The 72,089-nt window shown below is 33.4% G+C and overlaps 1 protein-coding gene across 1 annotated transcript; it reads left to right on the plus strand.

Moving 5' to 3' along the window:
• The first annotated feature begins 34,138 nt into the window (after positions 1 to 34,138).
• On the plus strand, positions 34,139 to 35,278 carry LOC139890155 (uncharacterized). Its single transcript, XM_071873051.1, has 2 exons — positions 34,139 to 34,802; positions 34,887 to 35,278. The coding sequence occupies exons 1-2, from the start codon at positions 34,139 to 34,141 to the stop codon at positions 35,276 to 35,278; spliced, it is 1,056 nt and encodes a 351-aa protein (XP_071729152.1).
• Positions 35,279 to 72,089: the final 36,811 nt, after the last annotated feature.

A 72,089-nucleotide genomic window follows, 5' to 3' on the forward strand; every position in this document is an offset into this window, starting at 1 on the left:
TAGTGGTGGTGCTAATGGTGAAGTTAAGGTCACACGTTTATTGATTGTGTGTGATTAATAAAATTAACTTTCATTCATTTGTAATCCACTCTATAAAAATATTATTGGTATTCAATATTTTGAATAAAGATTTACAAGGATACAATTTTATTGTAGGCAAAAGTCATGTCATCTAAATTAGATTAAGTGGTAAAAACTGAAAGAAAGTCAATTTTACTATTTGTACAAAATGTAAACATAGCTGCTAACATTTTAAATCTAATAAAATGACCTTATAAGTTATTTGTGGTGTGTTGTCAAATGATACCCCAATCTTTATCGTACTCATACTTCAAATTAACCGTCAATATCAAAGTAGATTAATGGTTAAGATCTATTTTCAAAACTATCTATCGACTATTAATAATATTTACAAGAAGTTTATATACTTGGCAAAAGTAAATAAGTGACTAGAAATTTTTTTAAGTTATCCTCTCTCTTACAAATTAGTGTTGAAGTTTACGGAGTATGTAATTTGTAGCTTGGTGGCTAAAGATGATGGCTCATGTTTAACAATTAATATTAGAAGTAGCCCAATAGATTGACAACTAGTTGGGCTAGTCATACAGCAAAACCCAATTCACTAACGCTATAGAAGTATGGAACTGTTGTAGTACGCTACCGCTGTCGGCGTTCCACCATCAAAACAATCACTCAGTTTCGTCGCAAACACAATAAAAAGAAAACACAGCTTCATTCAATTTTCGGAGACTGGAATCTTTCTATTAACTATTAACGAACTTCTTCCCTCAAATAAAAGAAAGAGCTCAAATGACCAAATTTTGAATAGAAACAAATTTCTGCAAATACCCAGTTTTCTCCACCTATTTACTACCAAATGTATAAAAACATGTCACACCCCTGCGCATTAAATATTTGTACCAATTCTATGCAAATGTTAGACTCGCCATATTTAAACAGACCCTTATAATGTTATGCTTGTGAACGAATGCAAATCATGGATAGAAATGCAAAGGAGTCAGAATGTATAAAATACACCAAACTTTTGACTTAATAATGCAGTTAGACTAAACATGTTACAGAAACTCAAAAGTTACTTTAATTATACAATTTGGTTCATGACTATAGTACCTTTGCATCGAACTTCGAAATATTCCTTATTAATAAAACGTACAGAGCACCTGTACCAATAACCAAAATAGATAATCAATCTTTTATAACCGGCTCAAATCTAAAAAAAACTATAATTAGTTAGTCATGTGTGACTTACAGCAAGAGTAGCATATTGGCTGCCTTCTAAGGATTGTATCTCGAATCCTTCACTTATGAATGAAAAAATAATGGCATTGTAGTATCCTTGATGGGTAAAGTGTGTAGAACTTCAAGAAAATCTTTACATTAGACCAATTCTAATGGGGCGTCAAAAATTTTCGTGAGATGACATGAAAAGCTAGGTGGCAGGGCTCTGATGCACGCCTCTAAAGGGGCGTCAGAGCTAGCGGAAAAGGGGTGTTAGTCACATATGTGACGAAAATGGGGGATCAGATTTTAGCATTAATTTTTATATATTCTTAATTAATATATTTTATATCCAACACCGATAATATTTTACCACATCACATACCACAAATTTAACACTCAAATTTAACATTCCTCATTAAAAAACTTCACTTCTTAACCTTGCCAAATCACCAAAAAGTTCACGATTTGCCTTTGACGTCACATGCAGGGTTATATATGGTCTTATGGGTTGCATAATAGACGGGTTGAACAACTAACGTGGTAATAAATGCTTCTATTAGTGCTTTCCTATACATTAGTTTGTTTCAATTTTAACACATATATTTATAAATTTATGATGGGTCAAAAATATATCTCTTGAACAAAAATATGTCACTGATGAATGACTTTTAAATGGTTTAAGTGGCTTGAAGCCTTAAATATACCCTTTGATTGTTAGAGATAAAAAGTAACCCAAACTAACACATGTATAAGTAAATGGGTCAAATCACCAACATCACTAGAAAGAAATGGACTTGCAGAGATGAAAGTGATTCTTGTTGGGATCTCTAGACAAACTTTCCTTCATGCTGCAACCTACTAAACGTTAGCGAACCGAAAGAATGAATGAGCCACAAATATGATTTTCAGATTGAGCTTACTTTTTGAAGCAAATCGAAAGTCATCTTCATCATCCTCACCATCATCGTCATCATAGTCATCATCACTACCATTCTACAAACAGTTATATAATACCATACAATCAAAATTGGTAATAAAGCCACACAACTAAGTGGTAGCAAAGCGGTCCAATTTATAGAACAGATGTCCAAAACAGTTTAACTGAAAATCAACTACTAATTATAGAGACCTAAAACATTAAGTAACTGCAATTAAAACAAAAACATTATACCTTGATTTCGAAAACGTGTTGGTGAATAAATCAACAATTCTAAAATACTATATCTCAGATGTTAAAAAGTGTTAAGGGAGCGGAGTTACCTTGTGCTCACCTATTTTGGTGTAGGTTGCTATGTTGGTATTGTAAAGTTAGAGATCAGGTTGGAAGATAGGGATGGCAAGGGATATGAAAAATCCGAGATTCGCGGGTGGGTGATGAATGTAATCTTGAACCCGCTGACGGTTCGCGGGTGGGTGATGGATGTAATAGGTCCATTGCGGGTAAAATCCGATCCGAAAATTCGTAATACCTGTTTGAATAATCCACGATATACCCGTTTCAACAACAACAACAACAACAACAACAACAAAACCCAATACCAGATAAGTGGTGTATGAGGGAGGTGAGATGTAAACAATCATTCCTCTATCCGAGAATAAAGACAAGTCATTTATCACTCAAAGTGAAAAACACTCTCAAAAGTAGAGAAAGTCATCCCTCTCTATAATTTCGACGGAGTGAAAAACACTCTCAAAAGTAGAGAAAGTCATCCCTCTCTATAATTTCGACGGATAGGTAGATTGCTTCCGAGTGGCGATATACGCATTCTAAATGGGTGGAATCACCACCTTGAGTAAATGGTAATTATTTACTCCGTATAAGTTTCTACATTCCTCATATCGTTTTGGTATCAAACTTTTTAGTAAGTAGATTATCCCACAACTACACATTACATGTATTATATAATTATAGCATGTTGTTTGTTTTGTTTATTAGACAATGTAATAAATCCAATTTTTATCTATCACTAGTAATTCTTCAACATAGTATATGATTAGTTTTAACAACTAAATTATGATTATTAATTTTAAACATTATAGTTTCTAGTTTCGCATATATTAATAAAAAGTATAATGTATGTATGTTTTCTCATTTTATTCACACCAAATTAATATAAAAATTTGCATTTTCAATCAAAGCGGAACATATGTAACATACTAAAGAAACTAAGACAGTAAAATATGTAAGAAATAGTAACATATATAAAAAGATTCATAAACAGGCGAACACTTTGGTTACCTTCATACGGGATGTCTATAATTATCAAAATAAACAAAATCAATAAACTAAACAAACTTAAGATATTATAAGTCATCATCATCATCATCGTCATCCTGAATATAAGAATTCAACAAAATACAATGTAAAGAGGAAAACCACACTCGATTTAATGGAGTTCGAGGTCACTTATTCGGGAGTGGGGTAGTTTCAGTTATAGTGATACCCTTAAAGTTAATATAATCAACTTACATAGAAAAAGAAATTGTAGGAAAGAAAAACTTACCAATAGAATTTATCATTCAGATGGTTCAACCTGACAAAATCAACAATGAAAGTTAGTAGCAAACAATAACACTCAGATTCAGAGATATAGAAAGTTAAATCAATAATAAATAGATTTCACAACAACATGTGTAATGAAAAAGTTAGGAGGCCACTAATTCACAATGCGCTATCCTTTACCTTGCTGCAATGAAATTTATAACTTTAATTAGTGATAAAGAAAATACTCAAAAGAAATAAATGAAAATTAATTAGTAAACTTAAAAAAGACCCACATCTATCAATCAATAACAACATTAAAATAAAAGTATTTGATGTTATTTGCTAAACGAGGAAGACGATCGACGGGCAATTGTAGGGCAGGTTTTTAGATTCTTGATGTGGCTTTTTTGAAGCCGCAAAAGTGAATCCTTTTGAAGACAAAAAGAAGGCGGTTCAAATATAAAATTGGGATGGAGGACATGTTACGTGTTTGTTTTGAAGCTGCAAAATTGACGCGTGGAACAGAAACAGACGCATGTGGCTGAAGAAGGGATGTTGAACAAGTTTTCGGATCAAAACGTGTAAGTTGGCAGGGACACGCTAACCCTGTGTGCCGTAGCACCCATCAATCCTACCCCGAAAGAGACCTGTGCCGGCAAAGTACCTCCTCCCAGGTACCACAGTGACGGCAAGGCGATTTTTACCCCAGCTAGCTAGACCCCCGAAACACTTCACAAATTTCCCCCCGGAGGGAGAAATAATTCCATGCGGGGCGCCCAGACTGAGAATCGAACTTGCGCCTTTCTTCGGATCAAAGCTTCCCCCACTGTGGGCCCAGGGATCAAAGGCATCGGGTACCACTACAGTTTTGACGCCGCCTGGTAGAGCATAAAACAAAACATTGAAAGGCCGTAAAATTACAGATGTACCCCTACAGTAATTAAACCCACCTTTATATGGATAGGTGGATAGGTGGATAGATAAAGTTCTTATCAACCGGTAGATTCGAACCTTGAAACTGTCATATGAATGGTAAGGTTATTATCATATAGCTGGATACAAAAGACAAAAGTGAACAGTAATTAAATGGACCATTTTATTAGTAGGTAGATATATCATTTAGAGAAAACTAGTGTTCCAGCCCTCGCTTTGACGGGGGTTCAGTTTTCAATGTATTTTATTGCGTTTAGTTTGTAAAATCATTTTGTGGTTAACGATGATGTCGTTGAAGTGTAACTCGAGTCGAACTAAAAGGTATAACCCGTGAAAGATTTAAATGTTATTTTAAATTAACAATATATGTGCATCTCCGCGTTTCGCTATGGAATTGTCGACTTTTAAAAATTTAACGGAGAATTAACGTGTATGAAAAGTACCTCAAATATTTAGCATTTTTTAAAAAGCGTCCGTTTTGCGTATAGCTGGTGACATTGTGTTCCTAAAATTATTTCGAGTTTAACGATGGTGGCGGGAAAATTTAACTCGTTACGAGCGCAAAGATGTGGCCCGTTGAATATTTGGGTGGAGTTTAAGATTTTGTATGAGAATGAGTATTTGACACTTTATTCCCCTGTTTGGGGGGTGGGTTTGATTATTTGTATAAAGTGTGGGGTCTTGTTGTTCAATTTGAAAAAAAAAAAAAAAAACGCGAAAAGTCGAAAGTACCCCGGGTACTATTCATTTACCCTATGTCTTTTAGATATAGGTATAATATAATATGTGAACAGTGTTTGTCACAAAAATAATCGACCTTTTTAAGGTTTAATTATAAAATTTGCTAAATCTTATACCAGGATCAAAATGACGTTTCAACTTTGTGCGGAATTGTTTGATTTAATTTAGATCGTGAGGATCCGATTAATATCTACTAGATTTAAATATAGATGAAGCGTATGAATTCATGAATGAAATATGATAGTGATAGTTGCCTAACTTTGGTTCTATAATTGACATATGCCTAACTTTGATAATCTTAATACGTAATTGAGTAATTGTTTTAATGAATGATAATTGAAAGATTATATTCAAAGTGCTTTGAAACAATGAACATATATTGATATTGAATGGATTATATTCGACTGTGCTTTTAAACAACGAATATATAATGCTTGGATAAGTGTCGCTATTCAGAATCGGTTAAGACTCAACGACGGGGGCTCTGCTATTCAGAATCTAAAAGACTCAACAGAAAGAAACCAGTGAGGTTTATTATCAAACTTAACCTTGATCCAAACCCACCCGGGTTCAACCCTCAACCTAATTTTGTTTTACAACCTCAAACCCATTTTTGTGATACTTCAAACCCTCAACTCCAAGCCTTATGATTTTACATTTTAACACAGTATTATTTTTCTTTTTTGTAATTATTGCTTTAAATTGAAAATCTATCCATCCGCAACGGAGCGCGAATAAACTCCTACTTGTTGAGATCAATCGTGAAATTAGTTTGTAATAACAAAACGCTATAATCAATTATATAATATAAGGGTAGGATCAAGAGGGAAGTAACCAATCGGGGGGAAGAAAAAAGTTTTTTTTTCGTTTTTTGAAAAAACTTTGTTCACGAACATTATAGATGAGATGAAAATATGAACATTTAGTAGACACACTTTGTGATAAATGTTTTTATTTTGGCGGGAAAACGCTCGAAGAAGTAATATATAACAATTATCGTGTTTTTCAAGCGTATTTTGAGGTTTTAGCTATTAGGGTTTAGATATTAGGGTTTAGATATTAGGGTTTATAGGGTTTAGATATTAGGGTTTAGGGTTTAGATTTAGGATTTAGATTGAGTTTTTTAACACGAACGGTTTAGGGTTTAGGGTTTGGTGTTTTGGGTTTATGGAATAAATCCAAAACACCAAACCCTAAACTCTAAACTCTAAACTCTAAATCGGGCTAAATTTTACTTCACAAAATATGAAAAAAAAACGTTCATATTCTTCGGGAACAATATTATCTTGAATGTTATTTTTGTCGATCGTTTTCCCGCCTAAATAATAACATTCATCACGAAGTGTCTCTTCTAAATGTTCATATTTTCGTGTGATCTTGATGCCGGAAAAAAAAATTCAAAAAAAACGAAAAAAAAAAATTTGCTTCCCCCGCTTCCCCCAATTGCTTACTTCCCCATTGATCCTGGCCCATATAATATATATCATCTTTTTGAAGAATAAAATTGAGAAACTAACAATAAAAAAGTATATTTCTAGTCCGGCAACCCACCAACACAACCCAAAACGAAGATTACATTCAGCATTTAATTGATAGGTAGCTCAATCAATCGTATCATTGCTTGGAGATCCAGATACAACCTAACCCTAATTTTAAAATGGAAAAAGAGTCTCAGATCTTAGCATCAAAGCATGTGAGATATGAGATATAATATATTTACCAGTTTATCAACTGTTTTCCCAGTGTCTTTACGTGAATGAACAAAAACCGTTGCCTGATGCAAACTTCTTGCTTCAATGAATCAGCAACAACCTGAGCACACAAACTTCTCTGAACAAACAAAAAAAACGCCAATCCAATCCAGGTGGTAAGTGCAAACAGTTAATCGCGAGAGAAAAGTGCCATACCTATTTGTAGCAAACTTCATTCAACTCATTCCGTGCTTGATAGTTCGGCTCCGTAATCCCCAATATACTGTTGTGCGAGCGGCACAGGACGGTGACAGGAACTCCATAATAATGCTGACTAGGCATGAGTAATCCTTTTCTAACCCAAACAGGAACTCCATTAACAAGAGATGAGCAGCAGATATCAAGTAACCAACCTCTAAATAATTGGGAACAGTAGCTGATAAAAAGCCAACGACACGAATCATGGACTGTGTCGACTCCACCTGCCAAATCTCAGATTAGCATTAACCATCCCTGTCAAAAATTCGCCATCATCAACACATCAAGATCATTTCTTTTATTGTTGCTAGCTACTAACTATATATTACGTGTATACCTGACGAAGTGTGCGAGCGACTAATGCTTCTATTACAGGTCCTCTATCATCGTTTAGCAGATGTACTTCATCAATAATAAAGAGCTTTACCATCATCGAGAGTAACATGTCACTGCTTTTGCGGGTGATTACAAATCCCATTTTTCAGGTGTAGTCACAATCATCTATTAGTTCATATTTTAAGAATTAGGAATAGGAATAGGAATAGGAATCAAACAGAAACTCAATAATTTCATTCCAAAATTCATACGGGGTGCAAAAAAACCTGAGTTTCTTCTAGTTCATTTTGGAGAGCTGCATGTCACCAGTAAGTTCTCTCACAAGCATGTTCAACGAAGCTAATCGATGGCTAAATGCCTTAGTAACTTCAGCAGCCAATGCCTAAAAATTGCATGTCAAAAGAAGATGGTAAGCATCATAAAGAAAGGAGACGTCTGATAAATATATATCATCTCTACCTTCATGGGAGCAACATTAACTATCTTAAACTCATGTTTATGCAACCATCTTTAAGTTAAAGTGCTGTCCAATTTGAAAAAACAAACCAAAAAAAAACCACATTAGGATCATATAAGTTGCACAAGAGCAGGAACATTCATGACATAATTTGAACCATGACCAAGACAACGCTTCAGACAAATATTCATTCACATATCAACTAACACACAAAAGTCATGAATAGTAACCAGGGGCATTTTCGACTTTTCACTTTTTTTTAAAAAAAATTTTAACTAAATTTCATTTTACCAACAAAGCCCCCCAAACTTTTTTGAAAAATTCAAATCGACCCCCAAACAGGGGGTAAAGTGTCAAACAACCATTTTCATAAAAAATCTTAAATAAACCCCACCCAAATATTCAACGGGTCATATCTTCTCGCTCGCAACGAGTTAAATTTTTCCGACACCATCGTTAAACTCGAAATAATTTTAGGAACACAATGTCACTAGCTATACGCAAAACGGACGCTTTTTAAAAAACGCTAAATATTTGGGGTACTTTTCATACACGTTGATTTTGCGTTAAATTTTTAAAAGTCGACAATTCCATAGCGAAACGCGGAGATGCACATATATTGTTAATTTAAAATAACACTTAAATCTCTCACGGGTTATACCTTTTAGTTCGACTCGAGTTGCGCTTCAACGACATCATCCTTAGCCACGAAATAATTTTACTAAACGCAATAAAATACATTGAAAACCGAACCCCCGGCGCGAAGCGAGGGTTCGATAACTAGTTCAATGACTAATTCTTAACAACATCACTGGTAAAAAAAAAACAAGTCCTGCTACATAAATTGATTCTGTAGAAGAATTGAGTATGTGTGCGCATCATCATCATCATCATCATCATCATCATCATCATCATCATGATGGCAATTAGTTAATTTACTGTATGTTAAACTTACCAGCATGTTCTCACTAGTATGGTAAGTAGTTTGATATGTTCTGCTCTGAATACGGTTAAGTGTCTTGTACCCCTTGAAAGCAGCTTGTGCAAATTCATCCAACTCCTATATTTCAATCTGAAAACATCACAACATACTTAATGTCACTCTTTCATATTAGTTACTTGAATAAGTTAATTTCTAGGGTCTGTGTTCTATTTAGTTGACTCGACATCAATTCCACGTCAACTATTTCAACTACTATGATCAACGCAGATGTCATAATCAAACCAATAAAAAAAAGTTTTAGATCTAAATGCAAACACATTGCCTTATCACAAGTACATAACAGCTAACATATGCAAAAAATTTAAAATAATACAAGAATAACCAATTGGAATAGCAGAAAGATTTGATTATATCTCATATATATATGATAGCTAATTATTATTATTATTAAACATAATAACGAATAAGAAAAATGGTACCAGTTTCTCTCCAGGTTTCATAACTGCAGTCTTGGTGGGTGGAATGTAAACCTCTTCATATCCCTTATGATGTTTCCTAGTTTCTCTGATTCTGTTTGAACAGTCACCTGTATACATTGTTTAAAACAAATTTGACACCCAAGATGTGATTATGACTATCTGAACAACAGCTGCAAAATCTAACAAAACATCTGAGCAACTCCATACCTCCTGAGTACCATAGCTAGGCATGCGTGGTTGAGAGTTAGAAACCACCTTTTTAGATTTTAAGTTCAACATCCCATGGGGTGAATGGCATCTACAAGTTCCTTCCTGTGTTGAATGTTAAAAAATTATATTCCATCAATTTATTTAGGTTGAAATCACGACAGGGTGATCTAATTAGAACTCTGTAAATTGGTCTACTCCAATATATATATATATATATATATATATATATATATATATATATATATATATATATATATATATATATATATATATATATATATATATATATACACAAAAGCAGCCAGACTTTTAATTACAAATGCTGCCGTTTGACACGTAGTTTCTGGGTCACCCAGCCAACAAAGTTTCATTCGCTGACGCCTCCCATGACAGATGGGATACAAGATAAATAATAAAATGTTACTAAGTGACGTACAAGATCTGATTATTCTGTATCCTACCATTGTAAATTTAAGAACTGTTTTCAAGCGCACCGTCTCCAAGTAGATCCAGCAAATGAACAGTAATCTTCATACCAAGATTTAACAGAAATAAAATAGCTTAGGAACTCAGACGTCAAACGACATTATTACATCTACATCTTAAGAAATGACTAGATAAAACAATAAGAATAACTAACAATATTAAGTTACCTCGTCGCCAGCTTCGTCTGAATCAAGTACCCGACGGCAGATAACCACCGCTTGTTCATCTTGAGAAAGCTGAGAAGTACTACCATTTACAATTCTAATGCATTGATCTCTTAACCATTCTAAATCAAATGTTCCACCACTAGATTGGTGATTTCTGCCCTCACTATAATTAATCACACACCACTCCCCATGAAGTGAAGTAGAAATTACATTAGAACCCTCCCCTCACATTTCTTCGTCCTCAAAAGAAGCATCAACAATAAACCGGCCGGGATGAAGGGTGAAAAACCAAATCAGCGCCAACCATCATCATTCCCGATTACACTACAGGCAGCAGTTTCCACAATAATCTAACCCAAGGTTTAATAAGCAACACTCACACCACTCCTCAAAACAAAGCTGATCAACCTTTGTTACAAATTATAACACCTTTGTTTCCCTATGCATAGCAATATAGCATAGCATAGCCTGTCCCTCAAATTTATATAAATGTGATTAATAATAATATATCAGTCTCAAAAGGTTCAATAATCCATACAAACTACAAAAAGTGGCATTTTGATCTCTTCTCTAATAATGAAGTAAATATTGGGTTAATTAGTTTATGCCAAGTATTTGTTTAACAAGTATTTAATGTTTTATATGTTATGCTTAAAATATTAGTTTGGCACTTAGCATGTATTTGGCAAAATAGGTTGATTAAGTGAACGTGAATTATCTAGAATCGGTATTTGCTCTTGACCGATTTTAATGGATAGTGGATATGAGAGAATGTGTCAAATAGTGGAGATCATGGGTGTCACTGGTTACTAACTTATTAGAAAACGTGGTGTAGTGTAAGTTTTATTTTCATGGCTATTTATACAGCCTTTTGTAAAATTAATTCTAGTAGTGAAGCACGATGTAGTTCTTTATGTTATTTTGCTTCTTTTATTTTTGCTTACCACAAAATATAGTTTTTTTTCCTCTTTCTGTTAACTTTTGTGAGTTGTTTAGGGACATGTGTCCCAACAGTAAATAGTTACAGAATCATCACTCTCACAATTTATAAGCACAAAACATAACTACCCCCTAGGTAAGGTTACACACCTTCCACAAGTATACTATACTGTAATTTCCAACATATACTTATATATTTCATTGTATCTGCAGCAAACTTCAAATAACTACAAATTAACTTTACCTACATTCATAGTCTTCACTGTTTTTAACTATTTATAAACGTTTTTTTTTTTTTATTCATATCACACTTTCTAATTTACTTTAACACAGCAGAAAATAGAGAATATATATCGACAAATAATCGATGAACAATTCTTCGAGCAACTTCAAATGATTTAGCAGAACTAACTGCAAACGATTCAAATTTCAGTTAACACGCATAAATTTCTAAAAGCGGAAATAGAAACGCTAATTATAATGAAAACAACAAATATTGAATATGAGTTGGGGGTTTGGATTCAAAATACCCGTGGCGATTGTTGAGTGACTGAAGAATAGATTTACGATGGAGATAAGCTTGATCGGCGTCGAATCGATCCCTTAGTGAATCAGAAAAGCGAAGCAATTGGTGCAACATTTTTATTATATTAATCCGTAGTATTCTTCTTAATAGCTACTCCGTATTTGTTTTTATATACATTTTTAATTACGAGTAGTATCAATTAAGCTAATGACATCGTCAACATTGCTCTCAATTTTATTTTTTTTAATTTTTTTGATTTATTTTATAGAAGGAAATAGTCTCATTTATAACATCTATCATTTTAGAGATACTTTGATTTATTTTATAGAAGGAAATAGTCTCATTTATGACATCTATCATTTAATAGAAACTATATATATATATATATATATATATATATATATATATATATATATATATATATATATATATATATATAGTGGTAGGATCAAGAGGGAAGTAACCAATCGGGAAAAGCAAAAACTTTTTTTTTTTCGTTTTTTGAAAAAACTTTGTTCACGAACATTATAGATGTGATGAAAATATGAACATTTAGTAGAGACACTTTGTGATAAATGTTTTTATTTTGGCGGGAAACGCTCGAAGAAGTAATATATACTCCCTCCGTTCCAGATTAATTGTCCCCAGACAAAAAACACACAGTTTTAGGAAATTCCACTAACTTTATTTCTCCACCAATGAAATATCTTCTCTCTCCAGATCCATCAATGAAATATCTCCTTTCCTTTCTATTTATGGAAGTAGACAATTAATTTGGGACATCCCAAAATGGAATACTTGACAATAATTTAGGGACGGAAGGAGTAACAATTATCGTGTTTTTCGAGCGTATGTTGAGGTTTTAGCTATTGGGGTTTAGATATTAGGGTTTAGATATTAGGGTTTAGAAATTTAGGGTTTAGGGTTTAGATTTAGGGTTTAGATTTAGGATTTAGATTGAGTTTTTAACACGAACGGTTTAGAGTTTAGGGTTTGGTGTTTTGGGTTTATGGAATAAACCCAAAACACCAAACCCTAAACCCTAAACTCTAAATCGGGCTAAATTTTACTTCACAAAACATGGAAAAAAAACCGTTCATATTCTTCAAGAACAATATTATCTTGAATGTTATTTTTGTCGATCGTTTTCCCGCCTAAATAATATCATTCATCACGAAGTGTCTCTTCTAAATGTTCATATTTTCGTGTAATCTTGATGCCGGAAAAAAATTCTAAAAAAAACGAAAACAAAAAATTTGCTTCCCCCCGCTTCCCCCCGATTGGTTACTTCCCAATTGATCCTGCCCCTATATATATATATATATATATATATATATATATATATATATATATATATATATTTATATATATATATATATAGTGGTAGGATCAAGAGGGAAGTAACCAATCGGGGGAAGCGGGGGGAAGCAAAAACTTTTTTTTTTCGTTTTTTGAAAAAACTTTGTTCACGAACATTATAGATGAGATGAAAATATGAACATTTAGTAGAGACACTTTGTGATAAATGTTTTTATTTTGGCGGGAAAACGCTCGAAGAAGTAATATATAACAATTATCGTGTTTTTCGAGCGTATGTTGAGGTTTTAGCTATTGGGGTTTAGATATTAGGGTTTATAGGGTTTAGATATTAGGGTTTATAAATTTAGGGTTTAGGGTTTAGATTTAGGGTTTAGATTTAGGATTTAGATTGAGTTTTTAACACGAACGGTTTAGAGTTTAGGGTTTAGGGTTTGTTGTTTTGGGTTTATGGAATAAACCCTAAACCCTAAACCCTAAACCCTAAACTCTAAATCGGGCTAAATTTTACTTCACAAAACATGAAGAAAAAAACGTTCATATTCTTCACGAACAATATTATCTTGAATGTTATTTTTTTCGATCGTTTTCCCGCCTAAATAATAACATTCATCACGAAGTGTCTCTTCTAAATGTTCATATTTTCGTGTGATCTTGATGCCGGAAAAAAAATTCCAAAAAAAACGAAATTTTTTTTTTTGCTTCCCCCCGCTTCCCCCCGATTGGTTACTTCCCCATTGATCCTGCCCCTATATATATATATATATATATATATATATATATATATATATATATATATATATATATATATATATATATATATTCAAATGAATGTGGATTTGTTGATTGTATGTTTAGTATTGTAACTAGTAAAGTGGGCCCGCGCGATGTCGCGGGACCTTTGGGGTGCGTTTTCATAGTTAACGAAGCGTTATTTATTTACAGAAATAAAAACGTTTTGCCACGGGTGTTTTTAGATACACGTAGTTAGTATCCAGTGTACCTAATGGCTATGTGTTTTTAACGGCAGGAAGATTGTGTAAAAAAAAAAAAAAAAAAGGAAACAAAATTATCGATATGATGTAGTTAGGTAGAAGAGTTTATTATAGATGTATGTATGTATTGAATATAGTCCGACGTACTTAGATTTTTTTAGAAGTGTTCATTTCGCGTATACTTAGTCCCGTTGTGTTCGTTATTTTTTTTTTCGAGTTGAACGGTGGGTTTGAAAAAATTTAACGCGAGACGAGCAGGAAGATATGTCCCGTTAAGTATTAAATATAGTCCGAGGTATTTAGCGTTTTTTTAGAAGTGTCCGTTTCGCGTGTAGTTAGTCCCGTTGTGTTCGCTTGATTTTTTTGAGTTGAACGGTGGTTTCGAAAAAATTTAACGCGAGGCGAGCGGAAATATATGTCCCGTTGAAAATATAGGTGAAGTTTAATTAAGATTTTTAAATAAAATACTAATTTTACACTTTATACCCTTAATTTAAGAGTTTGTGGTGTAATTTGGTACATTTTTTAGGGGTTGTTTTGTTTTTTTTTTCCCTTTTTGTTCTTTTTGTCGTTTTGACCAATAATTGGGTGGGGGTGGGGTAAAACGACAAAAAAACTAGTGGCCATTAGTATATATGGGTGGGGGTGGGGTAAAACGACAAAAAAAACTGGTGGTCATTAGTATATATGGGTAATGGGTAATTTCATTGGACTAAAAGATATCCTTTGCATCTGGCTTAGGGATGTCAATGGATCTAAAAAATACGAGATTCACGGATATATGCGCTTATGATGGGCGAATAAAATTAAAAAACTTTACCCGCGAGTGGGCAATGGATGTAATCTTGTACCCGCTGACAGGTCGTGGATGGATGATGGATGTAATAGATCCGTTGCGGATAAAATCTGATCCAAAAATTCATAATACACGTTTGAATATTCCAACAATATACCGGTTTTAAATGCTGAAAATATCCACCTTGAATAAATGGTCAATATGTAACAATTTACTCCGTATAAATTTCTACATTTCTCATATCATTTTGGTATCGAACTTTTTAGTAACTAAAGCATCACACAACTATACATTACATGTATTATATAATCAAAGCATGATGTTGTTTGTTTCGTTAATTAGAGCATCTTAATAAATTTAATTTTTACCAATCACTTAAGTAATTTGTCAGCCTACTGTATGATTAGCCTACTGTATAATTAGGTTTAGCAACTAAATTTTTATTGTTAATTGACATTGTAACTTTACATATATTAGCAAAAAAGTATAATTAATGTGTTTTCTCATTTAATTATATGACAAATATGGGTATATGATTAGATGATGTTTTTCATGTCATTTTGAATTATGTAATGATATTTATTTTTGATTTTTGAATATTTTAATTTACACATACATGAATAAGATCCGCGGGTAAACCCGCGACCCGCGAATATCCGCGGGTACGGGCATGGATCTAAAATAGAATCTCTTAGCCAAGATCCGCGGGCTAATGGATCTTAAAAAATCCGCCGGTGCGGGTGATGGATGTAGTGGATCCGCATCCACAACTCGCGAGTGTCATCCCTAAGCTGGCTTCTTGTTCACGATATGAATTAATGATCTTATGCCACTGACGACTACCCTTCATAAACGTATACACATATGATGCTAGTATTACTATTTTGTTCATAAAGATCAAAATTAAATTATATATCAGTTTATAAACATATTTTAACTTCGTCGAAATAGTATCATCATTAGTGATGAAATAACATTTTTACGCTTTAAAGCTCGTGCGATGCACGGACATTGAAAAAAAAATACATCAGCAATCTACACAAATACATACAACTTTATTGTACCTTTATAATATACAAATACCGAATGTACTTCAATTAAAATGATGGTCCTAAGTATTACCAATGTGTATTGGGTTTCGTCCTTAAACCTAAATTCAAAACTCTAAACCCTTCGTGTTAAAAATTCAATCTAAACTCTAATTTCTAAGCCCTAAACCTTAACTAAACCCTAATTTCTAAAACCTAATTTTCTAAACCCTAACTTCTGAACCCTAATTTCTAAACCCTAATTTCTAAATCCTAATTTCTAAACCCTTGAAAAACTCTAATTAAAATATTATTCATGATGCATGTTATCATTTATTTCTTCGAGCGTTTTCTAGCAAATAATAACATTTATCACAAAGTATCTTTTTTAAACGTTTATATTTTCATGTAATCTTCATGTTTGAAAAAAACGAAAAAAATTACTTTCCCCAACAAAAAAAAATGTTTCCCTCTTAATTAAAACACTCCATATATAGGTGGATTTTACATTGTATAGTTACTATTGTAATTTCACTAGACTAAAAGATCTCATCTGCAACTGGCTTCTTGTTCACGATATGAATTCATGATCTTCATCCACTGACGACTACGCTCCATAAACGTATACATGTATGATGCTAGTATTACTATTTTGTTTATAAACACTACTAGAAAAATGATTTTTCCGGACAGGGGTATTTCAGGACGACACTAGTCGTCCCCAAAAACCCACAAAACGACAAAATTTTCTGCTTTTTCTTTCGCTTTTTCCTGAATGGTTTGACCAGATTATCCCGGACGACCCAATGTCGTCCAGAAAAATTGACACCCAATTATTGTATTGGCGAAAATTGGCTCCAAAAAAGTAAACTTTCGCGCCTTTTTTATTCGGACGACAAGTCGTCTGGGAAGCCTTTAGGGACGACTTGTCGTCTAGAATGCCTTTTGGGACGACCAGTCGATCTGCCTACATATACTCCATCCTCAACACATATGCAACACATATCTATAACCATATATCCACTTAAACTGCATTATCACACTTCTAAACTCAAAATGGTGACCCTTTCGCCGATGATTGTCTCAATCGAAGTGTATTACGGAAGTGAATTCCGTAATGAAATGAAACTTTACGATTATACGCGTGGTTCAAAAGCTACGTTCAAAAACATTGACGTTCGCGACGTTGGTTTTAGATGAGCTTTTAACCTTTTTGACAGAAAATGTTCCGTTCGAACACACGGACGTCTTGTTTTATGAAGAAGACTGTGTTCCAGAATTGTCCGCCACATATCTCCGTACCGACGATCAGTAGAACGGTATAAAAGAAACCCTGAGTTGGCATTCTGATCGCATTTCTCTTTATTTGGTTTTGGAAGACGAAAAAACTTTTTAACTTTCCGTTAAGTTAGTTAGTTAACTTGGGTATTATTTGTATCGTTAGTATTTGTGTATCGTTTGTATTTGTATCGTTTGTATTAGTTTTGTTGAATGAAATTGTTATGTTGTTGTCATTTGTTTTGAAAGAAAAGGATTTTAAGTAGATAAATCGGTTATTATATATAAAGAGCAATATTTAAGTAGACAAACGAATTTTTTTGAATTAAACACAACAAACGACAAACATTAAATTAATATAATACAAATTTACCGAATTAAACACACTTCAGCGATAGGTAAAGTACTTATCAGACGTCGTCCTACATATCCTTCAAGCACACGACTAAAATTAAACACACTTACTAAATTTAAACACACTTACTGAATTAAACACACTTCAAGCACACGACTACAAAGTTACTGGTATTGAAACACACTAATAACGACGACGAAGATGACTACGAGCATCCGATTTAGTGGACGAACTTTCAGAACCTGAGCTCGATGCTGCCGATGTTTCAGAAACGAAGGACCGGTCGATAAGTAACGTGGTTATCGGACGTCGTCCCACCAGACCTTCAACCACACCAATACTAGTAAATATACGGTTCAGAAATGCTCCGTACGGAAGATGAGGTCTTGTTTCTGCATAACGAAGTTGATTCATCGAGAAGCGACCAAATGAGCAATATTTACTTGGATGTTGTGAGTTATGCACCAGTGAAGACATGCTTCGGTCATTGACAATCAAGTGACGTTTGGTTCGCGGTGGTACATGTTACTCCTAATAATTGCATTTCTTATAGCAATATTTCTCGGACGAAGATATACGTCAAGGATGCCTGAACGTTCTATGGTTCTGAATGGAACCGCAATACGACACACAAGTATGGCCATGTCATATTTTAGAATATCCTGATAAAGAGCTTCGAGGTCTTCACTGGGAAAATAGATATTTTTACCTTCAAATGTGTAACGACCCGACTTTTTCGACTTATATTTTTGTGCTTATTACTTTCACGAAACTGCGTATTTGTGCGTACTGTGTTGGTTTATATTCTGGGATCATTACTTATGTTAATTACTTTCATTAATACCTTGCAATGTGCTATTAAGTGCTTAATCACTTAACGTGATCCCCGAATGCTTTTACCACCGTTAGTGTCACTTGACATTTAAAGCGAGCTACGTACTTTGTACACGTTTAACTTTTGTCATAATTGGAATATTATGACTACGTAATACTAATTGTTATTTTATAATGACAGTTACTTGGCTTATTGGTTGTTTAATTACGCTTAGTAATTTACTAATGCACACTAGTTAGTCTTGTTGGACTTTCTACCTTGTTGGACTGCCCACCCTACTCTAGCTAATGGACCATTTAATTAGCCCAATTTTTATGGATTAGTGACCCATTAAGATGTAGGACAAAAACCCATTTATAAGAGCCAACATACTAGCATTTTTGGTAACCATTACCACACATGTTGAATGAGATCCTAACAATAAGCACCACCTTTAGACCATCACTAACCAAAAAGCAAAAAGGTGTCCCCCTTGTTCCCCATTACAACCTACGACCACCACCACCCCATTCCCCTATAATACCAAGCTAATCTCATCCATTTTACACTTAATCTCATTCTCATTTTACACACACTTGCTCTCTTATTTTCTCTCTAGTCTTTCTCACTCTAAAAATTGTAAGTTTTAAGTTTTCTTCTTCTTCTTTTTCTCTTCATAGAATCGACATCATCATCATCTTTATAAGATCAAGCTTTTTAGCTTTGTTATATCTTGTAGATTCAAACTTTGATTTGAATCCTTCAAGAACATGGAAGATTCAAGCTTTTTAGCTTTGAATCTTCACTTACTTTGTTGGATCTAAGTTTTCTAGCTTATGATCCATTTATTTTGTTAAAAAGATCAAAACTTGTGTTTATGATCTTCATAAAACTTGAAGATCTAGCATTTTGCTTTAAGGATCTTCAAGAACATTAAAGATCCAAGCTTTCTAGCTTAGGGTTTCATTATTTTGTTGAAGATCTTAGCTTTTTAGCTTATGGTCTCATTACTTTTACTAGATCTTAGCTTTCTAGCTTATGGTCTCATTAATCTTGTAAAGATCCAAGCTTTCTAGCTTAGGGTTTCTTAATACTTGAAGATCTAAGCTATTATTGTAGATCTCACTTACTTAGAACCTTTTTATGATTTTTATGGTGATAAAAATCAAGTCTTCATCATATCATATGATGAAGATGCATAAACTTGTGTCAAAAGGACAAAGGTTGAAGCTTTATTGTGTTTATGCAATAAAGAGACAACCTTGATGTTCAAAATTTGTAGAATGTTAGATTTTACTCTTAGTTGTGTGTTGATAGTTAAAACTTGATCAAAGTGATGCTAAAACATCAAAGAGTTGTACACTTGAAGCTTATACGCATCAAGGATAAGAACCGTGATGAGCATCAAGCACCAAGAAATCCACCGGAGCACTTGTTTCTGTTTTTCGGGGTCTGATCGGACTCTTGGAACTTCTGGAAAATTTATTTCCAGATATTTCAGTTCGAGTAGATGACTTTTCATTTAGGACTCGCCTAAATCCGATATACGGTTTAGGATTTATAGCCTTCCGAAAATCACTACGCCTTTGTAACGACGTGCTGAAAATTCTGACCTACTCGCGCTTGAACCGTCTCCACGGTTAAACGACAGTGAGTTAGGATCTGAAAAATGGATAGAGGTTATAGGACTCACATACGGAGCCTTGGCCACTAACCACGCGTCTTTTCGTTTTGTATAGAGGTCGTAGCAGCTGTTCGAAATCAGCCTTTTGTTTCGATCTCTATACTTGTTGAAAACTTACTTGTTGAAGTCAGCCTTTATAATTATTACTACTAAAATCATTAAATTTTTTTTTTAAAAATATTGATGTTATTATAATAAAACTTATTATTAATTGTCATTATATTTGTTGTTAATATTATTATTATTTTTATTATTATTATTGAAAGTATTATTATTATTAATATTATCATATTATTATTTATCATTTATTATTACTAGTCTTTTTATTAATAATATTATTATTATAAATAATATTAGTAATAGTATTATTAATAATATTAATATATTTATTAATTATAAAAAAAAATTATGAATATATATATATACAAACATAGAAAAACAGATTTATATACATACATATATATAAAATACAGTTATATATTTATATATAAATACATACGGATAATTATATAACTATACGGTATATACAAATATTTATTCAGATATATATGTATATATGTGTAAATACAATTAGATATATATATATATATACTACGTATACAAACACAGTAAATCCGTATTCTGTTGCATATCGTTTTCAACCTGTTGTAGATTGATTCACAATCTTCAAATTCGTACTAATCAGGATTTCAATCACTAGAATGAATCCAATTCTGTAACAATCCCCTGCAGCTTTTTATTTTTTATATATTTTTCTTTTGTACGATTGATTCTTATGTCGACTATCAAAGCTTCTTTAATCACCATCAAATTAAGAATCCTTTCTATAAACTTGTACTGAGCAATTCCAACTCACAGACAAGAACAAAATTCTGTTGCAAGTCATATTCAACTTTTAATTCTTTTATCCATCTGATACAGAATACTCGTACTTCATGTCTGCTATTGTTACGCGTCCAAATCGATTTACAATACAAACAATCAAGTGTACTGCATCAAATATTCAATTACAAGCTATATATAATTCTATCTTCACAATGCAATTGAAATTAAAAATAGAAATTAACAAAACCAAAACTCACTTGATTATCACCTATCCACCTCACACCATTTCAATCATCATCGATTATCTTCATCGAAAAACCAAGTCATCATCGTCATCACTAAATCTTGGACACCTTCAAGCTCCTCATCAAACCACAAATTTCTGTTTACTTCATGATCACCACCACATGCTGAGACTACTACTGCAACCCTTTTATGTTCCTTCTACAGTTGTAAACCCACCTAGAACAAACACCCAACATCACTGTCTACAACCGTTATCACAACCCTTGTTATTATTATTATTATTATTATTATTATTATTATTATTATTATTATTATTATTATTATTATTATTATTATTATTATTATTATTATTATTTTCTTCTTTCTTCTCGCTGTAGTAATGGCTAAAGAGATTCACCACCTTCGTACACACACAATCCATCAATACCACCCCATCGAACCATCATCTTTGACTACTACTATGATTCATTTCCTGTCACCAAACCATCGCCTCCACCTATTTTTTTATAGACATACATATACTCATATCACTCTCCATAACCCACACCCGTGAGTCACGACCAACCCGGTAACTATCACTACCGTCATCTTGAGTAACCCTTTCACTTCTATCACCACTCAAACCAACTCATCTTCGTCAAACACACTAACACCACCTGCAACTACTTCTTCGTTGCAACTTCTGCTTCAATTCTCTGTTGATGTTACAGTAATGAAACAATGATAATAATGAAGAGTTGGTGAGATGATAATAGATGATATTAATATGCGAAGATGATTATGATTGATTAAGTGCTATTGATTCTTTTTATTCTTAATGAAACCGAACCCCACCAAGGGAAACTTTCCAACTGTGTTGCTAACCCACGTTACATGTATTGAGGGTATGATTAAATCATCTGACCGACATCACAACAATTTCAATTATAATTTAATCAACATGGGCCGTATTTTTTTTGTTGCTATTGGGACATCATGGTTCTTTTTTGCTAGGTGGGCCGTGAATTAATTGTGTATCTGGACCGAGGCAAAAACTGGACAGTCCACTATATATTTTTTATCACATCGATAGAATGATGATGATGAATACGGACTAAGTGATGATACATGATAATGTTGTATGATGATGATAATTAGTGTAAACGTGATGACTGATGATGATGTCGTATGTAAGATGAAGGATGATGATGATGCATGTTATACGGTGATGATATATGTTGGTGATAACAGTGATGATAATATATGATTTGATGATGAGGTGATGTCGTAATGTTGATGTGTTGTTGTTTTGTTCCAGACGAAACCCATACCACAAAAATCCATCGAATCAAATTTATTAAAACATGTTATTGGGCTGTCATGTTTTTTTTCTACTTTGGCTTAGAGTTGGCTTGTTGTTGGGCCTAGACCCGGTTTGATTTTGGACGAGAAGATGGTTTAGTATAATAGCTGAATTGTTTTTGGGGAAGAAAAAGAGAAAAAGAAAAGAAAAACGAGTTATATAGTTTTGATTAGTAAAATAAAATAGAGAGCCAGATTAGCTCAACTGGTTAAGGATGTTATTGGGTTAGCGGGAGGTTGCGGGTTCAAATCCGGACTTGGGCATTTTTTTTAAGGGCTACTTCTTTGAGGTAGTATTACTATCACCATTATTATTATTATTATTATTATTATTATTATTATTATTATTATTATTATTATTATTATTATTATTATTATTATTATTATTATTATTATTATTATTATTATTATTATTATTATTATTATTATTAGGAATATAAGTATTATTATTATCATTATTATTAATTATTAATTAAAAATTATCATGTTATTAAGATTAACATTATTAGTTAAATTATTATTTTTATCATTATTATCATATTTAGTATTATTATTACTCATTATTAGTATTAGGTATTATTAACAATATTATTGTTTTCATTATAAAAAAATAAAATAACATATTATTATTATTATTATTTATCATTATCATTTTATTATTAGTATTATCATTATTAAGAAAGTTATTATTATTATTATTAGTAAATCCTTATTTTCCAAAACTATCATTTTAACGAATAACTATATATAACATATAATTAAAGATATAATATAAGTATACGTTTTTTTAAATTGAATTTAGTATAAATTTTATATAACCACAAATATATAAATAATATATATTAATAAATGAAATTATGTGATTTCCATTACATGTTTTGATAGATATACAATTGATATAGGTTCGTGAATCCAAGGCCAACCCTACATTTGTTCAATGTCGTCATATGTATTTTTACTACAAAATACAATATCGTGAGCTCATTTGATTCCCTTTTACTATTTATATTTTTGGGACTGAGAATACATGCGCTGTTTTTATAACTACTTTATTAAATGCTTTTGAAATATATTTTGAACTGCGAATACATGAAATGCTTTTATAAATGTTTGACGAGATAGACACAAGCAAAACATTCCTCGAATGAATTATTATGCAGACAGAAGTTTTGTGGATTATTATTGAATTATGTGGACATGATAATTGCCACCAATTGATGTGAATATTTTCCCCCTGATTATTATTGCTTGGTAACCTAAGAATTAGAATCGAGTATGGCCCTAATTCACGCGAATCCTAAAGGTAGCTACCGGGTTTAACACCCCCACCCAGAATGTTCACTAGACGGAAGGGCTAGTGGGCGTGGTGTTTAGTACTTCGAAGTTTATATATTATACAGACGAGATGTTCTGTTTTGGGGATATTATTGATGCGCATTATATGTTAAGGTCGGTTACCATGTTGAGCAATAAAATCGAAATGAATGTTATGTATCGAGATCATGATTTTTATACACAGGTTATGTGTATTAGTTTTGTGCACGAGATATGTGCACGATTATTTAAAAATCGCGAGGCAACCTACGGGGGAGAAAAGGATACGAACCTACTCTGCTAAGCATTATGAAAAATGGTTTCGTACACGAGATAGGTGTATTGTATTTGAATCTTGTGGTCTATCAAAATGATGAATTTTATTGTTTATGATAAACCTATGAACTCACCAACCTTTTGGTTGACACTTTAAAGCATGTTTATTCTCAGGTATGAAAGAAATCTTCCGCTGTGCATTTGTTCGATTTAAAGATACTGCTTGGAGTCATTCATGGCATATAGAGGTCAGAACCTCGCAATGAGATCATCTGTTGAAGACTTCGTCCGAATAGATTAGGACGGGTCACTACACATCCCCTTAAGTATAAGGATAAATTCAGATCAACTCGCTCGTTGTACGAAGAATTCACTCTCATTCAAAGATCACACCTTTCGTGCAATTTTCTTTCGGAAATGTAATGTAAAATACTTTAAGAATCTATGAATCTTGTTATCCTCTTGGAAGGGACTGCTTAAAACGATATAACACTAATGTGGTTACTCTATATATTCCTTCCTTCGTTGGTTGCAACTATATGTTATTCTAGTTGATGTTAACCCTAACTTCAGCATGTAACTGAAAAGATATAGTTACATTAGGGAACTGTGCTTTCATTCCATCCAAGGATAAGTTCGAATGGCTGTGATCACCATGTTTTCCATTCTACCTGTCAGCTTTGTATTGCGGCATAAGCACTCAATTGTTTTAGATGAGTTTGGTAACATTCATGATGCATTTCATGCATCCAGCTTACTAAAGATGCCTGTAAGGCTAAAAACATCATCTTTCCTTTTGTGGATATATATTCAGATGACATATTCATGTTAACAAGAAACGAAATCAATTTGTTGATCTTAAGGTCAAAAGACTTAATCAATGGCATATACCTATTCTTACTTTTATACGCCCAAGTACCTTTCAAGGTAAATAGCTCACTTCTGCGCCTACGAGTCTCTCAAAACTTTGATACGCTCCTTCTTTTTCAAATTCGGTACCGTTGTTGGTCACTCCTCAAAATTTCGGGACGAAATTTTCTTTAACAGGTGGGTAATGCAACAACCCGACTTTTTCGACCTATATTTTTGTGCTTATTACTTTCACGAAACTGCGTATTTGTGCGTACTGTGTTGGTTTATATTCTGGGATCATTACTTATATTAATTACTTTCCTTAATACCTTACAACGTGCTATTAAGTGCTTAATCACTTAGCATGATCCCCGAATACTTTTACGACCGTTAGTGTCACTTGACGTTTAAAGCGAGCTACGTACTTTGTACACGTTTAACTTTTGTCATAATTGGAATATTATAACTACGTAATACTAATTGTTATTTTATAATGAAAATTACTTGGCTTATTGGTTGCTTAATTACGCTTAGTAATTTACTAATGCACACTAGTTAGTCTTGTTGAACTTTTTACCTTGTTGGACTTGAGCCCACCCTACTCTAGCTAATGGACCATTTAATTAGCCCAATTTTTATGGATTAGTGACCCATTAAGATGTAGGATAAAAACTCATTTATAGGAGCCAACATACTAGCATTTTTGTTAACCATTACCACACATGTTGCATGAGATCCTAACAATAAGCACCACCTATAGACCACCACTAACCAAAAAGCAAAAAGGTATCCCCCTTGTTCCCCATTACAACCTACGGCCACCACCACCCCATTCCCCTATAAATAACAAGCTAATCTCATCCATTTTACACTTGACCTCCTTCTCATTTTACACACACTTGCTCTCTTATTTTCTCTCTAGTCTTTCTCACTCTAAAAATTGTAAGTTTTAAGTTTTCTTCTTCTTCTTTTTCTCTTCATAGAATCGACATCATTATCATCTTTATAAGATCAAGCTTTTTAGCTTTTTGATCTTGTTATATCTTGTAGATTCAAACTTTGATTTGAATCCTTCAAGAACATGGAAGATTCAAGCTTTCTAGCTTTGAATCTTCACTTACTTTGTTGGATCTAAGTTTTCTAGCTTATGATCCCTTTATTTTGTTAAAAATATCAAAACTTGTGTTTATGATCTTCATGAAAGTTGAAGATCTAGCCTTTTGCTTTAAGGATCTTCAAGAACATTAAATATTCAAGCTTTCTAGCTTAGGGTTTCATTATTTTGTTGAAGATCTTAGCTTTTTAGCTTATGGTCTCATTACTTTTACTATATCTTAGCATTCTAGCTTATGGTCTCATTAATCTTGTAAAGATCCAAGCTTTCTAGCTTAGGGTTTCTTAATACTTGAAGATCTAAGCTATTATTGTAGATCTCACTTACTTGGAACCTTTTTATAATTTTTATGGTGATAAAAATCAAGTGTTCATCATCTCATATGATGAAGATGCATAAACTTGTGTCAAAAGGACAAAGGTTGAAGCTTTATTGTGTTTATGCAATAAAGAGACAACCTTGATGTTCAAAATTTGTAGAATGTTAGCTTTTACTCTTAGTTGTGTGTTGATGGTTGAAACTTGGTTAAAGTGATGCTAAAACATCAAAGAGTTGTACACTTGAAGCTTATACGCATCAAGGATAAGAACCGTGATGAGCATCAAGCACCAAGAAACCCACCGGAGCATTTGTTTCTGTTTTTCGGGGTCTGATCGGACTCCTGGAACTTCTGGAAAATTGATTTTCAGATAGTTCAGTTTTAAAAGATGACTTTCCGTTTAGGACTCGCCTAAATCCGATATACGGTTTAGGATTTATAGCCTTCCGAAAATCACTACGCCTTTGTAACGACATGCTGAAAATTCTGACCTAATCGCACTTGAACCTTCTCCACGGTCAAACGACATTGAGTTAGGATCTGAAAATTGGATAGAGGTTAGAGGACTCACATACGAAGCCTTGGCCACTGACCATGCATCTTTTCGTTTTGCATAGAGGTTGTAGCAGCTGTCCGAAGTCAGCCTTTTGTTTCGATCTCTATACTTGTTGAAAACTTACTTTAGCTTTTACGAATGATGATGATGATACTTAAGACTTCATTTATTTACTTTTAAACTTTTGGGAACAATTTACTGACCTAGTAACCATTGACTTAGGTTGAGGACCTTTTGGATCGACCAACTTACTTGTTTGGACCAACTTACTACTTGCTTACATTTTTCGTATCGATTTTACCGCACATTCACTGTGAGTTATAGCTTCCCTTTTTACTTTAACTATTTTTGGAACTGAGAATACATGCGCTTTTTATGTTTTACGTACTAGACACGAGTACTTAAACTTTATATATATGTGTGGGTGACATAACGGCACAAAGATTCCCCTTAGATCGGTAACGTTTAGTCATTGGTTTATGAACCGGTGAACGCGAATCTTAGATATGGATCCATAGAGTTTGACATCCCCACTCGGGTTAGTCGCGTTAGCATTCAACGGGTGTTTAATACTTCGTAAACAGACGCACTTGCCAAGTGTACTTTTAGGGGGTAATATTACGTTAAGTTAGTTACCGGGTGCCCACGGATAAGCATATACTTTATCATACTGATTTGAAACGCTGGTTTGAAGCACTGAAATATTGTAGTCTACATTACATTACATTACATTACTGATTACAAACAAACTATAGCTCACCAATATTCGTGTTGACATTTTTAAGCATGTATTTCTCAGGTGCTTAGACGTTGTTGCTTCCGCTGTTAGACTTGCTGTTATAGACTTGGTGTATAGACTTGCTGTTACAGACTCGCTATTTTAGAGTTCTGCTACATTACTTAGAGATGTCTTAATCATGGAACTTTTACTTTGCATTCCCAACTTATGTTATTTTGAATAATGGCTTTGTAATGATCTTAGTATCATGTACTCATGTTAATGTTTTCTATTCATCTTTTGTAAAACAATTGAAGTTATCTTTTCATTAATGCAAAACTTGTTTTTAAACAGCATATAGTGTTGTGACCTTGTAATGATCCTGTTGTTGATGATCCGTACACGTCGATTTTGTATGGGGCATCACAAAATGGCACGCCCAATAGCATACCAAATTGTTCAAGAGTATACTCGTGTTGTCTGTCATAGATTTGAAACCTCACCAACTGTTCATTAGTGAATTCAAAGTTGGAATAGAATTGATGCCCGAGTGTAGGAAAAAAAACATATCAAGCAAAAGGAAAGGAAGCCAACCCATTCTTCTGAATTCACGATCGATCTCTGAAAAATCTTGTAGTCTGACTTGTCGACCTTCACTAATAGGTCTATTATTTGTTGGTTGATTCATAGTGTGATTGTAGAGATAGAGAGACTTGAATGGGTAGATATGGATGAAAAGATTGTGTATGGCTACTCTTTAAGTAGATCCACAAACTTCCACCAAGAATTCCCGCACAAATGTTTCCCGCCCTAATGTAACGGTGTTTATGTGTCGGTGTACGTAACGGTGTAATGTAACGTTGTTATGTAACGGTGTATTGTAACATAGTTAATTCTGAAACTACAAACTACAACACAATACTTTCAAAGGGGATTACATCGGTTAGTTGAAAATGAAATATGACACAAATGCTACAAAAGTACAAATTAACATCAGTTTCAACATTTTTGCTTGAAGTTTTGCGGTTTTGAGTGAACGTTCTAAATCTTTTTTGGACCTTAACAATTCTGGTATCACTTCAAGCTCCCTATCAGACCAGAGTGGATCAATCCAAATTTGTCGCTCTCTACAAAGTTCAGACATCAAGGTGCCGAACCTACCACCACAACCATAATATCATCGACCGTACTGGTACTCATCAGTTAAGCAAGTTTTGAGAACCATCTTTGAACCACAAGATCGACAAAATTTCACAAGCAAAGTTTCCACTGGACCATAATGGTAATTATCAGCCATATTGTTGCAGTCATCTAGTGTGTGATTAGTGGGGTAGTTATATAGAAGAATTTTCCCGCACAAAAAGCCATCATCTGTTTTCCCGCCAAAAATTTCTCACCAAATGTTTCCCGCCAGATTTGACGTCACATGTGACGAGGATGATGACGATGACGATGTTGATGATGACGATGATGACGATGATGATGACGATGACGATGATGATGATGACGATGATGATGATGATGATGACGATGACGATGATGATGACGACGATGATGATGGCGATGATGGCGATGATGATAATGATTATGGTGATATGTGACGATGATGATAATGGATTAATTTAACGATGACGAGGATGATGATGACAATGACGATGATGACGATGACAATGATGATGATGACGACGATGACGATGATGATAATTAGGGTTTAATGAGGATTTAATTTATATAATTTATAAGTAATTAAAAAAATATTTAAGTGATTAAAAGTAATTTATAATTAATTATATAAGTAATTAAAAGTAATTTTAAAAGTAATTAAAAGTAAGTAAAAGTAATTTTTAAGTTATTAAAAATAAATATTAAGTAATTTTATAATTTAAATGTAATTAAAAATAATATTTAAGAATTTAAAAATTATGTTTAAGTAATTTTTAATTAATTACTTAAGTAATTATATAGATTTTATTAATAAATGAAAATAAATTAAAAATTAGGAAATATTTAAATAATTCATGAAAAACTGTCGGCATCTTTTTGGGTTTCCCTCCACCATTTTCCCAGACTACTTGTCGTCTGGGATTAGTCGTCCGGAAAGAAATTTCACCAAAAAGTTAATCGAACCAGCCTCTGTCGGCATTACCAAAAAAAAAAAAAAAACTCCCAACTCTAAAAACATTCCGGCGATTTTGAGGTATCTCGAACCAAATCCAACCTAATCCAACTGAATCTTACTCCTATAACACTAACAAAGGTATGTTCTTCATTTATTTTTGTTAAATCCGAATTTTTTTTGCTTATATTTGTTAAATTCGAATTTTTATGCTTTGAGTTATCGCTATTAAATCCGAATTTTGTGTTTATGTTTTGAAGATTGTTGTGTATGATTATGTTTATGCTCATGAAGAACATGCTTTGAGTTATTGCTATTAAATCCGAATTTTGCTTATGTATGTTGATTATGTATGTTGATTATGTTTGTTATGTATGTTGAAAATTAATATTTTTTTTAATTAATATAAACTGAAAATTAAGTTATGTTTAGTTATGCATGTTGATTATGTTTAGTTATGTATTTTTTTAATTAGAAAATTAAGTATATATTTAGTTAGTAAATTGATGGGTTTGGTGATGAAAGTTGTATGTTTAGTTAGTAAATTAGAAAATTAAGTATATATTTAGTTAGTAATAGTTGTATGTTTATGTTTATGCTTATTGTTTTATGAACATTGTATAAGTATAAGTATAAGTGTAAATGTTATTGTTTATGTTTATGTTTATGCTTATTGTTTTATGAACATTGTTAGGTTTAGTGGTTAATTTCGGAATAATTGTACCTTAGGTTCGAAATTAATCAATCCTATAGAATACCCGTCCAAGGTTAATTTATTAGAAATTAACTTTAGAAGGTCCCCTTTTGGGACTGCTTTCTGTGTGTTTTGTCTCTTTTAGGATGTGGATGCGTATAACTTTTATATAGTCTTTAAAAAAACTATAGTTTAATGTATATTTATGCATATATGTGTGTGTATATATATATATATATACATATGTATATATATATGTATGTATGTATAAATGTATATGTGTTCTATTCACTTTATTTGTATTTATGCAGATGAATTTCTTTGCTCTCATTTTCCTAATGATCGGTGCGGGGGCCGGTGGCCAAGATAACTAACCCCAACCTAATATACGGGGTAAACGGGGAAAATCAAAAAACATAGGTTTATGAAAAATGTACGATGCTCAAGGACGACTCGAGATTGACTTTGATTTTACGTGGAATACAGTTAATCCGATAGGCCCCAATAGTTCAATGTTTGTTAATTTGATATCTAGTGTTGTTAGGTCCCCGAAGTTCCCGAAACATTACGAGTGTTGGGCGGATGTGCCAAGGTTTTCAAAAGAATTAGTTTGGATTGATATCCGCGTAAATTTAATTAATTAGTACTCATAAATATACATATACATACATATATACTTTATATATATATATACATATATATACATATATATATACCTATATATATATATGTGTATATATGTATATATATATATACATATACACACACACACACACACACACACACATATATATATATATATATATATATATATATATATATATATGCGTTTCTTATATACAATCTTCTAATATATCTATTAATTTTTTTTGTAGAATTTCTTTAAAATTGAACCTTGGCTAGAATCGGATAAAGAACAACTAGTCCAAGCTGCTGTTAACAAGATAGCGGGGGATAGATGGAAAAACGTAAAAAGTGAACAACAAGGTTATTTCAAAAATTTTGAAAGCCAATATCCTAATGATATTGATCTTGTTCGTTCCCACCCACCACCGGACATTGAAGCCGAACTCTGGAATCCTTTTGTTGACTTGATGCTTAACGAAGAATACCAAAAGCGTTGTGAGCAAAATGCAAAAAACTGGTCTAAAGTTCAATACCACAGTTTGCATGGAAGCAAATAGATAGTTAAATATATGGTAAATTACTCAAACCTCCTTGTTTTTAATGTTTTACATAAATGATAAAATGTTAGAAAATATGTTATTTGATTTATATACATTTAAGTTATTTTTTGTGTGTTTGTAGAACGAGAATAAGATAAAGAACAGTCCGAAACCTTTCGGTCCTATCAAAAATTACAAGCTCTTGCACAAACCCAAGGACGGAATCGGGTGGACTAAGGATTTCAAACCAAAACAGCACTACTTAAGTAATAAATTTTCATAGATTTTGGTGTACTACATATAAATATAAATATAAGTATAAGTCAAATGGTATATATATATATATATATATACACGTATATACTTTTATATATACATTTCGGGACTTATATATATATATATATATATATATATATATATATATATATATATATATATATATATATATATATATATATATATAATATTAATATTTGTTTAACCTTGTAGAAACGAATGAAGGAATTGCTAAAAGAACAACCGGGAAGAGACGAGGCCGATATCATGGAACAAGTTTTGGGTGATCAAACCGGACACCAACGCGGAGTGGGGCCAAAGTTACCAAAGTCGGCAAGTAATTCCGCATCTTCATCTTCTACCGGTCAGAGTAGACAACCACCAATGGAACCATACTACACGGCAAGTCAAATTGAACTAATCTTTCGTTTTAATAATCTTGTAGTCCCTCCCGGTATTCAACCAAATTTTGGGTATACTACCGATACTTCCAATTCCAATACTCCGCGCTCGAGGCGTAACAATGATGAAGATTTGTATGATGATGAATTTGCCGATTTATAATTTGTTTGGTGTGTTTGAAGACAATTATGCTTTTGTTGGGTGTATGATGATGGATTTGTAATTTGTATGATGATGTTTTGTAAACGATAATTTGTATGATGATGTTTTGTAAACGATATTGTCGCCTTTGGATACTTTTATTTAATGTTATTGTGGTATTTTGTGAAGGAATTGCTCGTATTTATTAGCAGGTTTGGATATTTAAAATGTGCCGTATCGCACACGACTGGAAACAACAGAAACGAATAGGTCCTGAAACAGCAGACGGCTTTCCGGACGATTTGTCGTCCAGGAAGAGTCGTCCCATATGTTTTTTCATTTTCTGTTATTAATAAATAATTAATAATAAAAATATAACATTATTTTAATATTATATCTTTCGGGACGATATATCATCCCCAAATGTCGTCCGGGAATATCGTCCACGAAGGCTAGCGTTGAAAGTCAATGTGGGCCCCACCTTCCGTCCGGGAAAAAAACTTGTCGTTCCGAAAAATTTTCCGGGACGAACCTTTCGGGACGACTCATCCGGGACGATGTGCCGTCCGGGAATAGTTTTCGGGACAATTTGTTGTCCGGAAGAGTCGTCCGGATAAAGCATTTTTCCAGTAGTGAAAGTTCAAAATTAAATTATATATTAGTTTATAAATATGTTTTAACTTCATCGCAATAGTATCATCATTAGCGATGAGGTAACATTTTTTTAGCTTTAGAGCTCGTGCAATACATGGACGTTGAAGGAAAATTCATCTGTAATCTACACAAATACATACAACTTTATTGTACCTTTATAATATATAAATACCAAATATACTTTAATTAACATCATCATCATCATCATCATCATCATCATCATCATCATTATTACTAATACTATTACTATTACTGAGTCAACAGCAAGCTTTAATAATTAAGTCAACAGCAAGTGTCGATTTATTGGCGACTTGACTGTTGCTTAGACCATTCGTAACGGGTCCTAAGTCAACACCAAGAAACGCCAAGTTTGGCCGTAACCCGGCATCACTTCACCGCGTTACTGCGGCGTTTGTGGGGAAGAAACGAGGCTAGCAACGGCCATTTGTGACACGTGGCAAAATCTGGTTGATCTGTTTCAATTAGCCGTTGGCTAATAAAAAAAATCATTACTAATACTATTACTATTACTGTGTCAACAGCAAGCTTTAATAATTAAGTCAACAGCAAGTGTCGATTTATTGGCGACTTGACTGTCGCTTAGACCATTCGTAACTGGTCCTAAGTCAACACCAAGAAACGCCAAGTTTGGCCGTAACCCGGCATCACTTCACCGCGTTACTGCGGTGTTTGTGGGGAAGAAACGAGGCTAGCAACGGCCGTTTGTGACATGTGGCAAAATCTGGTTGATCTGTTTCAATTAGCCGTTGGCTAATAAAAAAATCAGTAATTATATATATTTATATATATATATATATATATATATATATATATATATATATATATATATATATACAGACACACACACACATTACATTAGTTTTTAACACACAAACATCAACAATCCTACTTCTATGATTTTATTTTAATCAAATAACATACAAACAACAATTTTATTTTTTTTCACAATGAAAGATACTTACAAGATGCTCGAGTTTTTTGATGATGATTTCGATGATGAAATAATTGTTAGTTTTATTAATAGTATAATGGAAGAAGAAGTCGATGGAGAAGCAAGCAGTCCGCGATTCCCTCGAAGCCGGGTTTATATTGCTAGGGATCGTGAAGATGCTGCTTTAAGGTTATACAATGATTATTTTTCAGAGACACCAATGTATCCCGAAAATAAATTTAAGAGATGTTATCGAATGAGTCATCAGTTATTTCTCCAAATTGTGGAAGGTATATCTAATTGTAATAGTACCAATATTCCTGAATATTTTTTGTTTTTTCGGGAACGTCCCGATGCAACATGTCGTCAAAGTTTGACGATTGTTCAAAAGTGTACAATGGCCATACGTCAAATGGCGTATGGAACTACACCCGATTTGTTTGATGAATATATAAAAATAGGTGAGAAAACGGCCGCTTTATATTTAGATTATTTCTGCAAATGCGTATTTCATTTGTTTGCTAGAGAATATTTGCGAAAACCCACTGCCGAAGATATCGCTAGACTTTATAATTTTCACGAACAAAAACATGGTTTACCGGGTATGCTTGGTAGTATAGATTGTATGCATTGGGAGTGGAAGAATTGTCCTGTTGGTTGGCAAGGACAATACACAAGAGGTGATCAAAAAGGGCCTTCTGTAATGCTTGAAGCAGTCGTCTCACAAGATTTGTGGATATAGCATGCATTCTTTGGTATGGTAGGTTCGAACAATGATATTAACGTTCTAAATGCATCACCAATTTTCAACTCTATAAAAGATGGAACGGCTCCACCTTCACCATTTGATGTCAACGGGCGTCACTACGAAAGAAGGTATTACCTAGGCGATGGTATATACCCAGATTGGGCCATGTTGGTAAAAGCGCCTCATAATTCAATTGACGAACCACGTAAAAAATTTAAACGTTTTCAAGAACGTGCAAGGAAAGATATTGAGCGTGCATTTGGAGTATTACAGGGTAGATTTGCAATGTTAAAGACTCCGGCGAGATCTAAAGACTTCAACAAAATTAGAAGACATATGTATGCTTGTATTGTATTACATAACATGATTCAAGAAAATAACGGTTTTGCTATTGGAAGGAGAGAATAAAGAATGATAGAAAGGAACCCACCACGAAGGTTACAACGGGATTTGAGGGATCGAGATGCAAGGGTTAAGGAAATAAGAGACAAGCAAGTTCACCAACAATTAGAGGCAGATTTAAACGAGCACGTTTGGAACTTATCACCTCATTTTCGGTCCGCTAATAATCATGAGTAATTTGTTATGTATTTTATAGTTTCGTTAATGAATTTTAAAATTATGTAATTTCAATTAATGTAATTCATGTTTAGTTGTAATGATAGATTGGTATTTCATAAAATATAGCCTTTTATTATAATAATTCCTAAAACGATTACATTATTTCTTATATATAGAAAAACAACTTAGTTCCTAAAAACAATTACATTATTTCTAACAGTTATTTTCAACAAACACATTCATCAATCTTCGAATTCACGAATATCGTATTGCTGAAACGGTTGAGATTCAGGTACAACTTCATCTTTACTTGCAGAAATGGCGTAGCTTACATTAATCCATTCGGTGTAAATGTTAATTAGTTGGTTACGTAACAAGGCTCGCCCAAGTGCACCAAACCAAACGTGATCTTCTTCTAGTAGCGAGGCAGGAGCGTTGGGTTTTTTGAAAAACCAGATTTGTTTGGTGGCGTAGATTATGTCTCGTTGTAGCAACTCAAGCAAACACCTATAACTTGGACACTTACGAACATCCATGTAATAATCTCGTGTTTCATACGGGGTATAATTCATCAATTCGCGATCAAATTCATCTCCGTAGTGAACTTTAACAACAACATTCAACGGGCTCATTTCGAAGTGTGTGTGTTTATGGTTTGAGATTTTTAGAAGAGATGAAGTGTGTGTTTATGATTTGAGAAGAGTGGTTGTATACACAGGGGTAAAAAACTAACCATTTTTTAAAAAAAAAAAAAACGGTTATAATTATAGCCGTTAGAATTTTAAAATATTTTTAAAAAATAAATATAATCATATAATAATATAAATAATATAAATAAAATTAATAAAATAGAAAATAGAAAAATAAAATGCCACCTCAGCTTTCCACTAAAGTAACACCAAAAAAGAAACACCACTACTACTCCACTCAAAAAAGTAACACGTCCTACTCATTAAAAAAGTGCAAAAAGGCAAGTGACACCAAAAAGAAACACCACCACTACTCCACTCAGAAAAGTAACATGTCCTACTCACCATTACGAATGGTCTTAGAGCCTAAATTGAATTTCAGACACGATTTAAAATTCATGAAAATTTATTTCTATCATTTACATGGTGTCTCATATTTTATTTTATTTTATTTTTTTTCAATTTTTTTCCTACTTCTAGGCCGCGGGTCCTCTTGGAAGTAATATCTTTATCCGTCAAACAGAGAGAGAGATGACTTTCTCTACTCTTGAGAGTGTTTCACTCTGGGTGGAGTAATAACTTTTATTTATTCTATGATAGAGGAAGAATTGTCTATATCCCATCTCCCCATACACCCACACATGTGGGATTGAGTTTTATTGTTGTTATTGTTGTTGTATGAGAAATGTATATGTATAACACACCCAACACGAATTTTACACGAATATTTACATAACAGTGTCCAAAATATGGACTTGAAACTCATGACCTCAAGGTCAGAGGGGCTCCTCGATACAGCTAAGTTAAAGGCCCATTTGTGAGGGTAAGCTTCTCTTATATAAACAACGCGCCTGAAAAAATCTCGTTATCCGTCGGAGCATGTACCCATTAACAGGTTAATTGTTTTCATCTATACCTGTAATCCGCGATTACCTACGACCAGTGAATCATAAAAATTGACATATACAATATAACTAATGAAAAACTAAGATAAACTAAGAAATATATGCAGATTGTTCGATTTTAAAAAACTAGGATAACATCAAAAACTAAGAAATATATGTGGAGTAATAAATAATGATGTGTAGTTAACTATAAGTACTCGGGTTAATAGGTATTCCTGCTAGGGATGGAAATGGGCACCCAATCCAGCGGATATTCATCCGATCCACCTGATTCAAAATGGATATGGATAATCTAAATCGATATTGATACGGATATGGCTGAACCTAAATGTATATGGATATGAATATGAATTTTAAAAAAGTTTCATTGATGGATATATCCATTATCACCCAAAATACATATATAAATACACGAATATAGATATATGTAAACACATTTACTATTACAAATGCATTTAACCATTACACATACAATTTTGCTTGCAATCATATAATTGAATAACTATGATATATTACAATAAAACACATATATCTAATAATATAAACATACAAATTACACATTTAACTTTTTATAGTTTATGTTTAATAGTAAAATTTTATAATTATGGTGTATCTTCGACAAAGTGTACACGTTCTTGTGGTTATATATTTATTATGTCATATTATATATATATATATATATATATATATATATATATATATATATATATATATATATATATATATATATATATGTTATATTTCTATTTTTTCGTATATTAAGAAATATTATAACATTTTGAATATTTAATGGATATCGATTAATCCGCTTAATCTAATGGATATAGATGATTGCACTGAAAATAAATTGATATGAATATGTGTATTAACCCTACTTTTTTCATTACTTTTGTTAATTGTCTATTAATTAATTTAACGGTGATTACTTGAAACCTTGTGTATTTAATTTAATTAAATGCATACTTTTATTTCGAATAATGAAATACGTAGAAAACGTTACGATTTTAATAACTGCAAAGGTGTCTTTCGGGATAACTAATCACGCGGAGTAAAAATTAATAATTATTTTTAATAATTATTAACTTAGAAAATATAATTAATTTATTAATTGTTTTAATATATTAAACTTAGTGGATTTGTTTAAACGATCGGTTAACGTTCTGAAAATTCCGTTTCGGTTAACGACAACTAGAAATGAACCACACTTAGTGAACAAGCAAGCCAAAACGTAATATAATTCACTTTTAATAAATATTTATATAATTATTATGTTTTAAAAATACTTTTAATTTATTAGAATTTTTATAGATTAAAAACGCGAGAAATTAACGTTTAGCTATTCGGTTCGCGTTTTCGGTTGACGACACCTATCAGGCTACACAAGGAATGAACCAACTAGTCAAAATTAGCCCATGGAGAACCCTTATGGGCCATATTGCCGAAAATATTAAGGTGGAGGTTTCCCTTGCTTTATTTTGGCCCACTTTGTTGATTAAACTCATTAAGCTAGCTAATTAGACCCTAATTATAATCCTTAATTAGTAAAATACATTCATTTAACTCCTCTTAGTCTAAAAGCCACGAAATTTTTAGCCTCCCATCATCATCTTCATCATCGATCATCATCAATATCATATCACCATCAATTTTTAATTATTTGCTTTTGCACTCTACACGAAAATTGTTGCTTTTATCGTTCTCTACGCGTTGGTAAAAATTTATTGCTTGCTAGAGGTATAAAACTCAAAATTCTAATTTTTAATTTCAGTTTTCAATCAATTATTCATGGTGGATGTTGTAATAGCTCAAGTCCATGACCAATTACGTGTTATTGATTGCTAGATTGCGTTGTTTGCGTACTTTTTGTGATATTCGTTTATGAATCTGACCTAAACCATATGTATGAAATGAAATAATTAGGTAATATGTATATAGATGAAAATACATTAAAAAATTAATAAGTTGGCTCGCAAGAATCACCCGATTTCGTTAAGAATTGCTCTCGTTATACTTATTTGAAGTTTTGACATGATTATGCTTTGAATACGAATTTTTTGAGTAAAATACTTTATGATTGAGAATGTGAAATATTTACCAACTGAAAGATAATTAATAATCACTCAAGTTAGACTTAAGAATCATGTGAGTCGGATTCATAATGCTCATGATATGCTAGATTGATTGTTTGTGACTACTTTGTTGATCAACACTTAAAACTTATGCAAACGACCATTTTAATTAACTTCTGGATTATAAGCTTTTGATTTTTGAAAAGTAAATGATTATTAATTCATTTTTAATAGACATTATGCATGCTAATTGTTCCTATATGTCCAGATATATGCGTCCGAAAATGACTACCTGAATAGAGTCAAATGTGTATCGTATGCACAAAGTTCGGCCTAACATGAACTAGAAGTTTATTGCAGACTTGTCCTTCTGATATGTTGATATTTGGTTGTTAATAAAATTATTACATTTGTACGTCAACATGTAAAACCTTATACTTTGTGTGCTACATTTGTCGTAAAACGATGAGTCTGGATTTTGTCCAAATCATAACATCCGACCTCCTTTGCAAAACTGTACGGACTGGCTAAACCTAAAGCTTAGATATTTTTACCACTTAAACTTTGGGATGTTAGTGATCATCTTCCACTAACCATGTGTCAATTTCATTTTTCTAAAATAAATGGTAAATGAAACAAAACTGTTGCGCGTGCAGAAACAGAGTTGGTGAAAATCGTATGTAACTTGAGTTATAGAAATCATTTGAAGGCATGGTTATACTTTTTAGAAAGCTTATAAAATCTTTTTTTGATATGGAGCGAACCACGTTGCTATGATTTATGAGTTGTGATTTATGCTTGTTGGTTTGTATGACTTGCATGAACAAGAAATGACACGATAACTAGTAAACGCGTAAATGACAAACTGTGATCTAAAACTTGTTAGTTGACCTAGGTTGACTCATTGACCAATATTGCATAACTTACTGATGTGTTTGAATTTGACTGACCACTTTGACCAAGTTTGACTTTTGTTGACTTGCATGAACTGTGTTGACTATGTGTTGACTTTTACAACCTTATTGAGTCGGACCGTGCTATAAAACAACATGCACACTATGGGATAACTGACATTATAAACTTACTTGAAAAATATAAATGATTAGGTTGGTTACACGATGGTAATCGTCCGATTTACTTACTGGTTTTTGACTATCAATCACCGTGCGCTCAAGGCGAGTCTATAGTCTCATCTTCACTAATACTTTTGGGATGAGATACATGCTACTTTCGAACCGTTTCTTAAACTATATATGATATCAGCTAAAAAGTCACATTTTTACCCCCGATATTGAGTCCCAAAAAGCATAAAGTTCAGAGCTTTGTCGGCAAAATAATCGCTTTTTTGGTTAAATTTGTAGGTAAAGTAATTACGAAGACGATGCAAAAAGAATCAAGAGAAACGGAGCTAAAATGAATATTCTAGAGCGAAAACGGTGAAAGACAAGAAATCAAGTTACGATCCAGTGAATCAAGGCTGACCAGACCAAAAACGGCCTGCCATATAGCCTGCTATACGGCCTGCCAGTATGTAAACGGCTTGTCAAATACGACCCACCAAGCGGCCTGCCAAACGGGCTGCCATACAGCCTGCCAGCTGTTTTCTGTCAATTTTCTAGTCTATTTAAAGGGCTTTTTGTCATCCATTTTCCACACACCTGTCTTCACTCTCTCACTACAATACACTTTCTCCCACTAGAGATTTCAAGGCCTTCTCACCAGCGGGAAATTAAGTACCCGGAGGCGAACGCCGAAGATTGTACTAGGAGCGGTTTAGAGGTTGTCAGCACTTGTAATGGTCCAGATCTCGTCTGTAAACGGTGATCGCTTTCCTTAATTTAATAAAGTTATTATCTTGAGTTGCTTTCACTTTGCATGATTATCTATCTATTACAATTGTTTATCATGTGTTGAATATGTTATCTGAAACTTATCATATTGTTATGCTGAAACCTTGATGGTTTAGAAGTTTAATTTACGGATCACCCTTTTCGCTTATTCACGTGGCTATAACCTAGTATTAGGACCTGATCAACCCTAGGATACAAGGTAAGTAGTTATGTGTGATTAACGTCATAATAGGGATATAGTACCTACGTATGAATAACCATTTATTCGTCACAGAAGAGCTGCCCATTCAGGTTGTGATTAGAGTTAGCAATAGAGAGTTCAGTGAACACTAGCCTACTCAAAATCATGATTCGCGTCAGAAGCAATGTTCTTGAGATATTGTAAGATGATCCGGGGTTGAATAAGTGATCGCAAAAGGAGAGACTTCTATCCCAGTTAGCAGTACCTTAGAATATCTAAGATTGCACATCTGTTAATGTTAAGGCATAGCATAGTGATTGAGTGGTAGGATATTGCTTTAGTTAGACCAACTAGCATTAAGAAAAGCTGAGACTTTCCTTTATTGGGTATACCACTTTGTTCATGTACCTAGGATTCTATCCATAAGGTCGTTTAAACCTTTAGGTTAACGTTGGGAGTAGGGATATCCGTTTTAGCCAGAATCTTCAAAGCCTAAACTCTTAGTGACAAATCAGTTAGGTTCACTGCCCAGTTGACTGAGGTTTAGTGATTATCCTAGGAAGTTAAACTCTTGCGATAATTCCCCTTTAGAATAATATTCTTCATACCCATCTATCTTTACTTTTATAGTTAAATTACTATTCTACTTAGTTAAACTTAATCTATCACCTCTTGTCATTAGGGTTAACTATATAGGCACTTTTGTCCCACATTACTGAGAAAATATACAAAAATACGAACCTGAGTTATATTTACCACTTACTCGTAAAAAGGAAGACAAGTAGGTGAGTTATAGCTAGGAACCCCAGCTAAATATAAATAATAAAACCATTACTCTCTTTTGGTAGCTAAATTCTGACGTGTTGCGACCTAACGACACCGCACAAATAAACCGTCCGTTTTGGCCATATCAATATACAAATGCTTTTACTTTTGATATGAGTACTATTATACATATGAGTTATTATTCAGAAATCCCTTAGCTTGAATACTTTAATTACCTTTTAGTAAGCGCGAACTAGATGGATGAATCTGTTAGGTTAGACAAGCCTCACCCTACTTAACTTGGGTGCATGTTTTTCATACTATTTTACACTCAGACAAGTGTACGCAGTATAGGGTAAAGGCAATCACGTAGTGTTATACTACTCATGGTGTTAAGCTAGTATTCAAGTGCTCATAGATGTATGTACCTTTTACAACAATTGGTTGTACGTTAGAAAAATCTCGTTATCTAATACAAGTAATTATTTCTCTTAATACTATTCTTCAGACACTGCTTTATGTTACTTAAACATGTGGTTTACAAACATTTGAAACATGACATGGTATTGTCTACAAACATTTGAAACTTGACACAAATCTGTCTACAACCATTTGAAACAGGACACAGTGCTGTCTACAAACTTCTGATATGAAACATTTGTGGTCTCATACGTTATATTTGGTTACTTAAACTTGTGTTTTACAACCAGGAGAAACCAAACATTTTGATGTCTTACACAGCTGAAACGTGACACTGTTGTTTACAAACAGTTTAAAACTTGACATTTGCTGTCTGCAAACTTCTAATATAAAACCTTGGTGGTCTTATGCCGATAAACATTTTTCTGAAAATCGTTTCTTAAACATACTAGTATCTGTTTACTTAAACCTGTAGATTCACTCAACATTATTGTCGACCCGTTTTGCATGTTTTATCTCAGGTATTAATTGCTTCAGCTGTAGAACTTTGTTGTTACATAGAAGTCAAACCATGCACTGGGACCAGAGTTAACATCGCGGTTAATGGATTTTGAAGGGGTGTTAAAATATCGATGAACAAAAACTAAATGGATATGTATATGGATACGACGTTTCCCAGTCCATATGTGGTTCATTGTCATTCCTAATACCCGTTGATTATACAAACAGATATTACGGGTTCACGGGCCGAATTTTAATAACATCGAATATTATATATCCATTATCCACCTATGACCCGTCAACTAATAAAAAGCTTTACCCGACCATACTCGAGTATAAATTTCTTTAATAACAAATATTAATATTGATTATTAATTTAATTGATTAGTAATAAAGATAATAATTAATTATGAATATACTTATAATTAATTGTTTAATAATAATAAATTAAATAATACCCATAAGTAAATAACAAATACTCCCTCCATCCCAATTTAATTGTCCTCAGACAAAAAAACACAGTTTATGGAATTGTCATAAAAATACTGTTCTTTCTGTTTACTTTTCAGTTTTACCCTTACTTTTTATTTCTCCTTTAATCATACTCATTAAGGGCATAATAGAACTTAATGTTCTTATTCTTTTTTATTTATGGAAGTGGACAACTAATTTGGGACATCCCAAAATGGAATATTGGGTTATAAATTTGGGACGAGGTAGTAGATAATTTATCTTTTATCTTGATAAATCCCATACATATAACTGCCACGTGTTGCAGCCTTATTCAATCTCACAAAATATCTTTTTGTCAGAATTTTGAATTAAACAATTCATAAAATCCATACGTCTAACGCGTGTCCCAAAATTCGTCTATTAACTGATAATTATCAAAAACCGCCCCCTTTATTCTTATTTCCAAAATTCTTGCGATTTCTCATCTTCTTCATCTTTCAACAACACTATGGTTGTTGATGATTTCTTCTTTCCTACCAGAGATGCGGAATTAGGGCGAGCAAAATCAACGTTAATATCTAATCAAAAGGCCAAATCATTCAATCGGGTAAGTAAATTTTATTTCATTGAACATTGTGTTCATCATCAAACACAAATCGATGCTGCTGCAGGTTTGTTTATATCAATCTACATTAAGATTTTTGACTATATTGTTTGTTATCTACAATTAGATATTTAAGGTATTTGATTCTGGATGTTTTTGTATCGAAAAATTAAATCGCTGTTCGTCAACCCTAATTACGCACTGATATTAACTGCGATTATTTGGAGTTTTTTCAGCTAATACATTTTAGTTTTCTAATTACAGATATATTTGTTGGCAATTTTTTCATTAATTAATATTCAATGTTTGCACCACCTGCTATGGCAGGACCTGATTATGATTACCCAGTGTTAAGCTGCTATTGATTGGCGATAGAGGTTAGATCTTAAATTTTCAATTTTGATAGGTTCTTATTTAATTTAATTTCATAATCAGTTTATTTTAGTTAAGTGTATATATTTATTTAAAATCACAACGTATTACACTTTTATAAAGATAATCAATAAATTCAAAATCCCTATAATTTAGGGATTTTGTTAATTGTAATGCTATCAGTTTTCAAATCATGGGATAACCTCCCAAAATAACTCCATTTGTTTGTTAAAATTTTTTTTTATAAATTTTATCTCAAATCATTATAATTTCATACATCTTCTACGTTAACTCTCTTAGTCAACCCAAATTCGTCAATATGACTACAAACTTGCAAGTCATTAAGTCACTTTCACCCAAACATCCACATGTAAACATCAGGCTTAAAATTTTAGCTATTGAAACTATGAGCATCATAACCTTTGATCAAGGAAAGCCCTTTCTTGACTTGATTGTTTGTGATGATGATGTATGTGTATTGGTTATTTATTTAACTATATTATATATATATATATATATATATATATATATATATATATATATATATATATATATATATATATATATATATATATATATATATATATATATATATATATATATATATATATATATATATTTTACTTTTGTTTTGTTTACAAAACACCTAAACTACTCATGTTAATCATCCAGGGTGATCGGAATTCTTTGACTATCAAGCATTTTTTTAAGGCAAAGTACGAAAACATACTGAAGCCACAGAACAATTATCTTTTCAACAGAGTTTTTGTTAACAACAATACTTCAAGATCAAAGAATCTTCATTCCTATCATGCATGTAAGCTAATGCTTGAAGCAAAAAACAACAGTTTTGCCTGTTGAAAGTAGTGACTGGACTGGTGATGGAGGTTTCAAATTCATATCTTTTTCTGATTTGTTGGGCAAAAAATTGGAAGAAGGAGTTACTACTGGTATATATTTTTTTTTTATAAAATCTAAATTATTATGACATTTATTTGTATTTCTTATTAATATAATTTTATCCTGTGCTTTTAAAATTTTAAACAACGTATGCAATAGATGTAATGGAATGGTGACCAAATACAGTGAAGAAAAGCAGTATGGTAATACTGATGAAGAGCAGTCCAAATACCGAGTCATCAACTTAAGAGATCTCGAGAATTTCTTATTCATTTTACCTATTTCTATTTATATTATTTATCGGTGAATATCTTTCATTTATAGTAAGCATACTAATTCAGTTAATTTTAATCAAATATAACCAGTGGTTTATCACTGTCTTGCACCCTTTAGGGAAAATTTATGCGTCTTTTCTACAATTATGTGATGTCAGAAGAAGAAAAGCAATGTGTCATTTTGATCATAAGTTTGGCAAAACAAAAAAATATGGTGGTATGGAACTAACCTAATTATCTTATCACTTAGTCATGCTTATATCTAACTGTTTTTAAAATCTAAACTATATTGATATTTTATTTTAATATGGAAATAGATCAATTGACTTTGCAATCCGACTGGAACCATACACAAGTGATGCTAGATGTTGATATCCCAGTAGTAACGGACTTCCGAAAACGGTATGTTCATTATTAATATGGTAATATACAATTTGTTTAAATCTAAATGTTCAGACACTAAGAGGTCTCACATGCTACCAGTATTGTGGAAATCAACACTACATATGAGTCTGGGATTTCGTTCGCACCATCCTTGACACCACCAACTGACAAACAAACTGGATGAATGGTTTGATAGTGTTACCTGTGTTGGATGTGATGAGTTAGATATACCTAGCGTACGTTTAACACAGTTCATTAAATTGTGTTATTATTAAACGTCAAAAATTTTTATTCTTCAGTTTATTCACACCGTACATTCACAATTGTTCATTGTTTTTAAGATTGTTAATATGATGTACTATTCACTTTCCTTATGATTTAGCCTGGCATTTACGCCGTGCAAGCTGAGATTATTGCGGTGTTGCCTGATGATGATTGGTGTTACATTGGGTGTAAAAAATGTTACAAGAAGGCAAACACAATCGATCCAGTTGTAGATTTGACACTAGGTATTGACGACTTACTTGCGCTTTACAATACCGCTGTAAATAACAGTTACCAAGCTACAGGGAAGTATGCCAGTGGTACAACTCAACGTAGAATATATTTTTCAGTTACTTGTGTCCATAACATAAAACATAAAATACATGTATTCTCATCCCGAAATACTTAGAGTTTAAAAGTGGGACTATATACTCACTTTCGTCTTGAAGATATGTAATTTCGACTTGGTCTCCGATTGATATCACGAACCTATCCATATATAGTTTATCAATATATTTCTATTTTAAACAATCGTCACATATATATACTTTTTATACTTTTAATAGTTTTAATAATTTCTTAGTCCGTAGTTAGCAGTCCGATGTTAGTAATTCAATTTTAATGGTTCATTTTTAGGTGTTTAATAAACCCCCAATGAAATAAATAAAAACCCCCATCGTATATGTATTGGTCGAGATTAATCTTGACCCATGGTACCGGTGTTGTCAAATGACGTGTTGCGTACATAAAGTACCGGTGTTGTCAAATGACGTGTTGCGTACAATCATGGGATCTTATGATTAATCTTCTCGTATTGTTTACGGGTGATCCTGAACCATATAAAATTAAATTATGAGTACATATATATAAAATATCATGTTATTTTAAAAAGATGTGATTTATTTAATTTTCTCCAATTATTTTCGTAGCCAAACTAGTCTTAGATATCCGATCTCGTTTTGGTCATAGTTTCTTCGTTACAACTCCGTTTTCGTTGATTCAACTTGCCACTTCCTTGGATCGAGTCCCTCTTTAAGACTATGAACTTTAAATACCTTAGTTTGTATTCGAAATCACAGGTCATAGGTCAAACTTTAGTGAAACTTATGAAGTTAATCATTTTCCATCATGTAAACAACCTTAAATGATTATTTTTCTAAAAATACTTATACTTTGAGTTAAATCATGAAATTTTTATGTGTTATAATATTCATAGTAAAAATCATTTTTCCAGAAAATAAACCTCCAATTCAATGTTTAAGATGGTTTTTAATTATCCAACCCAAAACAGCCCCCGGTTGCACTCCGACGTCGTAAAAACAGTTTTTAAGGTGTTCTTTGAAAAACCAAGTTATACCTTGTTAAATTAGCATATTTTTAAGTTATATTACAGGTCTTGAAGTATTTTAAAAGTTAAGTTATAAGGATCTATTTAGTTTGCAAACAAGTTTGAAAACATTCAAACTATGTTCTTGTTGTTAAAATTTTATACCACAAAATAAGATAGCTATATATATATGAATCGAATAAGGTTATGAACATAGTTACTACCTCAAGTTCCTTGGACAAGGTTGCTGTAAAAGAGGAGTAAAAAGCTAGAACCAAAAGGGTGATGGAATTGAATGAAAGATTGGAAGTAAGTTTGTGTTCTTGGAAGGATTTCTTGAAGTGTTTTTGTAAGGTTTTCTTATGAGGTTTAAGTGTTGTTTTTGAAGCTAAATGATGGGGAAAATGCTTAGAGAAGATCAAGTATGAAGTTAAGAGTATTTTGAGAGAGAAATGGAAGTGTAAGTATGAGAAAATGGGGTGAAGAAATGGTGTGCATGCATAAAAACGTTTTTAGGTTATAAAGGAAAAAAAAATACCTAACTTTGTTTTCTTGCTAAATAATTCATGCTACTTGACAAATGGTTGGTTCCACATGTTTCTTAATCATTTAAGGCTGCTAAGGAGCAGATTTTTATTGGTCTATACCAATAGTAAATACATCTAGAAGCTGCGTATGATACGGGTACATATACCCTAGGTATACATATAGAAATCTTTAAGAAAACGGAACGAGGATTCAAATATAGCTATCTTTTGTAAATATACTTATATTGTTTTATGTATTTAAGTCTTTAAAAGTGATTAAATACATTACTTATACGATATATGTATAAACATTATAGGTCATAAGTATTTAAGTCAAATAACGTTACGTATGGTTATCGTTTTGAAAACTTAAGTTAGTAGTTTCAAAATATACTTATAACTTATTGTTATTAATACAAAATGAGATATTAAAACATTCTTAGATCATGTTAAATATGTATATATACATATATATACACAAACGTATAATTATCATATATTGTATAGTTCGTGATATCATCGGTCAAACTAGACGGTCAAACTAGACGGTCAAACGTTGTGTAAAACTCTTTTCGAAAACATAAGTCTCAACAATTTGGATTGCTTATCATGTTGGTAAGGTTTAATTTATATAAATATTAATCTTATAAGTATAGAACGATCGAAAAAGTGCGGGTCATTACAGTACCTACCCGTTAAATAAATTTCGTCCCGAAATTTTAAAATTGTACCTATTTTGCGTCATCGGAAAACAAGTGTGGATATTTTTGTTTCATTTGATCCTCTCGTTCCCAAGTAAACTCGGGACCCCTTCGAGCATTCCAACGAACCTTAACGATCGGTATGTTGCTCTGCTTGAGCCGTTTAACTTCACGATCCATGATTTCGATTGGTTCTTCGATGAATTGTAGTTTCTCGTCGACATGGATTTCTTCAAGAGGAATGGTGAGATCTTCCTTTGCAAGACACTTCTTAAGGTTTGAGACGTGAAATGTATTATGTACTCCGGCGAGTTGTTGTGGTAACTCGAGTCGATAAGCTACCGGTCCAATGCGTTCGATAATCTTGAACGGGCCTACATATCTTGGGTTCAGTTTACCCCTTTTTCCGAAGCGTATTACACCTTTCCACGGTGACACCTTTAACATAACCATGTCACCGATCTGAAACTCTAATGGTTTCCTTCGAACATCGGCGTAGCTCTTTTGGCGACTACGGGCTGTTTTCAATCTCTCCTTGATTTGTACTATCTTCTCAGTCGTTTCGTGTATGATCTCGGGACCAGTTAATTGTCGATCTCCTACTTCATTCCAGCAAATAGGAGATCTACACTTCCTTCCGTACAATGCTTCGAATGGCGCAGCTTTAATGCTCGCATGATAACTATTATTATACGAGAATTCTGCTAATGGTAGATATTTATCCCATCCGTTTCCAAAATCGATCACACATGCCCTGAGCATGTCTTCAAGAGTCTGAATCGTTCTTTCACTCTGCCCGTCGGTTTGCGGATGATACGCGGTACTCATATCCAAACGAGTTCCTAGGGCCTCCTGTAGTGATTGCCAGAACTTTGATGTAAATCTACTATCACGATCGGATATAATGGAAATAGGTATTCCATGCCTTGAAACAACTTCCTTTATATACAATCGTAATAGTTTCTCCATTCTATCCGTTTCCTTTATAGGCAAGAAATGTGCAGACTTGGTGAGACGATCAACAATCACGCAAATGGTGTCGTATCCCCAGGCAGTCTTTGGTAACTTCGTGATGAAATCCATGGTAATACCATCCCATTTCCATTCTGGGATTTCTGGTTGTTGAAGTAACCCTGACGGCTTCTGGTGTTCTGCTTTGACCTTGGAACAAGTTAAACACTCCCCAACATATGTTGCAACGTCTGTCTTTAAGTTAGGCCACCAATAATGCGTCTTAAGATCTTGATACATCTTTCCGACTCCAGGATGTATTGAGTATCTTGTCTTATGTGCCTCGTTCAATATCAACTTCCTTAATCCACCCAACTTCGGTACCCAAATACGGTTTGCAAAATATCGAATTCCATCTTCCCGTATAACGAGTTGCTTCTCATACTTCTTCATTATTTCATTTCCTATATTTTCTTTAGTAAGTGCTTCTCGTTGAACTTCTTTGATTTGTGAGTTGAGATTCATGCGAATTTTTATGTTCATCGCTCGTACTCGAATTGGTTCTCGTTCCTTTCTGCTTAGAGCGTCGGCCACCACGTTCGCTTTCCCGGGATGATAACGAATTTCACAATCATAGTCATTTATTAACTCAACCCACCTACGTTGCCTCATGTTCAGCTGTTTTTGATCGAAAATATGTTGAAGGCTTTTATGATCAGTAAACACAGTGCATTTAACCCCATACAAGTAGTGTCTCCATATCTTCAATGCAAACACGACTGCTCCCAGTTCTAGATCATGCGTCGTATAATTCCGCTCGTGAATCTTCAATTGTCGGGATGCGTATGCAATAACTTTCTTCCGTTGCATAAGAACGCAACCAAAACCTTGTCGCGAAGCGTCACAATATATTTCAAAATCATCGCTCCCTTCTGGTAACGATAAAATAGGCGCCGTAGTCAACTTCTTTTTCAGTAACTGAAATGCACTCTCCTGCTCAGAAGTCCATTCATATTTCTTCCCTTTTTGCGTTAACGCTGTCAACGGCTTAGCTATTCGGGAAAAATCTTGAATAAACCTTCTATAATTACCGGCTAAACCCAAAAATTGGCGTATCTGCATTGGTGTCTTAGGAGTCTCCCATTTTTCAATGGCTTCAATTTTTGCTGGATCAACCTGAATTCCTTTGCTACTAACAACGTGGCCAAGAAATTGCACTTCTTTCAACCAGAAAGCACATTTAGAAAATTTAGCATATAGCTGTTCTTTTCTTAACAACTCTAATATCAACCTTAAATGCTGCTCATGCTCTTGCTCACTCTTGGAATAGATAAGAATATCATCAATGAAAATGATAACAAACTTATCTAGATATGGACTACAAACTCGATTCATGAGGTCCATGAATACAGCTGGCGCATTCGTCAATCCAAACGGCATGACCAAAAATTCGTAATGACCGTAGCGTGTCCGAAAAGCAGTTTTCGGTATATCTTCTTCTTTGACACGTAATTGATGATAGCCCGATCTTAGGTCAATTTTCGAGTACACACATGATCCTTGGAGTTGATCAAATAAGTCGTCAATTCTCGGTAGTGGATACCGATTCTTGATAGTTAACTTATTTAATTCACGATAATCTATACACATTCGGAAAGATCCGTCTTTCTTCTTGACGAATAAAATTGGAGCTCCCCACGGTGAAGTACTTGGTCGTATGAATCCACGATCCAGTAATTCTTTTAACTGACTCTGAAGTTCTTTTAACTCGGACGGTGCAAGTCTATATGGAGCACGAGCCACTGGTGCAGCTCCTGGTACTAAATCTATTTGAAATTCTACAGATCTAAATGGAGGTAATCCCGGCAACACTTCCGGAAATACTTCAGGAAAATCTCTTGCCACAGGCACGTCATTGATGCACTTCTCTTTTTCTTTCTTTTCGACTTTATTAACATGTGCTAAGATAGCATAGCACCCTTTCTTCAAGCACTTTTGAGCTTTCAAATAACTAATGAGTTTTAGCTTTGAGTTACCCTTCTCTCCATAAATCATTACTGGCATTTTATCCTTACGAGGAATGCGAATTGCCTTCTTGGCGCACACAACTTCAGCTCCTATTTTGGACATCCAGTCCATGCCGACTATTACATCAAAACTTGCTAATTCTACGGGTATCAAGTCAATTTTAAACGTTTCTCCGGCTAAATTTATTTTACAATCACGACAAATTTTATCGGCTTTAATTAGTTTACCATTGGCTAACTCAATCATGTACTTAGCATCTAGAGATAATGATGAACAATTCAATTTAGCGTGAAAGTCTCTACACACGTAACTTCTATCAGCACCAGTATCAAATATAATAGATGCGGATAAGTTATTAATGGTAAACGTACCCGTAACAAGCTCCGGGTCTTCACATGCCTCTCTAGTATTAATAACAAATGCTCTCCCACGTGCAGGTCCGATATTCTTCTCTGGATTCGGGCACTGGCTCTTATAGTGACCTTGTTTTCCACACCCAAAACAAGTAATGGTAGCCAAAGCAGTTCTATTTGCATTGGTGGCAGGAGTCTTGGTACCATTTGTATTTGTAACGAGAGCCCTACAATCTTCAGCAAGATGACCCTTTCGATTACATTTGTTGCATACCACATTACAGTAACCAGAGTGATGTTTGTGGCATCGGTTGCATAAAGGATTTTGTCCTTTATAACCAAAGCTTAAACCACTACCCGCACCTTGCGTGTTTTCTTGTTTCTTAAAAGATTGTTGTTGGTTACCTCGATCATAATTTCCATTCCACTTTCTTTTGTTACCTAATACCTTCACATCAGTATTGGATACTTTCTTATCCATGATGACCTGATCCATTAGCTCGTTTGCCATAGTTATAGCTTCATGAATTGTCTTAGGTTTCGATGCTGTAACATTTGCCTTGACCTTTTTGGGCAAACCATCTTTGTACATTTCAATCTTCCGTTCTTCGGTTGGGACCAATTCAGGACATAGCAAAACTAATTCCATGAATCGCTGATTGTAGTTGGTGATTTCAGTACCAATAACCTTCAGACTTCGTAACTCATCTTCCAACTTCCTAACCTCGTTCCTTGGACAATATTCGTTGATTAACATTGTTTTGAATTCTTCCCACGGAGTATCATAAGCTACATCTCCTCCTACAGCCTTCACATAATTTTTCCACCACGTGAGTGCACTATCTTGTAAAGTGCACGATGCATACTTGGTCATGTCCTTTTCAACACAACCACTGATTTTAAACACAGTCTCCATCTTTTCTATCCACCGGGTTAAACCGATCGGTCCTTCTGTTCCACTGAATGATGAGGGCTTGCAAGCTTGAAAAGTTTTGTAAGTGCACCCCACACGAGGATTTGGGTTAACTGCAGCACCTCTTGCAGCCTCGACCCATAACATTCTGTCGTTCACTCGCTGATTGATGAGTTCCTGGATTTCTTGTTCCATCATTCGGTTTAATCGCGCCATATTCTTCTATAAGAATGAAAAGAAAATAATTATTCACATGGAATATTATAGATGTAGTGTATATTTACAGTACATTATAGCTTATTAATAATATGAACCAGGTATTATTATAAAAGCCTTTTCTTCTTATTAGCGTTTTATAATTATATCTAGGGTATTACCTACCCGTTAATGTCCATACTTAATAGCTTAGTACAGAATCAATTACTACCATCTAAATAATACTTAACCATGGAAAATTATTGCATTTCACACTTCACTATTTTACATATGCTTATCTTACATCGAACATTAAGCAAACCACACTAATAATATTATACAAAACATTATATGATCCCATGGTTTAATACGGCAGCGTATCGTTTGGTCTATTTTCTAGGACGTTTAGGTTCAAAGAATCGCTTAATGCTTATCCTGGCTGTCTGCCTATATTTTGGCTGTGGGACTGAAGAACTGGATGCCGGAATAGAACGAATAGGAATAGCGGGAATAGGGGTGGTAGTGTCTAGTGGAGTTGGTGCCACATCATCCTTACTAAACTCGGGATTTGAATTTTCTAATTCATTAGCCTTTCGTTTCTTTCCTAGTTCGAACTCGTCTTTTGTAATTTCCTGTATTTCTTCCTCGGGTTCACTTTCCTCCTCGGGTTCACTTTCCTCCTCGGGTTCACTTTCCGGGTTCTCTATAGTCGGTTCATCCGGAATTTGTGAGTCTTCCCCAAAGATATTATTTTCGTCATCGGATAGGTTAATGACTGGAACACCATCTGAAGATTCTGGTTCGGAGTCGCTGAATGTGATAACAAGTTTTGAGCCCGACATCTATCACACAACAACTAACCCATTAGTACTACATAATATTTACATATAAATTTTAACCAACAATGATAAGCAATGGTTTTTAAATCAGACCCGGTCAAAGTCCAGACTTACTAATGTATCCTAACGACTTCTCGGTTAGACACACTAATGTAAACCTGGTTCGCTAAGACCACCGCTCTGATACCACATGTCATAACCCGTCCTTAACCATAAGAACGTGTTAGATAACGTATGATTTCATTGCGAGGTATTGACCTCTATATGCGACATTTTTAAAAGAACAACTGCATATATTTTACATTACAAACCATAATTCTTATTTTGATACAAGCTTTAGACAAAATAAAGATGATTATCGTTTAGCGATAATCTTAGACTTACAAACTTTACATGTGATGATAACAATACGATTTCTAGCATATTTTACATTACAAATCCTCCGATATGCAGTTTTATTTTTGACACAAATATGCATACTCAAGATCTTGTTTAAATTCAACATGTTGCAGCGGAAGCTTCTAATTATCACCTGAGAATAGACATGTTTAAAACGTCAACATAAAGTTGGTGAGATATAGGTTTAATGCCGGCAGCAATATATATATAGACCACAAGATTTCATATATAAACGTTTTTAATAAAAATATTCTAAGTGGTTGAGCACTTGGTAACCATACTTAACATTTAATCACGTCGCATATTCCCTTTATTATGAAATCTTACTACACCGTACCAAGTGTAGTCACGAAACGAAGTACTGTGCAACCGTTGAATACTGGTCGTCCAGTCCGGTTGGGGTTGTCAGGCCCGATAGATCTATCAACAGGATTCGCGTTTACAATACCGCTGTAAATAACAGTTACCAAGCTACAGGGAAGTATGCCAGTGGTACAACTCAACGTAGAATATATTTTTCAGTTACTTGTGTCCATAACGTAAAACATAAAATACATGTATTCTCATCCCGAAATACTTAGAGTTTAAAAGTGGGACTATATACTCACTTTCGTCTTGAAGATATGTAATTTCGACTTGGTCTCCGATTGATATCACGAACCTATCCATATATAGTTTATCAATATATTTCTATTTTAAACAATCGTCACATATATATACTTTTTATACTTTTAATAGTTTTAATAATTTCTTAGTCCGTAGTTAGCAGTCCGATGTTAGTAATTCAATTTTAATGGTTCATTTTTAGGTGTTTAATAAACCCCCAATGAAATAAATAAAAACCCCCATCGTATATGTATTGGTCGAGATTAATCTTGACCCATGGTACCGGTGTTGTCAAATGACGTGTTGCGTACATAAAGTACCGGTGTTGTCAAATGACGTGTTGCGTACAATCATGGGATCTTATGATTAATCTTCTCGTATTGTTTACGGGTGATCCTGAACCATATAAAATTAAATTATGAGTACATATATATAAAATATCATGTTATTTTAAAAAGATGTGATTTATTTAATTTTCTCCAATTATTTTCGTAGCCAAACTAGTCTTAGATATCCGATCTCGTTTTGGTCATAGTTTCTTCGTTACAACTCCGTTTTCGTTGATTCAACTTGCCACTTCCTTGGATCGAGTCCCTCTTTAAGACTATGAACTATAAATACCTTAGTTTGTATTCGAAATCACAGGTCATAGGTCAAACTTTAGTGAAACTTATGAAGTTAATCATTTTCCATCATGTAAACAACCTTAAATGATTATTTTTCTAAAAATACTTATACTTTGAGTTAAATCATGAAATTTTTATGTGTTATCATATTCATAGTAAAAATCATTTTTACAGAAAATAAACCTCCAATTCAATGTTTAAGATGGTTTTTAATTATCCAACCCAAAACAGCCCCCGGTTGCACTCCGACGTCGTAAAAACAGTTTTTAAGGTGTTCTTTGAAAAACCAAGTTATACCTTGTTAAATTAGCATATTTTTAAGTTATATTACAGGTCTTGAAGTATTTTAAAAGTTAAGTTATAAGGATCTATTTAGTTTGCAAACAAGTTTGAAAACATTCAAACTATGTTCTTGTTGTTAAAATTTTATACCACAAAATAAGATAGCTATATATATATGAATCGAATAAGGTTATGAACATAGTTACTACCTCAAGTTCCTTGGACAAGGTTGCTGTAAAAGAGGAGTAAAAAGCTAGAACCAAAAGGGTGATGGAATTGAATGAAAGATTGGAAGTAAGTTTGTGTTCTTGGAAGGATTTCTTGAAGTGTTTTTGTAAGGTTTTCTTATGAGGTTTAAGTGTTGTTTTTGAAGCTAAATGATGAGGAAAATGCTTAGAGATGATCAAGTATGAAGTTAAGAGTATTTTGAGAGAGAAATGGAAGTGTAAGTATGAGAAAATGGGGTGAAGAAATGGTGTGCATGCATAAAAACGTTTTTAGGTTATAAAGGAAAAAAAATACCTAACTTTGTTTTCTTGCTAAATAATTCATGCTACTTGACAAATGGTTGGTTCCACATGTTTCTTAATCATTTAAGGCTGCTAAGGAGCAGATTTTTATTGGTATATACCAATTGTAAATACATCTAGAAGCTGCGTATGATACGGGTACATATACCCTAGGTATACGTATAGAAATCTTTGAGAAAACGAAACGAGGATTCAAATATAGCTATCTTTTGTAAATATACTTATATTGTTTTATGTATTTAAGTCTTTAAAAGTGATTAAATACATTACTTATACGATATATGTATAAACATTATAGGTCATAAGTATTTAAGTCAAATAACGTTACGTATGGTTATGGTTTTGAAAACTTAAGTTAGTAGTTTCAAAATATACTTATAACTTATTGTTATTAATACAAAATGAGATATTAAAACATTCTTAGATCATGTTAAATATGTATATATACATATATATACACAAACGTATAATTATCATATATTGTATAGTTCGTGATATCATCGGTCAAACTAGACGGTCAAACGTTGTGTAAAACTCTTTTCGAAAACATAAGTCTCAACAATTTGGATTGCTTATCATGTTGGTAAGGTTTAATTTATATAAATATTAATCTTATAAGTATAGAACGATCGAAAAAGTGCGGGTCATTACATTAGTAAACCAGTCTACTAATTGACGCGAATCCTAAAGATAGATCTATTGGGCCCAACAAACCCCATCCGTTGTAGCGGATGCTTTAGTACTTCGAGTTTTTATATCATGTCCGATGGATGTCCCGGAATGATGGGGATATTCTTATATGCATCTTGTTAATGTCGGTTACCATGTGTTCACCATATGAATGAATTTTATCTCTATGTATGGGATGTATATTGAAATATGAAATCTTGTGGTCTATTATTATGATTTGATAATATATAGGTTAAACCTATAACTCACCAACATTTTTGTTGACGTTTTAAGCATGTTTATTCTCAGGTGATTATTAAGAGCTTCCGCTGTTGCATACTAAAATAAGGACAAGATTTGGAGTCCATGCTTGTATGATATTATGTAAAAACTGCATTCAAGAAACTTATTTTTGATGTAATATATTCTTATTGTAAACCATTATGTAATGGTCGTGTGTAAACGGTATATTTTAGATTATCATTATTTGATAATCTACATAATGCTTTTTAAACCTTTATAGATAAAATAAAGGTTATGGTTGTTTTAAAAATGAATGCAGTCTTTGAAAAACGTCTCATATAGAGGTCAAAACCTCGCGACGAAATCAATTAATATGGAACGTTTATAATCAATATGAACGGGATATTTCAGTTGGTATCCGAGCGTTGGTCTTAGAGAACCCGAAATTTGCATTAGTGTGTCTTATTGAGTTTGTTAGGATACATTAGTGAGTCTGGACTTCGACCATTTTTTTTCTTTAAAAACGATTGCTTAACACTTTTGTTGGAAACTATTTATTATTAACATGTAAATATTATATGATATATTAACCTCTTAATGTGTTTGATATTGTGTGATAGATGTCTACAACTAGTACAAATCCCATCGACTCACCTAATAATAATGAAGAGTCGAATATAATTTGAGAAGATTCATAAATTCCCGAAGAGGAACCGGAAGAAGAGGAATCAGAAGAGTAGGAACCGGAAGAAGAAGAGGTTCCGGAGGAAGAAATATTGATACCTATAGTAAATCAATTAAATAAAAGAAAATCCTCAACCAACGGACCAAAGTTAATAATGGTTAATGGTGTTTCCGCCGAGGAAGCAAAATATTAGGAAGATTATCAATTTTCCGATGAATCGGATCCCGATGAGGATTCCGATGATGTTATAGAAATTACCTCGACCTAATTTAATAAATCGAAAGAAAATAATAAGGGAAAAGGTATAAAAATAGAGAAACCCGATTCCAACCCCGATGAACTTTATATGTATCGGCAACATCCGTATTTCCTAAAATGTAACAATGACCCGGAAACCTCTAAACCACCAGGTTTTTCTAAACCATTGTGGAAAACGACAGCTCGTATTAGGGGAGCATCATATATCCCTAGGAAATTAGCAAAACGAACCAAGTCCGAAGAAGAAGAAACGAGTGAGTCGGATTAAAGAGTTGTAATCATGTTGTGTAATACGGTTTTACTGTAGCAAATAGTGTTTCACTGTAGCAAATAGTGTTTCACTGTAGCAAATAGTGTTTTACTGTAGCAAATAGTGTTTTACTGTAGCAAATAGGGTTTTACTATAGGAAAGTCGTTTTTACTTGTACATATATATATATATATATATATATATATATATATACATACATATAATTGTTCATGAATCGTCGAGAGTAATCAAAGGTAATTGTATATATGAAACAGTTCTAAAATTTTGAGACTCAATCTAACAGACTTTGTTTAACGTGTTAAAATAATAAATCGTATAGAGAATTGGTTTAAATAAGTCAAAAATTTTCGGGTCATCACAGTACCTCCCCGTTAAAGAAAATTTCATCCCGAAATTTTGAGTAGTACCTGTTTCATGAGCGATATCAGTGAACAAATGTGGATACTTTTGCTTCATTTGATCCTCACGTTCCCAAGTAAACTCGGGTCCTCGTCTAGCATTCCAACGAACTCTAACTATCGGTATTTTGCTTTGTTTTAATTGTTTGACCTCACGGTCCATGATTTCAACAGGTTCTTCGACAAAATGGAGTTTATCATTAATTCGTATTTTTTCAAGAGGAATTACGACATCCTCTTCAGCTAAACATTTCTTCAAATTTGACACGTGAAATGTGTCGTGAACACTACTAAGTTCTTGCGGTTGCTTTAATCGATAAGCAACTGCTCCAATTCTTTCGGTGATTTCAAAGGGTCCTACGTACCTAGGACTTAACTTTCCTCGTTTACCAAATCGTACAACGCCTTTCCAGGGTGACACTTTCAACATGACTTTGTCACCCACTTGAAATTCTAGCGATTTTCTTCTTACATCAGCATAACTCTTTTGGCGACTCATGGCCGTTTTCAATCGCTGTTGTATTTGAATGATCTTTTCGGTGGTTTCGTGAATAATTTCTGGTCCAGTAAGTTGTCTTTCTCCTACTTCACTCCAACAGATAGGAGATCTGCACTTTCTACCGTAAAGTGCTTCAAATGGCGCTGCGTTGATGCTCGTATGATAGCTGTTATTGTATGAAATTTCTGCCAACGGTAAGTGTCGATCCCAACTGGTTCCAAAGTCAATCACGCATGCCCGTAACATGTCTTCCAATGTTTGTATTGTTCTTTCACTTTGACCATCTGTCTGTGGGTGATAAGCGGTGCTCATATCTAATCGAGTTCCCAATGCTTTTTGTAATGACTGCCAGAAACGTGATGTGAATCGGGTGTCGCGATCAGATATGATGGAGATGGGTACACCATGCCTGGAAACTACTTCCTTTAAATATAGGCGTGCTAATTTCTCCATACTGTCTGTCTCCTTTATTGGTAGGAAGTGAGCTGATTTAGTTAGACGATCAACTATCACCCAAATAGTATCATGACTACTTGCAGTCCTTGGCAATTTCGTAATGAAATCCATGGTTATTCTTTCCCATTTCCACTGCGGAATTTCTGGTTGTTGCAGTAATCCTGACGGCTTTTGGTGCTCAGCTTTAACCTTTGCACACGTCAAACATTTGCTTACATAAGTAGCAATTTCTGTCTTCATATTAAGCCACCAATAAAAATTCTTGAGATCGTGGTACATTTTTCCGTTTCCTGGGTGAATTGAGTACCTCGTTTTGTGTGCTTCATCCAGTACTAGTTACCTTAGGTTACCATGTTTTGGTACCCATATCCTACCAGCAAAATACAGGGTTCCATCGGCTTTTTCTTCAAGTTATTTTTCTAACCCTTTGCTTATTTCGCCTTTTTCATTTTCTTCTTTTAAAGCTTCTAACTGTGCTGCTTGAATTTGCTTTGTGAGATCAGTACGAATTGTAATATTCAATGCTCGGACCCTAAGAGGTTTTACTCTTTCTTTTCGACTTAGGGCATCAGCTACAACATTAGCCTTTCCGGGGTGGTAACGGATTTCACAATCGTAATTGTTTAACAACTCTACCCAGCGATGTTGCCTCATATTGAGTTGTTTTTGATCAAAAATATGCTGAAGACTCTTATGGTCGGTGTACACTGTACACTTGGTGCCATATAGATAGTGTCTCCATATTTTGAGTGCAAAAACTACTGCTCCAAGTTCTAAATCGTGCGTCGTATAGTTCTTTTCATGAATTTTTAGTTGTCGTGAGGCATATGCGATAACTTTTGTGCGTTGCATTAATACACATCCTAAACCTTGGCGCGAAGCATCACAATAGATCACGAAATCATCATTTCCTTCTGGTAATGACAAAATAGGTGCAGACGTTAACTTCTTCTTTAATAACTGGAATGAGGATTCCTGTTCCATGGACCAATCATACTTCTTTCCTTTTTGAGTCAATGCAGTTAAGGGTTTGGCGATTCTAGAGAAATCTTGAATGAATCTTCGGTAGTAACCAGCAAGACCTAAGAATTGGCGAATTTGTGTTGGAGTCTTCTGGGTTTCCCATTTACTAATGGCTTCGATCTTGGCGGGGTCAACTTTAATTCCATGTTTACTGACAACATGGCCCAAAAATTGTACTTCTTGTAACCAGAAATCACACTTCGAAAATTTTGCGTACAATTCTTCTTTCTTGTGTATCTCCAGTACCAGTCTTAAGTGTTGCTCATGTTCTTCCTTGTTCTTCGAGTAAATCAATATGTCGTCAATAAAAACAATGACAAATTTGTCTAAATACGGTCTACAGATGCGATTCATTAGATCCATGAATACTGCTGGAGCATTAGTTAATCCAAAAGGCATAACTAGAAACTCATAGTGACCGTAACGGGTTCTGAACGTGGTTTTAGGAACATCTTCTTCCTTCACTCTCAGCTGATGATATCCGGAGCGTAGATCAATCTTAGAATAAACACTTGATCCTTGCAATTGATCAAACAAATCATCAATCCTCGGTAATGGGTACCGATTCTTGATCGTTAATTTGTTTAATTCTCGGTAATCTATGCACATTCTCATAGATCCATCCTTCTTCTTGACGAACAGAATAGGAGCACCCCAAGGTGAAAAACTAGGACGAATAAATCCACGGTCGGATAATTCTTGCAACTGGTCTTGTAATTCTTGCATTTCTGAAGGTGCAAGTCTATATGGAGATTGGACTACAGGTGCAGCTCCTGGTATGAGATCAATCTGAAATTCTTCACATCTATGTGGAGGTAGCCCCGGTAATTCTTCTGGAAATACTCCGGGATATTCTCTTACAACCGGCATGTCATTAATGCTTCTTTCTTCAGTATCGATCTTCTTTATGTGTGCCAGAATAGCATAACAACCTTTTCTTATAAGTTTCTGGGCCTTCATACAGCTGATAAAGTTCAGCTTTGAGTTGCTCTTCTCCCCATAAATCATTAATGACGTTTCATCCTTACGAGGGATGCGGATTGCTTTCTCAGCGCAAATAACTTCCGCTCTTGTTTTGGACATCCAGTCCATGCCAACGATTACGTCAAAACTTCCTAATTCTACGGGTATCAAATCGATTTTGAAGGTTTCACCAGCGAGATTCATTTCGCAACCATGGCAAATTTTATCGGCTTTTATCAGTTTACCATTAGCTAATTCAATAGTATATTTATCGTCTAGAGGTAATGATGCACATTTTAGTTTATAACTAAAGTCTTTACACATATAACTTCTATCAGCACCGGTATCAAACATAATAGAAGCTAGTTGATTATTAACGGTAAACGTACCCGTGACAAGATTAGGATCCTCACGTGCTTTACTGGCACTAACATTAAATGCCCTCCCACGTGCGAGTTCTTTGTTCTTCTCCTTATCAGGGCATTGATTTATAAAGTGACCAGACTTCCCGCATCCATAACATTTCTTGACATCGGTCGATTTTGTCTTCACTTCAGAAATGGTGGCATAACAATCTTTCGCCACATGTCCTTTCTTGTTGCACTTATCACAGACCACTTGGCAATAACCTGCATGATGTGTGTAACATCTTTTGCAGAATGGATGGGGTCCCTTATAGTTTGGACTAGCAGTTGCCCCATCTTGTTTACCTTTAAAAGTTTCTTGTTTCTTTAGTTGAGTACTTTTGCCCTTATAGTCTTCCCATTTCCTCTTTCCTTCAGTTGTCTTGACTTCGGTAATTGGTGCCTTAATCGAACTCTCTGTGATCTGGTCCATGAGTTGGTGTGCCATTGTCATGGCTTCCTGCATCGTATTCGGTTTGGACGATGTAACATTTCCTTTGATATTGATTGATAAACCGTCAATATACATTTCTATCTTTTTTTTTCTCGTTTGGCACCAATTCGGGACACAACAAGGCTAGTTCTATGAAACGCTTTTCATAGTTATTGAGATTCGTGCCGATAACCTTCAGATTACGTAACTCAGATTCCATTTTTCTGATCTCGTTTCGAGGACAGTACTCCTCGATAAGCATCTTTTTCAGTTCTTCCCAAGAGATATCATATGCCGTATCTATTCCTTCTGCTTTAGCATAATTGTTCCACCAAGTAAGTGCACCGTCTTGCAACGTGCACGAAGCATACTTTGACTTGTCTTCGTTCGCATAATTACTGATTTTGAAAACGGACTCCATCTTTTCAAACCATCGGGTTAGACCGACTGGTCCCTCGGTTCCACTAAACGTCTGTGGTTTGCATCCTTGAAAAGTTTTGTATGACCATCCGTTTCGTGAGTTTGTGTTTACGGCTGCTGCTTTGGTTGCTGCTTCGGCTGTTGCTTTTGCTGCCTCGGCTGCAGCAATTCTTTCATTCACACGTTTCTCGACTAGTTGCTCAAACTCAGCATCCGACATTTGAGACATGTTTCTTCAATAAACACAACAGATATAATTTAATCATATAGAATATTATAGGTAAAATGAGTTGTCAATAGTTAATCGTAGCATATTAATACTATGAACCGATTATTATAAAAGCCTTTTCTTCTTATTAGCATTTTATAATTATTTCTAGGGTATTACCTACCCGTTAAGTTCATACATAATAGCTAGTACAAGGAATTAACTAATAAAATCCTAAAAATATTCCACTATGAAAAATTATAGCGAGTTACTACGTTATTATGTAATAATAATAATAAGAAATAGTAATAATACAAATAATCATTCCATGCATTTATTATTAATAAACCAAAATAATACAATACCATACAATACCGATATTTTACATATGATTATTCTACATAACAAGATAGAGTAGCACACATAAGCAATAGAATAGCGCATGGAAGATTTATGGTTGCGAGGTCGTTTATTCAGAACTATCAGAAACTTCTTCCCATTTGGTTCTCTCTGCCAATTGTTTGTGTGCACATGGTCCGACAGACATTCTGGCAGTGTATTTTATTTTTGGTTGGGGTTTTGAGGTACCCGTTGCCTCAGTGGGTTTAATACAATAAGGGTGGTTACGGATCGAATGGTCATGTTCCTTTTTAATAATTAAGGACTTTTTATTATTGTGGTTGTTTTTATTATCTATAGCAAGTTGGAATTTCTCCTTAGTTATCTCTTTTATTTCATTAGCGAAATCCTCCTTCTTACTGATTTCGTCTGATGACGAACTGTCTGAGTCATGTGTAGGAGAATATGATGACGAACTGCGAGAATATGTACCGGTGGTCATGAACCGAAATCTGCCAGGCGTAATCGGCACAACCCGCCCGTCGGCGGTATATCTGGACCAATGTCCATATTTGTTTAGAAATGGACGATCCTCATTTACTCCAGGGATCATAGGTCCATGCCAACGATACTGTGGCTCTGGAAAACTAAAGCTGGGTGGAGCTGGAACCTCTTCTGGGTTTACCGGGAGTTGAGATTCCCCGGCTAACACAATTTCTTCTTTAATAGGTATTGGAACGCCCTTTTCAGTTGTGGATAGAATAGATTCAGTGTCCGATTCCGAGTCGTACAAAATGATAGAATTAGAAGAAGTCATCTATCACATAATTGAAACAACAATTACGTTAGCATATAAATATATCACATATAATGTTTTTGACCAAATGATAAGCAAAAATCAGTAAAAACATATATGATCATAGTCCAGACTCACTAATGCATCCTAACAATTACCAGTTAAACACACTAATGTAATTTCTGGTTCCCTATGACCTCAAGCTCGGATACCAACTGTAACGACCCGTCAAAATCGCTATTGACGCGGCACGTTAATCATTGATTCCACAGTGAGGTTTTGACCTCTATATGATACGTTTTGATAAAATATTGCATTCATTAAAATAAGTGACTTTCTAAACATAGAAAGTTATAAACATGTGGGCGAGTGCTTAGATATAAGCAAAACCCCGAAATACATAAGTCTTTAATTTACAGGTTGACATCACAGTCCAATTATTTATTACACAACGCAGTTTTATTTTGAATGCAATAAACTTTGTACAAAGCATGAGAGACTCCATGCAGGCAACAAGCACATCACAGTGGAAGCATTCTAAGGACCTGAGAATAAAACATGCTAAAAAGTCAACACGAATGTTGGTGAGTTATAGGTTTAATTGCTCGAGTCATAAACATATATAAAGATAGACCACAAGATTTCATCAAAAGTTTATCAATAGATTCTACGTAACAGAGCACCCTGGTAACTAAACTTAACGCTATAGTGATAATTACCCCATTCATTTTAATACACGTAAACCAACGTGTCTTAAACTCAAATAACATACGTTCGTTAAAAGGCTAGCGCTCTAGCTCGGACGGGGATGTCAAACCCTGTGGATCCATATACAATTATTCGCGCCCACCAGTCCATATCCTATGTACTGGCAGCTACTAGTTACCAAAGCTAAGGGATTTTCGGTTTAACTCAGTGTAGAATTTAGTATGTACTTGTGTCTTATCGCGTTTAAAATAAATTGCATGTATTCTCAGCCCAAAAATATTTAAAGTATATAAAAAGGGAGACTATAAACTCACTGTTCAATATTGAGGTTCAATATTGTAGGCAAATTACGTAGACGTAAAGATAGTGGATGACTGTATGGTTGGTCTTGGATTCACGAACAATACCCCGAACAATACCCAATATTTCCTTATTTTAAAACGGTTTGAAACCCGAATTAAAAACACCCTCGTATATACCTTATTATTATTAAACTTAATTTAAATTTATAATTATAAAATAAATATAGAAAGAAAGAGTGATATTGAATTCTGAGCACCTAATTCGGCAGAACAAGGCTGGCTTTTATAGGCACATTTCCTGATTTTGGTCCTCATGCGATCGCATGATTTTTCAGTGCTTTTGCCATGCGATCGCATGGCTAGGCTGGACAGCTTTATTTTCTAGTTCGTCGACATCAAATAGTATTTACTATAGCAATAGTGTTTTACTGCAGCAAATAGTGTTTACTGTAGCAAATAGTGTTTTACTGTAGCAAATCACTGTAGCAAAGTCGTTTTCACTGTAGCAATATACGGTTTCACTGTAGCAAATATTGTTTTACTGTAGCAAATAGTGTTTTACTGTAGCAAAGTAATTTTTACTGTAGCAAATAGGGTTTTACTGTAGGAAAGTCGTTTTTACTTGTACATATATATATATATATATATATATATATATATATATATATATATATATATATATATATATATATATATATATATATATATATATATATATATATATGTATATATATACATACATACATATAATTGTTCATGAATCGTCGAGAGTAATCAAAGGTAATTGTATATATGAAACAGTTCTAAAATTTTGAGACTCAATCTAACAGACTTTGTTTAACGTGTTAAAATAATAAATCGTATAGAGAATTGGTTTAAATAAGTCAAAAATTTTCGGGTCATCACAACAGCTGGCTTAATAAACTTAAAACATTAAAACGTATTAGAGATGTTGTAAATATATTTTGAACATACTTTGATATATATGTACATATTTGTTATAGGTTCGTGAATCGACCAGTGGCCAAGTCTTACTTCCCGACGAAGTAAAAATCTGTAAAAGTGAGTTATAGTCCCACTTTTAAAATCTAATATTTTTGGGATGAGAATACATGCAGCTTTATAAATGTTTTACAAAATAGACACATGTACATGAAACTACTTTCTATGGTTGAACGATCGAAGCCGAATATGCCCCTTTTACTTGGTAACCTAAGAATTAGTAAACCAGTCTACTAATTGACGCGAATCCTAAAGATAGATCTATTGGGCCCAACAAACCCCATCCGTTGTAGCAGATGCTTTAGTACTTCCAGTTTTTATATCATGTCCGATGGATGTCCCGGAATGATGGGGATATTCTTATATGCATCTTGTTAATGTCGGTTACCAGGTGTTCACCATATGAATGAATTTTATCTCTATGTATGGGATGTATATTGAAATATGAAATCTTGTGGTCTATTATTATGATTTGATAATATATAGGTTAAACCTATAACTCACCAACATTTTTGTTGACGTTTTAAGCATGTTTATTCTCAGGTGATTATTAAGAGCTTCCGCTGTTGCATACTAAAATAAGGACAAGATTTAGAGTCCATGCTTGTATGATATTATGTAAAAACTGCATTCAAGAAACTTATTTTTGATGTAATATATTCTTATTGTAAACCATTATGTAATGGTCGTGTGTAAACGGTATATTTTAGATTATCATTATTTGATAATCTACGTAATGCTTTTTAAACCTTTATAGATAAAATAAAGGTTATGGTTGTTTTATAAATGAATGCAGTCTTTGAAAAACGTCTCATATAGAGGTCAAAACCTCGTGACGAAATCAATTAATATGGAACGTTTATAATCAATATGAACGGGATATTTCAGTTGGTATCCGAGCGTTGGTCTTAGAGAACCAGAAATTTGCATTAGTGTGTCTTATCGAGTTTGTTAGGATACATTAGTGAGTCTGTACTTCGACCGTTTTTTTTCTTTAAAAACGATTGCTTAACACTTTTGTTGGAAACTATTTATTATTAACATGTAAATATTATATGATATATTAACCTCTTAATGTGTTTGATATTGTGTGATAGATGTCTACCACTAGTACAAATCCCATCGACTCACCTAATAATAATGAAGAGTCGAATATAATTTGGGAAGATTCATAAATTCCCGAAGAGGAACCGGAAGAAGAGGAATCAGAAGAGTAGGAACCGGAAGAAGAAGAGGTTCCGGAGGAAGAAATATTGATACCTATAGTAAATCGATTAAATAAAAGAAAATCCTCAACCAACGGACCAAAGTTAATAATGGTTAATGGTGTTTCCGCCGAGGAAGCAAAATATTGGGAAGATTATCAATTTTCCGATGAATCGGATCCCGATGAGGATTCCGATGATGTTATAGAAATTACCTCGACCTAATTTAATAAATCGAAAGAAAATAATAAGGGAAAAGGTATAAAAATAGAGAAACCCGATTCCAACCCCGATGAACTTTATATGTATCGGCAACATCCGTATTTCCTAAAATGTAACAATGACCAGGGAACCTCTAAACCACCAGGTTTTTCTAAACCATTGTGGAAAACGATAGCTCGTATTAGGGGAGCATCATATATCCCTAGGAAATTAGCAAAACGAACCAAGTCCGAAGAAGAAGAAACGAGTGAGTCGGATTAAAGACTTGTAATCATGTTGTGTAATATATGTAATATAGTGTGCTTGTACTTTTATGTTCAATGTAAAAATTGCTTATATTGTTTGTTAATTATCTTTTACGAATCTAATCCTTGTCTATTTTACAGTATAAAAACAAAATGGACGTTAAGGGTAGACAATCGAATATTTTAGAAGACCTACCAGAGGATATGATTGAGGAAATCTTGTCTAGAGTCGGTCAGAATTCATCAGCACATTTAGTTATGGTGAAATTAACTTGCCAAACATTTGAAAGACTTTCCAGAAATGCCTTAGTTTATAAAAGGCTTTCCTTTGATAGGTGGGGTATATCACATTGGAGAGACCGTAAGTTACGCCGTGCTTTCTTTAAAACGTTAAATGCGGGGAACCCAAATGCAATTTTACGCTACGGGTTAAGAACCTATTTTGACTCAACATATCCCAACATAGGATTTCGTGAATTAGAAAGAGCTTCTAACATGCAACATAAAGAAGCATGTTATGCTTACGGGTTAGTGATGTTCGCTTCTTACCAAAGTGAGAAAAAGAACATCAGATTGCAGCTTTTAAATAAAACTTTCCCACAAGTGACGGATTCAGTAGTTGGGGTGAGAAACAAGGTTTTTAGATTATTACGGGGCTGTTGGACATTACGAAACCCTCGTCCTTTTGACGATATTACAACATGCTGCCTAGCCAATGGTCATAACGGTTATTTTCCACAAGATCAAGGATGGGAAGTTGATAATGCTAAAAACGAACATATATTTCATAGCATTATTCCTCAAGAAAGACAAGCTTTTAGTTGCAATTGTCCTATTTACAAGTGATATTCGTTTAAATAATAAAAGGTGAAGACAAAAGACAGATTCGACAAATTGAAGACGCAAACGACCAAAAAGCTCAAAAGTACAAAATACAATCAAAGAGGTTCCAATTATTGATAAGAAACGTCTTAAAATTACAAGAGTACAAGATTCAAAACGCAAAGTACAAGATATTAAATTGTACGCAAGGACATTCGAAAATCCGGGACCGGGACCAGAGTCAACTCTCAACGCTCGACGCAACGGACTAAAAATTACAAGTCAACTATGCACATGAATATAATATAATATATAATTAATTCTTAAAATTAATATATATATTATAATATATTTAAAAATCGTCGGCAAACAAAGAGCCAAAGCTGGGTGAGCTGTAAAAAGAAACTCCGCGACTCGCGGAGTTTGAAGGCAAAAAATGCCGCGAGTCGCGGAGCTTCCCTGGACTCAAATCCCTATAAAAGCAAACGCAGTTTGATCGTAAAAGATATCATATATCAATCTCTCTCTCTATATCTATACGTAAATATTTATATTTATATTTTAATTTTAATTTTAATTTTAATTTTAATCCTAATAATAAGGGTATGTTAGCGAATGTTGTAAGGGTGTAAGTCGAAATTCTGTCCGTGTAACGCTACGCTATTTTTAATCATTGTAAGTTATGTTCAACCTTTTTAATTTAATGTCTCGTAGCTAAGTTATTATTATGCTTATTTAATCCGAAGTAATCATGATGTTGGGCTAAAAATATTAAAATTGGATAATTGGGCTTTGTACCATAATTGGGGTTTGGACAAAAGAACGACACTTGTGGAAATTAGACTATGGGCTATTAATGGGCTTTATATTTGTTTAATCAAATGATAGTTTGTTAATTTTAATATAAAGATTTACAATTGGACGTCCCTATAAATAACCATATACACTCGATCGGACACGATGGGCGGGGTATTTATATGTACGAATAATCGTTCATTTAACCGGACACGAGAATGGATTAATAGTCACTAGAATTATTAAAACAGGGGTGAAATTATGTACAAGGACACTTGGCATAATTGTTAACAAAGTATTAAAACCTTGGGTTACACGCAGTCGATAACCTGGTGTAATTATTAAACAAAGTATTAAAATCTTGTTACAGTTTAAGTCCCCAATTAGTTGGAATATTTAACTTCGGGTATAAGGATAATTTGACGAGGATACTCGCACTTTATATTTATGACTGATGGACTGTTATGGACAAAAACCAGACGGACATATTAAATAATCCAGGACAAAGGACAATTAACCCACGGGCATAAAACTAAAATCAACACGTCAAACATCATGATTACGGAAGTTTAAATAAACATAATTCTTTTATTTCATATTTAATTTCCTTTATTTTATATTTAATTGCACTTCTAATTATCGCACTTTTATTGTTATTGTATTTAATTGCACTTTTAATTATCGTACTTTTTAATTATCGCAATTTTATTTTATCGCACTTTTATTTATCGCAATTTCATTATTGTTATTTACTTCACGCTTTAAATTAAGTTATATTTATTTTTATTATTTTACATCAGGTTTTAACTGCGACTAAAGTTTTTAAAATCGACAAACCGGTCATTAAACGGTAAAAACCCCCCTTTAAAATAATAATATTACTTATTTATATATTTGTATTTTTATAAATTAAACTAATATAGCGTTAAGCTTTGTTTAAAGATTTTTTTTTCCTGTGGAACGAACCGGACTTACTAAAAACTACACTACTGTACGATTAGGTACACTGCCTATAAGTGTTGTAGCAAGCTTTAAGTATATCCATTCTCTAAATAAATAAATATCTTGTGTAAAATTGTATCGTATTTAATAGTATTTCCTTGTAAAATTTAAGCTATTTTATATACACCTCGCATAACATCAAGTATTTTTGGCGCCGCTGCCGGGAAACATCTAGCTTAAAAGCCGGAAGCGCAACGCTAATATAAAAAAAAAATTATTTTTAGTTTACTAATATAAAAAAAATACGCTTTTGTAAAAATACGTTTTAAGTATTCAAAAATGTAAAAAGAAAAAGAAAAATATAAATATTTTTAAGAGTTTGTTAAATATTTAAGTTTTATAAAGTTTCTTTATTTTTATTTTATAAAAAATATAAGTTTTATTTAAATATTTTGTGTTTATTTAAAATATAAAAAATTTAAAAAAAACCGAAAAAAATAAATATATATAAATCTATTTTTTTAGATTGTTATTTTTATAAAATTATAAAGTATTTCTATTTTTATTTTAGTTTTTAAAACATAAGTTTTATTTAGTTTTTATAAATATTTTATTTAAATATTTAAACAGAAAATAAAATAAAAAACTGAAACGAACGATTTTTGACCTGCACCTAATCTGAAATTTCGAACCCCGTGACTTGCGGAGTTTTTCAGCTTCGAGAACCGCGACTCGCGGAGTTCTCTCTGACACGGGTACACAGAAACCCTAACAGCATCATTACGTAATTATTATTATTATTAATAATTAAAAAACCCTAATTAGGTTTTAATTTTTAATTAATTAAGTTTAGTTTATTTATTTAATTTGTATATTTAGTTTAATTAATTTAAATAAAATATAAAATTAACACTTTTATAAAATAAATAATATAAAAATAGTATTTTTATAAAAATTGTACTTTTTACAACTTTTAGTATATTTTTATATTTTGTCTCTTTTTAACTGTTTTAGCGTAATATTTGTATTTTTCGCTCATTTTTAGTTTTTAAATATAGTTTTTGCCATAGTTATTTTTACTTCTAGATTTTTAGGCCTTGCCGTAAAATCCCTTAAGTGCTTTTTCTTTAGACTAAGATTTAGGTGCTTTAGAATTTTGCGACCCCTTTTTAAGTTTTAGTTTCTTTTTAAGTTATTGCCATTTGGGATATAGTTTTACTTGTAAGCTTTAATAGTTTTAGACGCAATTTTTAGTTTTTAGTTTTTAGTTCCTTTTTAAGTTTCAACGCGCTACTTTCTTATTTTTATTTTTCGACGCCTTTTACCTATGTATCAATTATCACTCCAATTAGTAATCTCAATTTGCAATTTTAATTTTAAGTTAGTGATAGTAATAAGGTTGGGTTAGTCGAGTGTTTTTAAAAATTTTATAAGTCGCTCT

Source organism: Rutidosis leptorrhynchoides, chromosome 2 (assembly GCF_046630445.1).
Source record: "Rutidosis leptorrhynchoides isolate AG116_Rl617_1_P2 chromosome 2, CSIRO_AGI_Rlap_v1, whole genome shotgun sequence".
Taxonomy (NCBI): Eukaryota; Viridiplantae; Streptophyta; class Magnoliopsida; order Asterales; family Asteraceae; genus Rutidosis; species Rutidosis leptorrhynchoides.

What these genes read in the sequence shown, in the direction of transcription:
- LOC139890155 (XM_071873051.1), top strand. Translation starts at nt 34,139, where the DNA reads ATGAAAGATACTTACAAGATGCTCGAGTTTTTTGATGATGATTTCGAT. An exon ending in GCAAGGACAATACACAAGAG is followed by an intron (nt 34,803 to 34,886) that starts GTGATCAAAAAG and finishes TTGGTATGGTAG; the next exon opens with GTTCGAACAATGATATTAAC.